The following is a 71,900-nucleotide window of genomic DNA, read 5'->3' on the forward strand; positions in this document are numbered from 1 at the left end:
GGTTTTAGTCAGTTTTACTGCCCGAGGGAGCGATGGGAACTCCTATTTTGTGGCTTGTTGCAGCAAGGTGCCGGGCAATCGCACACCCCATGTGCTATCATGGGTCAGCCCATGACGTCAAAAAAAAATACGTTGTATTCCACATGTTTTTTTGGTTCTGCTTCATGTGGTTTTCTTTGTTACAGTTTCTTTGACTTTCATCTGATTTCCTTTTTTCGTTCGACTTTTCCCTTTCTTTCTTAGATTTTCTTTTCTTTCTTTCTTTTGTTTTTCCATGGTTTTCTTTCACCTTTTATGTTTTTTCTTTACCCTGTCATAATTCATGTTAAGACAATTAATCATACAATATATTTAAAATTAGTGAATATTTTTTAAAATTCGGGATTTAAAAAATTAAAAACATTTTCTGAAATAAACAATTTTATAAAACACTTAAGCAATAACTTTTATAAAATCATGAACTTTTTATAAAGTACAAAAACATTTCATTAAATCAAAACATGTTTTTAGTTCTGGATTATTTTAATCTTGCAATTAAATATTTTCAAATCTATCAAAAAGTAAGAGGAAGCTGTTTTTAACAAAAACTGCGTGATAAACAGAAGGAAGAAAAACCGAGAGTGCGCGTCTTAATTGGGCTGCCGGCCGACGAACACCTCCTGTGCAACACCCGTCATTTCGATGTACTGAGCGTTATTCTATCCAATCAGGCCCATATGTCAACCAATCTATGGACACTGGCTTATTCTGTCCTGCGGATTTTCAACCTGAAATGGCGATCGTTGTTTCTTTGAGAGTGTAAGGCGGAGATTTTTAAAAAATAAAACTGTCCTCGTCTGTTAGCTATTAGGTCAATCTACCTATGTAACAGTACATATGAAATGATGTACAGCTAGCTTGCTGGACTCGTTAAAGTATTCGATCGATGATGTACGAGACAGCAGGCATATATACCGGAATGGTAGCATGCAAAGCACCGGACCGATTATGACTAATTAAACACTAGCTGCGCACGTAACTCGCATAGTGTTTTCTTTAACACTGTATATATGCAGGCGCTCATATATACACACATTTTTTTTAAAAGGGGGACTCCCCGGCCTCTGCAGTAGAACGATGCATACGGCCACTTAGATAAATAAAATTGGTTCAACAAAGTCGTATAGTTGTAAAACAAAAAAAAAATCGAGCTCACATAGACCTCGACGCTAAAACAGAAAAAGGCAATAAAGCCACAACCGGCTGGCATAATAAAGATAGGAAAACTAAATGCCTATCCTATTACATGACCGCCATCCAAACCGGTTGAAAATATCCCGCGCTACCATCTCCCACCGGACAGATCCAGTAACCAAACGCTCCCTGGCCTCCGTCGGAGTGAGTAGGGACCACATACGGATCAGCGCCGTAGCACGGAATACAACCTGCAAAAAATGAATAGTAGTTATTCTGTTAAAAGCCAAATCATTTCTGCAGTTCCAAATTGCCCATAACAACGCACAAACTCCTACACGAATGTGTCTAACTGTAACGGACTCTATCCCATCCAGCCACGTTCCAAATAACGACCCGACCGAACTCGGAGGAGTAATGTTAAAGGCAATTTGCACGGAGCACCACAAAATTCTCGCCAATGGGCACTCAAAGAAGAGATGCTTAATGGTCTCATCCCGATCACAGAAACTACACCTAGTAGATCCTGTCCAATTGCGCTTAACCAAGTTGTCCTTTATTAGAATGACCTGTTTATGGACAAACCACATAAACACTTTAATTTTCAAAGGAACTTTGACTTTCCAAACATGTTTGGAGCTAGGAATGACACTCGAGTTAATAACATCGATGTACATCGACTTAACGGTAAATTGTCCAGACCTAGTAAGTATCCAACACAACTGATCGGGCTGATGATGTAGCTGGACCTCCATCAGTCTACGCACCAGATGAAGCCAAGCTTCCCATCTATCACCAGCAAGCACCCTCCTAAACTGGATATTAAGGGGAATGGCATGCAAAATCGTTGCCACTAGCGCATCACGGCGATGGACAATACGATACAGAGTTGGGTACTGTAATGCCATAGGTGTATCACCAAGCCAAGTGTCCTCCCAGAAGCGAGTATCGTTGCCATCTCCGACAATAAACTTTGTTCTATTAAAGAAGGCTGCCTTAACTCTCATAAGCCCCTTCCAAAATGGCGAATCAGTTGGTCTCACTGTCAATGTGACAAAGTTTTGGATTGCAGATACTTGTTACGTAGAATCTGTGCCCAAGTCGCATCAGTCTCAACTGATAGCTATATAGCCACTTACTAAGCAGGCATCTGTTCTTGACCTCAAGATTCTCGATACCCAACCCCCCTTGATCCTTAGGACGACAAATAACATCCCACTTGGCGAGTCTATACTTTCTCTTAAGATCATCACTCTGCCAAAAAAATCTTGATCGATAGAAGTCCAGCCTTTTCCTAACCCCACCTGGAATCTCAAAGAAAGATAGTAGGAACATCGGCATACTTGTGAGCACCGAATTAATAAGAATTAACCGGACTCCATAAGACATAAGTTTGCCCTTCCGGCAACTAAGTTTCTTTTCGAACCGATCTTCGATACGTTTCCACTCTCTGTTCGTGAGCTTACGATGATGAATGGGTATACCTAGGTAAGTAAAAGGTAAAGCCCCTAATTCACATCCAAACAATTGCCTATAAGCCTCTTGTTCCTCCTTGGCTCTACCAAAGCACAACAACTCGCTTTTATAAAAGTTAATCTTTAAACCGGACAATTGTTCAAATAAACACAACACCAGCTTCATGTTTCTCGCTTTTGCCAAGTCATGCTCCAAAAATATGATTGTATCATCAGCGTACTGCAAAATGGACACACCCCCATCAACTAGGTTAGGCACCAAGCCACCTACCTGACCGGCGTCCTTTGCCCTGCCTATGAGAATTGCCAACATATCAACCACAATGTTGAACAAAATAGGGGACATTGGATCTCCTTGCCTCAGGCCTTTGTGTGTCTGGAAATAATGCCCTATATCATCATTTACTTTAATTCCAACACTACCTTTTTGCGTAAAGGATTCTACCTGGCGTCGCCAAGCCTCATCAAAACCCTTCATGCGTAAGGCCTGCTGAAGGAATGGCCATTTGACTTTGTCATACGCTTTTTCGAAATCCACTTTGAAAACAACCCCATCCAGCTTTTTCGTGTGTATTTCATGGAGCATTTCATGAAGGACCACAACCCCCTCAAGGATGTTCCTGTCCGGCATGAAGGCAGTTTGGGTAGGCTACACAACAGCATGCGCGATCTGTGAGAGCCTATTGGTCCCGACCTTGGTGAAAATTTTGAAACTAACATCAAGAAGACAGATTGGCCTGAATTGCTCAATGCTCACAGCCTCTGTTTTCTTAGGAAGAATGGTGATCGTTCCAAAATTTAGCTGAAAAAGATGAAGCTGACCAGCAAACAGATCATTGAACAAAGGCAACAAATCCCCTTTAATGATATGCCAGCATTTCTTATAGAACTCCGCTGGAAATCCATCTGGGCCCGGCGCATACACTCATCCCTATGAAGATACACACACATCCTACACCTATAAGCACTTTCGAGAGACTGAGCCGGCATACTAATCTGAGATTGACGAAGTCATCAAAGGCTCTTCGTAGTTGACAGGGACATCTTCTCCCATTGAAGATGCATCGCCGAAAATTCTAAAATAAATCCAGGAATAAATGCGAGCATTATGACTTGTATTTTGGTGGGCTTGGAATAGCACTGTCCATCTAACCGTCCAACCACAGGTTGGTTCACCGCATCACTATTATTAGTCGGTCAATTTACTTGCCCAACTTGACCTCATGCCTGTGTATGCCAAGCAGGCATGGAGCTTCTTTTTGAAATCTTGTTTAATAGGTAGTGTACTTTTTTTTGTTGAACTTTGGAGTAATTAAATAAATGTTAAAAGATTCTAAAAATATTTCTGAAATAAACTTGACATTCTATTGTGCTTGTAAAAAATCACTCAAAAAGAAAAATCTCTGTTGACTTCATTTAAAAAACAAATTTCTGGCCGAAATAGGGTGAATAGTGACTTGTTATAACATTATTTTTTGTTGTTTTGCCCTGATGCCCTGAAGTCAACAATGGTTTTTTTGGTGAAAAATTTATATACTTGTGCAAAAGAAAGTCAAGTTTATTTTAAAAAACTTCTGAACTTTTTTGATCATTTATTTTATTAATTTTTTTCATATCAGGTGTATATACACCCAGGAACCAAAGGGCATTTCCCGTGTACTACTCGCATATATTGATATATGCTGCATGTGTAATTGACTATGTGCATAAATTAACTTTCGTTGCGTCTATCTTCCAAAACACTCGTATATGTAGGCCTCCTTTGATTTATAGGATAGGAATTTCATGGGAATATGAAAACTCTAGAAAATGAGATGACATGTATCTCATTTCCTATAGGAAAGATATGTCATTTGATTCATAAGATAGACATTTTTCACTGTGCCTGGGCTAATGTTCTTTTTCTGTTCATTTGCAGTCCGTATGTTTTTATTTACTTTACTTGTGGTCTTACTAAATTTTGACTAAGTTTGTACCAACTGAATACCACTAAAATCATCATTAAATATGTTTTTACATCATATACATTTATTGTCATACAATTTATATGTTTTTCTATAAATTCGATCAAACATTACAAAACTTGACTTAGATCAAAGTTTTTTTCCCGGCTGTCAACAGGGAGCGATTGTCCACCTGAACATTTGTATTAAGGGGTTGTTTGGTTGCAAAGGACTAGACTTTTTTTAGTCCAAGGAACTAAAGAAAAAAGACCCTCTAGTTAAGTCTTTTTCTAGTCCCTGTAGAATAAGTCTCTCCTGTTTGGTTACAAAGGGACTTATAGGGACTTTTTTTAGTCTAGTACCTGTAACCAAACACCCCCTAATAATATAATTGGGGAGGGGGGCATCAGCTACAGATATCTGCACACCACTAAAGCAACGGGTTACAGTCTCCGCAGGAAGGGGCCCGAATAACCCATGATTGAAGATGCTCTTGGATTGAATGCCTCAAGTGAAATTACGAGGTCTGGATGTTATGGAGGACCATCCAATTCCTGGTCTTCCGTTCGACTTAGATAAAAGCTAATATGCAAAGTAAATAAAACATAGGAAATAGGATTGTTTTCCTAAATTTTAATATGCAGACTACCTGTTCTTCTTTCACCGTGACATGTACACAGTACACTAAGTAATGAGCAATTAGTTAGCTCGTCTAATATCACAGCTCCTCCGTCAGCAGAAAACAATGCAAACCGAAAGGTCCATCGACAGGTTTCTCTTTTGCGCATGCATGAAGACAGTGGACACAGTGTATATTCCCATCAAAGCATTTACAACCGGACTTGGTAAATTCACTTTCTATACACTCGCGGGAGCATCCCGACGCGTCGGGTGCCCCTCTTATGGGTTGCTGCACATCTATACAGCTCAAATGCGGAGTCTCAAATATATGCAATCCATACACGTTGATTATACAATACAAATTGTTTCAATTCAGCAGTTCGAAATAAAGCAAAATAAATCATAGTTCAACAATCCGGACATACCAAACTGAAACCAATGTTCGAGCGTGACGGATCAGTCGTTGGTTGGCTGGATCACTCGCCGTACGCCATCCATGCCGCCTGCTCTAAGGCCATCCTTGTATCGGGGCCGCATGCTCCGCTGCTGTCGTAGCCGCGCTCGCCGCCTCGTACCCCCTATGTTGTTGATCTCCTTCTTCTCCGCAAGTCACTTCCATGCATACTCATCCAAGAGGGTTTCGTTCGCCAACATGATCTTCGCATCATGCGTGTCCCGTGCGAGTTGCAACCTCTCCTTCTCAAGCTCAATCTCTCCAAATGCCTTGGCCTTCGCGAGCTCCCGTTTTATCACCGCCTCTTACTTCTCCAACTCGATATTCTCCCTCTCAATTTCCAGTTTTTTCTCCATCCCCTTCCGGTCCCAATCCATCCTCTATTTTTGCGCATCCAACATCTGCTTGTACCTCCCCTCTTTCTTGTTCTCCATCGTCGAAAAAATGCCCGTCCATGTGGAGGACATTTTTATAGCCGTGGCATCACGGGAGGCTCTTGCCTTCTCCCACTTGTTTCCCATGACTCGAATGCGGGAAAGGTTGGAGGCAGACGGGAAAAGGGGGGAGGGTTTTGTGGATTTGGCGCAATTTGTGGTTGGTAGGGCTGTCGGGTCTGACATGATGGACACGTCCGGGCGTGCTTGGGCGCCCCATATCCGCCCCAGATTTGGGCTGGATATGAGGGTGCCGGTCAACCCATGCGTTTTAGGCCCGTTGGAGGAGTCCGTCTGGGTCACATTTTTGTGACCGGTCACTGATCAGACCGTCTGTCCGGCCGTTTGAGACGGGTTTGAGGCGTCCGGCTATAAATGCGCTTAGGGTCTGAACTCCCAAGGACAGAATCATTGAACCACACATGCATGGCTGCCCTGTCCATGCGTGAATAACGTCTGCTTAATTTGTACTGCCGATAGCTAATCTCTCTGCCAATTCAGCACCATCATCACTGAAAAGAAACATTATGGGAAGAGAAACATATATGGCCATCATGACATAGGCAGCACTGAGGACCGACTAGTGCCACTGTTAGCTAGTTGTACTAGTCCTACCATCACTGAAGATCATCGAAGCCGGCCGTCCCGATTTCGTACTGCTATATAAATGAAGAAGGGAAACGCTTGCTTTTGGTACTGTCATTTGGATTTTGGCGCGTAGATGTCTTGGTGTAAAACGCGGGAAGAATCTGAAGCTCAGCCGTACGTACGTGACCACAGGGACCACGCTCGATCGCCTCTTCTTCTGTATGCCGATCCACTGGCCGTATGCATTCTCTCAAGTGTTTCTTTCTGAACAGTGTGGTTGTGCGATGGAGCGAGCAATTAGAGCCGTGGGAGGTGGGGAGGGCGAGTGGGTGCGAGGCTAGACAACTTGTGTGTTAGGGAAACTCTAGCCGATTCCCTAAAATAAAGGAGGATTCGGTGGAGTAAACCCTTAGTGAAGTGTTTTTACTTCATTAACTTTTGGCCGGACCTAGACGATCTCCTATATATAACTGAGTAACATTTGCATTTCATTTTCGGACACCAAAACAAATTTCATCGCTTCCTTATTTCATTGAACGACATTTTGATATATTGGAGGACATAATTCACCAATTCTTCACTACGAGAAAGAAACCAAAGAAAATAAGAACCACAATTAGACACTTTAAAAGATATATCCAAGTTTCATAACTGCTCTCACTAGTTGGATTAATATTTTCTCTATGTCTTCATTGTTGATTCTCTCTATTGTCTTCTCGAGGTTGCACACTTCTTTCTTCTTCGAACAAGCTCGATGTTACTTCGCATCTAGTCTTATCTCCAATCTCTATTCTAGCAACGAGTACACGAACATGTGTCAAATTTCGTGCTATAAATAGATCGATGTAATCTTCTTCCCAATACCAAAACTTACATCCATCATTCACACAAATTTGAGCATACAATGCTACAAATTGTGTCGAATCCGATGAACAACCGAATAAAAAAAGCACATACCCAAAAAAATTGCACTTGAAGAACGCCCATTCGGGGTCTACCATTGGAGGGGGGGGGCATTGGCCCCCAGCCTTGGATCAAGTTGCGAAGCATTATTATTTGTGTAAGAGCTTAGATTGGATTTTTAGCAAGCTCTGCCACTGCATACAATAGTTAGTTCACACCCAAATAGCTAGACATTTAACCAGCGCGAGCGCGATCGTGAGGAAGACAGTGAAACCACGCAGGCTCCCAAAAATGGAAGGGCAGTTGTTGCCGCGAGTCCTGCATAACATGAAAAGGAGTGCACATGTGTATTAGCGTTCGGCAAATCTAGCCACACAACACACCCGCACAAATAGACGCACACCAAACACGCACACCACGCACGCACAACACACACGGTTGTTTACAAACAAATTGGTCAGCAGTGCAAGCTTGCTCATGGGCTCCCGCATCGGGTGAGCGTCGCCCGATCTCTTTCCTCCGGCGTTCCCTGCTGCTGCCGGGACCAGATCCGGAACCACCATGGCGCCCTCTTTCTCAGTGGCGGAGGACGAAACTTTTTTGAGGTGGGGCGAACTCTTAAGCAAATTTTTAATGCAAAACCAACATAGATATAAAATTGTTTTGCCTTATATTTCTCATAGCAACTTTCCATCTACACACTATTGTTTGAAAGAATCATTTATTTTATTTTCTAATGCAACCAAATAAACTACTCCCTCCATCCCATAATGTAGTGTCAAAAAATATATTACATTATGGGAGTGGTAAAATCTTTTAGGATTCAAAATAGGCGTGGCATTGCAATCCTATATTTTATTTTCTTCTACTCCTTTTTCAATCCTGCGGATTGAAGAACCCCTTAGGCTGGTCATAGTGGGAGTAACTTAGCTAGTAACATAACGCACCCCAATGCAAATTTACTTATGTGGCAAGTAGTTAATGAGGGCATAATATGTTACTTGTAACATAGCGCTTCCCAAGAATAAATGAGTCTACAAGCTAATAAATGCACTCATCTATGATACTATTTCTATGTTACTTTACACTATGAAGGTAGTAACATAGACTAGTGCCATATGCATGACACTACTCTAAGTTACTTTGCACTATGAGTCCCCCACGGAACACCTCGACACAAGACATCAGGCACGTCCCTACCCACAACGACAACCCAATCCAAAAGGAGAAGCCGAGAGACCTAAGTGCAGGAAATATACTCTAGAGGCAATAATAAAGTTATTATTTATATTTCCTTATATCATGATAAATGTTTATTATTCATGCTAGAATTGTATTAACCGGAAACTCAGTACATGTGTGAATACATAGACAAACAGAGTTTCACTAGTATGCCTCTACTTGACTAGATCGTTGAATCAAAGATGGTTAAATTTCCTAGCCATAGACATGAGTTGTCATTTGATTAACAGGAAGTGATTGACTTGACCCATTCCCTTAGCTTAGCACTTGATCGTTTAGTATGTTGCTATTGCTTTTTTCATGACTTCTACATGTTCCTATGACTATGAGATTATGCAACTCCCGAATACCGGAGGAACACTTTGTGTGCTACCAAACGTCATAACGTAACTGGGTGATTATAAAGGTGCTCTACAGGTGTCTCCGATGGTACTTGTTAAGTTGGCATAGATCAAGATTAGGATTTGTCACTCCGATTGTCGGAGATGTATCTCTGGGCCCTCTTGGTAATGCACATCACTATAAGCCTTGCAAGCAATGTGACTAATGAGTTAGTTGCGGGATGATGCATTACGGAACGAGTAAAGAGACTTGCCGGTAACGAGATTGAACTAGGTATTGAGATACCGACGATCGAATCTCGGGCAAGTAACATACCGATGACAAAGGGAACAATGTATGTTGTTATGCGGTTTGATCAATAAAGATCTTCGTAGAATATGTAGGAGCCAGGTTCCGCTATTGGTTATTGACCGGAGACGTGTCTCGGTCATGTCTACATAGTTCTCGAACCCGTAGGGTTCGCACGCTTAACGTTCGGTGACGATTTGTATTAAGTTTATGTGTTTTGATGTACCGAAGGTAGTTCGAGGTCCCGGATGAGATCGGGGACATGACGAGGAGTCTCGAAATGGTCGAGACGTAAAGATCGATATATTGGACAACTATATTCAGACATCGGAAAGGTTCCGAGTGATTCGGGTATTTTTCGGAGTACCGGAGAGTTACGGGAATTCGTATTGGGCCTTAATGGGCCATACGGGAAAGGAGAGAAAGGCCTCAAAGGGTGGCCGCACCCCTCCCCATGGACTGGTCCGAATTGGATTAGGGAGGGGGGCGCCCCCTTCCTTCCTTCTCCTTCTCCCTTCCCTTTTTCCTATTCCATGTGGGAGGTGGAATCCTACTAGGACTAGTGAGTCCTAGTAGGACTCCGCACTTGGGCGCGCCCTATGAGGGCCGGCCTCCTCCTCCCTCCATCCTTTATATACTTGGCCAGGGGCACCCCATAGACACACAAGTTGATTTCTTAGCCGTGTGCGGTGCCCCCCTCCACAGTTACACACCTCGGTCATATCGTCGTAGTGCTTAGGCGAAGCCCTGCGCCGGCAACATCATCATCACCGTCACCACGTCGTCGTGCTGACGAAACTCTCCCTCGGCCTCAACTGGATCAAGAGTACGAGGGACGTCATCGAGCTGAACGTGTGCTGAACTCGGAGGTGCCGTGCGTTCGGTACTTGGATCGGTCGAATCGTGAAGACGTACGACTACATCAACCGCGTCGATAAAACGCTTCCGTTTACGGTCTACGAGGGTACGTGGACAACACTCTCCCGCTCGTTGTTATGCATCACCATGATCTTGCGTGTGCGTAGGAATTTTTTTGAAATTACTGCGTTCCCTACACTAAGATCATCCATCAAGCAACCAGAGACACCTTGCCTTTGGTATCACTTTTGCCTTTGCCCACCTTCTTTTGTTTGCCCCTTATTGGTGTCCCCATCAGGAGGCAAGCAATCGACCTGCCCAAACCAGGTCTAACAACATCTATGGTGGCTAGCAAATCACAAAGTTCCTTAACGAAAAGAGCATTTGGATTTGGAGGTGCAAACACAACTGGCTCAATGGTCATGCCACTCATAGGCATCACCTGCCCGACGGACGCAAACGAGGGAAGGATAGCAACATCTAAAACTCCGCGCTCCATGACGTCGAGGGGTAGGTTGTCTAACCCCTGATAAGGCTCCACGGGAGGTGGTGAGGGCACCACGTCCACCTGCAAAGTCCGGCAAGGCTCTGCAGGGGGTGGTGAGGACACCAGGTCCACCTCTGTAGTCTGGCAAGGCTCCGCAAGGGGTGGTGAGGACACCGGGTCCACCTCCGAAGCTTGGAGAGAGCCCAACTTGAGTTGCTCCATCGACACAGGCGAAACAGGTTCCCCACACAACACCTGCAGCTCGGGTATGATCTGCAGCACCAGAGACACACCCTCAGCGGAGGCCTCACCTTTGGAGTCCGGCAACACAAGGGGCGTCGAACTAGACCCAACACGAGGCGAGAAGCTACCAAAGAACTCCGCACCCGCCTCATCCATGAAGCCAACAGAAGACTCAACCACGGTAGCCGGTGCAAGAGGGAGCACGAACAAACTACTCACATGGCATGAAACCCCACAATCGCACAGACGGCCCGCCAAACTCTCCGAATACACAACATGGCCGTCTGTGCAGTTATGGGGTTTCATGCCATGTGAGTAGTTTGTTCGTGCTTCATTTGTATTGGTTTTCGCTCGGTTTTTCATGAATTAACTAGCAATTCTCTTCTTAATTAATCGATGAGACAAAACTTTTGCTTTCATTTCAAAAAAAAAAAACACAGACGCGCGCTTATTGCCCAAAATGGAAACATGGCAGGGCGTGGTCGAGAGAGACGCTCAATGACACATGGCAAATCGCTAGTCTATGAGGTCCGGCAAAAATCTGATGTCTCAATTAGCAGCGCGTCGCCATTCCGTCTCGCCTCGGCAGCCAGCTCGTGGGGCAGAGCATTGCATCTCCTCCCAGCGAAAACAACGTTGGCCGAAGAGAACGGAGCGCAACTGCGATGAGTTATTTTTAGCACATGGAAAGCAGCACATGGTGTTTAATTTTTACTAAATGTCGGTATCACTTATGTATATTAGCTTTACAAAATTCTTCAAAAACTGGACTAATTGTACACTTACGATTTTCTATAGGTGTGCTTTATCAAGTTTTGGTGACTTGTATTTCGGTGATGTTGTGAAGAAGAATGATGTTCTAGTACTTAGGAAGGATACCCGGACGTGGACAACTCACTTGTCCCCAGCAAAATCCGAACTGAAGTAGAGTTTCGCTCTGCTCAATCTTTCCCCGTGAAGCACATTTTCAATTATATAAGGGGTGGCGAACGTCCACCACTTAACGTCAACAAGATGGATCAATTGGACTAAGCACAAAGTTCTCGAATAAACAAGAAGTTTCAGACTTTGAAATTACAAGCCATTACATTCCTAGCCTTTTCTTTCGGTTCTTGAACTTTTAAGATTTGCTTAATGATTTGTATGATGATGGAATATTGTATAAACCGTTATTACCGATATCGTTGTGCATGGCTACACGTGCATGCTTAGTTGCTTACTAGTGCATCAACGCCTGCTTAATTTGTATACTTAATCTCTCCGCCCATTCAGCGCCATGCATCATCATCATAGAAATAGAAAGTGAAGTATGGCCATGATGTATACCGACTAGTGCCACTGTTACTCCTACCATCACTCAACATCGAAGCCATCGTTTGCTGGTTGCTAGGACTTCATGTCCTTATCTGTAAGGGCTAACGCCGGGCCGTAGGCCTCTTATACATCTATAAATCACTGAAGATCCAAGCCGGGCGGGCGGCCTCAACCCCCAACCAAACCCAGACATTGAGGAGATTGAAGAGAACACGGAGGCCGAGAAAAACCGAGTAAAGAGCAAACTTGGCGTACTCTAGCCTATCCCCTATAGCTCGTTGTTTGCTTGCTTGCCATTAATGGGGTGCACCGTGCCGATTTCGTACTGCTACTACGAATAAAGGAACGGAAACGCTGCTTGCATGCCGTGCCGATTTGGTACTGCCATTTTGGTTTTGGCGCGTAGGTTTCCGTGTAAGCCGCCGGAAGAATCTCAAGCTCAGCCGAACGTAACATAGCCATCTAGATCTATCTATGTACGCACTCGCCCGTGCGGCACAAGCAGCAGGATACAAAACTACATCCTACATCGCGAGTGAGCAATTAGAGCCGTGAAAGGTGGGGGAGGGCGAGCGGTTGCGAGGCGCGACGACATATATGTTGTGACGATGGAGTGAATGGAACCACGCAACGTAATTGGGCGGCATCAGACTAGAGTGGAGGAAATCTTTGAAAATATTTAAAAATACAAAATCTCAAAACTACATCCTACTGTAAAGAAAAACCAGTTTTATCACCCGAGGGAGCGATGGAAACGACCAGTAATAAAATTGATTTTTTTTTTACAAACAAGGATATAGTTTTCGGATTTTACTAAAAAAAACTCAAACTGGAGGGACAGCGTGTATAGGACAAAAAGCAGAGTTAAATTAGAAAAAGATAAAATATGCAGCACGCAAGCCCTTCAAGTGGTCCAAATTACCTAGAGAGTGACGAAAAACTTCATAAAATCGGTATATGATAACGACTCCAACAAGGAGAGCAGTCAATGTGTTGCATCCCAAAGTGGAAGATGCAAACCCGTGAGTTTGAGCATTTGGGCTTCCTTTCCACTCATGGTCGCAACAAAAGACAAGTCGTGGCGTACGGCCTGTACGGTCTTGGTTGTTTTCGTTTCTAGGTATTTGTTTTGTTACAATTTCTTTGATTTTCATCTGATTTTATTATTTCTTTCCGCTTTTCCATTTCTTCCTCAATTTTTTCCTTTTGTTTTTTGTGGTTTTTCTTTCATCTTTTTTTACTTCTTCTTTTTATTATAAATTTTATATCATCATGTTTTTGAAATTCATGAACATTTTTAAAATTCATGATAAGAAAATCAATCCTAGGATGTATTTAAAATCAGTGACTATATTTGGAAATTCAGTATTTAAGAAAATATATGAACATTTTTTGGAATTATTTTTAAAACAAACGTTTAATAGGGAACTTTAAAAAAAATCTTGAACCTTTTTAAAAGTACAAAAACATTTTATAAAATCACAAAAAATAGTTCATGATTATTTTCATCTTGCACTACTTACATATTCTCAAATCTATCACAAAAAAGGGAAGTCATTTTAAGGAAAATTGCATGACAAACAAAAGGGAAAAAAAATGAGAGTTCGTTCCATAACTAGGTGCCGGCCGATGATCGGAGGGTCTTCCCAACAAATCTATGGACAGAGGCTTATTCTGTCCAGCCGATTTTCAAGTGAAATGGTTGTTTATTTGAGAGTAAGGGGGAGGTTTCAAAAGAAATAAAACTGTCCTCGTCTGCTAGCAGTATCCTTCTCAGGTCAAAGAGTCGGCAATTAGGTCAATCTGTCTACGTAACAGTACATGTGCTCGATCGTCAGGCTGCATGTGTGTTTATACCGGAATATATGTCTGCGTAGTGCGTACATACAAAATGCTGCACAGCTAGAGCTAGCTGGATTCGTTAAAGTATTCGATGGATGATGTACAGCAGGCATATATACCGGAATGGTAACATGCAAAGCACCGACCGATTATGACTAGTTAAACACTAGTAGCTGCGCACGCAACTCGCATGACTATTATTAGTCAGTCAATTTACCTGCCCCAACTTGACCTCATGCGTGTGTATGCCAAGCAGGCCTGAAGCTTCCTTTTGAAATCTTGTTCAGCAGGTAGTGTACTGGACAGGAACATTTGGTCTATACATGCTACTCCCTTCGTTATTATTAAAATTAGTACAACGTTGAAACACTTATTTTAGGAGGGAGGGAGTACTTGAAAAGAAATAGTACTTCAATAAAAAGTCAAAATGTTCTGAAAATAGTTTTGAAATAAACTTGGCGTTCCATTGTGCTTGTTAAAAAAATCCCACAAAATAAAATAAAAACCATGTTGGCTTCATTAAAAACAATTTTTTGGCCAAAATAGTGTGAATAAGGACTTTTAATAACATTATTATTCTTTTGCCCTGAAGTCAACGCTGGTTTTTAATAGTGCAAAAGGAAGTCAAGTTTATTTTAGAAAACTTCTAAACTTTTTTGACCATTTTTTAATTAGTAATTGTTTTTCCATATCAGGAGTATATACACCCAAGAACGAAATGGCATTTCCAGTGTCCTACTCGGATATATTGATATATGTTGCGTGTGTGATTGACTATGTGCATAAAGTAATTTATGTTACGTCTATCTTCGAAAACACTCGTAGACGTAGGCTTCTTTTAATTTATAGGATAGGAATATCATGGGAACAGAAAAATTATAGAAAATGAGATGGCATGTATCTTATTTCGTATAGGAAAGAGATGTCATTTGATTTACAGGATAGAAATTCTTCACTGGGTACAGACTAATATTTTTTTTCCCCTTTGAAATACGAAGGATTGGTTTCTATCCTTCATAGGAAATTTCTATCATTTAAAATTCCTTCAAAAATCCTGTAAATATAGGAGGTCCTAGTAGCAGTTCTGATGGTCAGCACTCAGCAACCATTCAACCAACATCATCGAGACTGCCATGGCTGCTTGAACTAACGAAACCCCCTCGAAAATTGCGCCTTCGCTTTAGACCACTCGTTGCTTTCAGTTTCTGCCCATTGACTGCCTTGGTGCGTGCCTCAGTTGGTAGACCAGCCAGTCTAGTTTCTTTCTCTTGTCTGCGCATGGCCTGCATGCGTGCCTTTCCCCCCGCTCAATTGTATTCCCATTGTTTTTATTTACTTGATACTTGATAGATGTGTCTTAAAATAAATTTTGATAAGTTTGTACCAACTGACTGCCATTAAAATCATCATTCAATATATCTTTGCATCGTATATATTTATTGTCGTAAAAATTTATATGTTTTTTCTATAAATTTGGTCAAACGTTGCAAAATTTGACATAGATCAAAGCTTTACTTTTAGATGTCAACAAGGGGCAATCGCCCACCTGAACATTTGTATTAATCATATAACAAGGGGAGGGGCGCATCAGCTATAGATATCTGCACACCAGCAGCACACCACTGAAGCAAGTGGTTACAGTCTCCGCGGAAGGGGCCCCGGATTAACCCACAATCAAAGATGCTCTTAAACTGAATGCTGCAAGTCAAGTTACAACGTCCGGATGTTATCGATGATCATCCGGTTTCTGATCTTCTGTTCGACTTATATCGAAGCACATATGCAAAGTAAATAAAAACGCAGGGAGAAGCACTATTTTCTTGGATTTTAGTTTGCCGATCACTTCACCGTGACATGTAAAGTAAGTAAACATCAATTAATTTGCTCGTCTAAATATCACAGCTCCTCTGTCAGGAGAGAACAAACACAAGCACAAACACAAACAGGTGCGGTTGTTTGCAAACCGAAAGGTCCATCGATAGGCTTCTCTTTTGTGCATGAACATAGCCGACACAGTGTGTATTCCCATCAGGCAGTGAGCTCCCAAGGACAGAATCATTGAACCACATGCATGCATGGCTGCCCCTGTCCTGCTGTCCATGCGTGAATCACGTCTGTTTAATTTGTACTGCCGAAAGCTAATCACTCCGCCCATTCAGTTCAGCACCATCATCACAGAAAGAGAAACATGTATGGCCATGATGACACAAACAGTACTGCCACTGTTACTACCTAGTAGTGGTGGTACTCTTACCATCACTCAAGATGGAAGCCGGCCGGGCGGCCTCAACGCCCAACCATATATACCACACCACACCCAGACGTGAGGACATTGAAGAGAGCACGGATGAGCAGGAAACTTCACGTACTGTCGCCTGTCCACTTGCTCGTCGTTTGCTTGCTCGCCATTAATGGCGTGCACCGTGCCGATTTCGGACGGCTATTGAACCAAGGAACAGAAACGCATCGTACGCCCCGTGCCGATTTGGTACTGCCATTTTTATTTTGGCGCGCAGAGTTCTTCGCGTAAACCGCGGGAAGAATCTCAAGCTCATCCGCACATGACCATAGCCGTAGGGCGTTTTTGGTACACTGCATTGGGCTCGGCGGGACCCACCGGATGTAATTTTAGGGTGTTGGGTTGTACTGAAGAATTTTTTTTGTGGAGGGTTAAATTAAGGAGAGTTTAGCCATTTGCCCCCCCCCCCCCCCCCCCCGAGATCTTCTGCTAGCTCCGCCACTGTGCATCAGAATCTTGACCCGCACAACCTTAAAGCACCTATGAGTCTCGCTCCGGAGGAACATTCAAATCAGCCGTTATTCAGAGTTAGGCATGCAACTTGAGGCATGTGGGTGGAGACCGTTGCACACATGGGAGACGGCACGTTGTTTTCCGAAGCAGCGCCATAAATCCTCGCCCTTCTCTCACTGCTCGCTCTCTCCTCTCTCCACTCTCACATCGGTGGCTACGAGCACGAGATCTGGACGGCGAGGCAGGGCGGCGAGCATCAAAGCCAAGATCTGGACGATGAGCACCGGCTTCATCACCGCTCAGGCAGGCGTTCGTCGTTGGCGTTATGCCCCTCTGTCCCTGATGACAATAATTAGCATGTGCGCATTCGATTTATGCATCGATTATACCGTCCGTGGCTCGATTTATGCATCAAATCTACTTCTAGGCTTTGATTTGGAACCAAACACATCATATCCAATCAGGCATTTGAGCAGTTTGAATGAGAACAGGGGTTCAATCGAGCACAGTCTACTTACATCCATTCAAATCGAGTAGTAGAGCCTAGTCATGACAAACCTGGAGGCGCTTGGAATGACGGTAGCCTTAGGCTTGCAATTGTCGACCTTCAAGGGCATTGTATGGTAGCTTGGCTCAGGGGCCCTGACCGAGATGACGGCCACTTCAGCAATGCCAGCATCCTCCATCTCCACCGGCTCGCCATCGCCAGCATACACCATCTCCTCATGGTCGTCGTCCTCCAGAACGATGGTGGCCGGCACCAATGCGACGACAACCTGGTCAACAGGAGCCGCTAGAGACATGTACTTGGCCCATCTAGCTCCTTGACCTGGATCGACCGACTCAACCTCAACTATCGCCCAGAGCAGTATGTCCACTGACATAGTTCCTTCGGTTGGGTCTTCGTCGCCTTCAACAGCACAACATCTGCCTCTTTATGCATCTCTTCCACGCTCTTGAACCGAGAGCATAACTCCATAGACTTCACAAACTTTATGTGGTCACCGAGGGAGTACCCCAAGGATGAATGCCGTCCATCCATGGTCGATAGGGAAGGGGTTAATAGCGGCCGAGCGGTGGTGAGACGGAGAGATGTGGACGCCACACCTCTCGGTCCTCTAAAACTCCAATCACTAGCACACGCTCGCCCAACCTTCTTCATGTGTGTGGCCACCCCGATGCGAGATGATCCCATCATGCGCCATGAGGCTCACCTGTGCTACCAGACACCACCTCGTGTGTGGCAAGGGACCACCTCGGGCTACTCCAAGTACAAACAAACCATGGCCTGCTATGAAGGTGTTCGCACTGCAGCCGATCACCATGGCCATGGCCACCATCCCTCTTCCCTTTTCCCAGCTTCAACCGAAGTAACGATGACAATGCACATGTTGTGGGGCTGCCGGAATCGCGTGCTGCAACCGTGCCAGTCACATGTTGGAACTGCTGAGGCGCGATGTTGTGATGGCGACTTCCATGCTATGCAGATGCTACGACCAATAAGGCACGGTGCTAGGACTAGCCGTCTATTTTGCTTCAACCGACGGTAGTAGGGCCCTTTAAACGTTTTTTACTGTGCGAAACTTGGCCGAAAAGAACAGAAGCCATATTACGAACCGTATCCGGAATGATACAACAAGCAATCGTCCCGCTCCGGCCGCGCTCCCCCTGGCCGCGCCGCGCCTCGGCCATGCCTGCCCCGGCCGCCACCCGTCCCCCGCCCGTCCAGCCCCGGCCATGCCCGCCCCTGTTGCGCCTCCCCCGCCCCGGCCACGCCTCTCCAGCCATGATTCGGGCCGGCGGCGGCCTGCTCCACCTTGCCCGTGGCCGGCCTCGCCTTGGCGGTGAAGGTCGAGCCGGCCACAATTTGGACCAGCAGTGACAAATTCCGGCGTGCGGCGACCTTTTCCGATGTGCGGCGACGGATTCCGGCGAGTTTCAGGTTGATTCCGGCCAGTTCCGCGGCGACGCATCTGCTCCGACGAGGTTTGACCGTTTATGGGTTGAACTGTATACTACCTTCCAACCTGTACAATACGAGGTTCTCGCGGATGGATTTGATTGACCCTTAAAATTTTTAAGGATCGATCGAACTTTCCTGAATCTACCAAGAACCGTTTTTTGATCGAAACTGTAAATGCCTTATTTTTTTACGGGTTTGAACGTTTTTAAGAGGTATGCTAAAGATGCGCTGTGGCGGGGGAGGCCGAGTGGTTGCGAGCGAGGCACCGGGACCGGTTGTCACGCAGGTCGTGTGAGGAGTGAGCGAGTGGAAGCACGTAAACGGTGGGCAGACAGACAGCGTGCCGGGTCCTACCGAGACGAGACGAGACTGGAAGTGGAGGGACAGACAGTGGGGAGAAAACGCAGAGAAGAAAGTTGCATCCGATCGGGTACGAGAAAGACTTGGCGGAGCGGCATGTCTGTCTGTCAGGCCAGCACCACCAAACCAATCGCCCGAATCGGCAGGCAGGCACCGATGGCGTCGGAATCTGCGTGTCTGACAGTCCGATGCCGCCGTCGGTTGTTGCTCCGGAAGGAAAAGAAAAGATCCGGAGAGGTTAAATCGGGCCGTGATCCGCATGCAGGCAGTAATAATAGCAGTACGTGATTGATTGCCCGCGGATTGGATTCGATTCAATCGACGGGTCACGCGGATATTTTCACCGTGTATTAGTATTACCTATTATTTTTGCATGGATGGACGGATGGAAATGAAATGTGAGCGCCACCGACACGGCGCTTTAAAGATTTTTGCCTCCTCCGTGTGTGTGTGTGGCCCGGGCCGATTTGGCAGCCATCTCCGGCGCTTTTCCCGCCTACGCCGCTCTGCCCGCCCCTGACTGACAGTGTGCGGCCGTGTGGACACACCAGTACAAATCGGATTGAAGATGCGCACAAACAAACAGCTGCAGCAGCACTAATTTAATTGTAATTAAAGGAGTAAGTAAGTAAGTGAACAGCCCACACACGCCTCGAAAGACCAAAACAAACAACCACGTGAAAAGCAGCCGAGGCTGGGAGAGGGAGGGAGGGGCAATCAAAAGGCAAAGAAAAAGAAGCGCGTGGCGTTGGCGTGACTAAAATAAAATAAAGCCAAAGCAAAAAGGCTGTGGTTTCACTGGAAAACTCAAGTGAAAACAGAGGAGCAAGCCAGCCACGAGGAGACAAAAAGGAGAAACGAGTCAAGGTCGGGTCGGGCACGACAGCGAGGCACGCCACGCACCCACACCATTTGACACCCACATCACATTCCCTCCCGGTGACACTGCCGACCACAGCGCGCGAGCGACTCGAAGGGAAGGCAAATCCCTCTCACCTCGCCGCTTATCCCCACCCCCACCCCCATCCCCTCCCTTCCTTCCTCCCCACCGCCACCGCAAACCCAACTCCGGCCGCCTCGCCGCGCGCCGCCAATGCACCCGGACCCGTAGAGGCCCCCCATGGACGCGCCACCGCTCCTCCCCCTCATCCTCCTCCTCGCCATCGTCGGCGGCGGCGGGGTGGCCACGGCCGCGACGATCCACCCGGGCGACCTGGCCGTGCTGGAGGACCTGCGCCGCTCCCTCACCAACCCGGAGGTCCTCGGCTGGCCCAAGGGCGCCGACCCCTGCGGCGGCGGGTGGGACCACGTCTCCTGCGACCGCGACGGCCGGGTCAACAACCTGGACCTCAAGAGCATCGGCCTCGCCGGCGCCCTGCCCGCCTCCTTCTCCTCCCTCGACGCGCTCCAGGACCTCAGCCTCCAGACCAACGCGCTCTCCGGCCCGCTCCCCTCCTTCCGCGGCATGGCGGCCCTCCGCCACGCCTACCTCAACGACAACGCCTTCTCCTCCCTCCCCAACGACTTCTTCGACGGCCTCGACAGCCTCGAGGAGATCTGCCTCGACAACAACCCGCTCAACGCGACCGCCGGGGGGTGGGAGATCCCGCCCGCGCTCGCCGCCTCCTCGCCGCAGCTGCAGAGCCTGCGCCTCACCAACTGCAGCCTCGTCGGCGGGATCCCGGGGTTCCTCGGGGGCATGAGCGGGCTGCAGATGCTCACCCTCTCCTACAACAGGCTCTCCGGCCCGATCCCGGGCACCTTCGCCGGCTCCGGCGTCCAGAAGCTCTGGCTCAACAACCAGCTGGGCGAGACCAAGCTCTCCGGCACGCTCGACGTGCTCGCCGGGATGGCCGACCTCCAGCAGGCGTGGCTGCACGGCAACCAGTTCACCGGCCCCATCCCCGACGCCATCTCCAACTGCAAGCAGCTCGCCGCCCTCTGGCTCAACAACAACGACCTCGTCGGCCTCGTGCCGCCCGGCCTCACCGCCCTGCCGCTGCTCCGCGACGTCAAGCTCGACAACAACAACCTCGTCGGCCCCGCCCCGGCGCTCAAGACCGGCAATCTCAGCTCCTCCCATAACGGCTTCTGCGCCGTCAAGCCCGAGGACAAGTGCGCGCCGGAGGTCATGGCATTGCTCCAGTTCCAAGCCGAGGCTGGTTATCCCGTCAAGCTGACCAGTTCATGGTCCGGGAACGACCCCTGCAAGGGCTGGCTGGGCGTCACCTGCTCTCAGGGGAAGGTGTCGGTGCTCAATCTGCCGTCCTCTGGCCTCAATGGCACCATCAGCAAGAGCCTCGGAGACCTCTCTGCCCTCTCGGACATCAGGCTTGATAGCAATAACCTCACCGGGCATGTGCCGGACAGCCTCACCGGCCTCAAGCTGCTAAAGAAGCTCGATTTGGGCATGAACGACCTGAATGGGCCTCTGCCGGCCTTCAGACCGGACGTCAATGTCATTCTCACCGGCAATCCCAACTTCAACACCAAGACGTCGCCGGGTGGTTCTGCTCCCAAGGACGCCACTCATTCACCAACAACGCCTGGCGCGCCGGGCTCACAAGGCCAAGGGGCTGCCTCTCCTGGCCAAGGGAACAAGAAGAGCAAAATTTTGTTGGCTACCACCATTCCAGTTGCGATCGGCGTGGTGGCTCTGCTGTCCCTGGGTGCTGTGGTGCTCTTCTGCAAGAAAAATGGGTCGTCAGTTCAGCCACAGGCGACCTCCTCCGTCGTCGTCCACCCCCGCAACAGTTCTGGCCCAGACAACTTGGTCAAGATTGTCATGACAAGCAATGACAGCTTCGGCGCGACATCAAGCGGAACCAGCAGCCGGGATAGTGACATCCACATGATCGAGGCGCGCAATTTTGTGATCTCCGTGCAGGTTCTTCGTTGTGCCACCAAAAACTTTGCTCCGGACAATGTGCTTGGCCGTGGCGGATTCGGCGTCGTTTACAAAGGGGTGCTGCACGACGGCACCATGATTGCTGTGAAGAGGATGGAGTCCTCGGTGATCAGCAACAAGGCCCTCGACGAGTTCCAAGCAGAGATTGCCATCCTAACCAAGGTCCGGCACCGCAACCTGGTGTCCATAATGGGCTACGGCATCGAAGGGAATGAAAGGCTGCTGGTCTACGAGCACATGTCCAATGGAGCGCTGAGCAAGCATCTGTTCCACTGGAAGCAGCATGAGCTGGAGCCCCTCTCATGGAAGAAGAGGCTGAACATTGCATTGGATGTTGCTCGTGGAATGGAGTATCTTCACACCCTTGCACAGCAGTGCTACATCCACAGGGATCTTAAGTCAGCAAACATTCTACTTGGCGATGATTTCCGAGCAAAGGTGTCGGATTTCGGGCTCCTTAAATCCGCACCGGACGGGAACTTCTCTGTGGCAACCAGACTCGCTGGAACTTTTGGATACTTGGCGCCTGAATATGCTGGTATGAAATACTTCGACTTGTTTTGCCCTGCTTAGTTCTGCAACTTCTGTTTTACTTCTGACCATCAGGTGTTAATTTTTTAGCATGCTTTATTAAGTATACAGTGACCCTGTGAATCCTTTGCTGTGTAAATAACCTCATTTAGATTTAGTAGAGAACTGAAAAACTGAATTGATGTGGCAAATATCTTGCAATTTTTTTTGAACTGGTCATTCTGATTGAAATCCCAGTGTAAGTAACCTCATGTAAGAGATAGCCGAGTTGATTTGATAATGACATTGGAAATGTTTGATGAACTAGTTATTCTAACTGGGAACCCTGTGACCACTAATTTGCAAATTACTGCACAAGTTTATACACCAACTCTTCTATCAATAGAACATGTATCTTTGTCCAACATTGTGAAGTTTGAACCACCTTCTGATGCAGTATATAAAAGCTTCCATGATGAGAAATTTACTACCAAGTATTTATCATTTTCATGTTATTTGTGTTATTATGGTTCCTGAATGTGTGTCGCTGATAAGTTGTTGCACATGATCACTGCAGTGACCGGAAAAATCACGACGAAAGCAGATGTTTTCAGCTTCGGGGTGGTGCTGATGGAGCTGATAACCGGAATGACCGCCATCGACGAGAGACGCATCGACGAGGAAACCCGGTATCTGGCCTCGTGGTTCGGTCAGATAAGGAAGGACGAAGAGAAGTTCAGGGCAGCCATCGACCCGACCCTGGAGCTCACCGACGAGATTTTCGAGAGCATCTCGGTGGTCGCGGAGCTGGCCGGGCACTGCACCTCCCGGGAGCCCTCCCAGCGGCCGGACATGGGCCACGCCGTGACGGTGCTCGTGCCCATGGTGGAGAAATGGAAGCCGTCGAGCAACGAGGCCGAGGACTACATGGGCATCGACCTGCACCTGCCGCTGCTCCAGATGGTGAAGGGGTGGCAGGAGTCGGAGGCGAGCATGACCGACGGCAGCATCATGAGCCTGAGCCTGGAAGACAGCAAGGGCAGCATCCCCGCCCGGCCCGCCGGGTTCGCCGAGTCCTTCACCTCCGCCGACGGCCGGTGAACCATGATCATCATCATCGTCATCGCCATGTCTACAAGAAATAAGTACATTGTCTCTCCCGGACCTCCCTCCCCTGTTTCGGCACAAGCGTTCGTTTCGTTCTTGTAGGTAAAGTAAAAGGGGTGCGTCGTTCGTCGTCCATGTGCTTGTGCTTCTGCCGCTGTAGATAGACATCTTGTTTTTGTTTTCGTTAACTTTTTTGTTCAACTGGGTGCTACCGTAGGATGGATGGATTGGTCGCCTTTTTCCATTATTCCAGTCTTGAGACTGAAGCTTCTGGCTTTACCTAGCAATCAAATCAAATCAAATCATATCATGCTTCTCTGATTGATCCACTGCCTGTACCTGGAACCGAATTTTCTCCTTCTTTTCCTTTGCAATGGCATCTGGCATCTGGTTCCTCATGCTCTTGGCCTCATGGCTGCAAAGGCCAAAGGGGGACATCACCTGTGATCCTCCATGCCGTCCACCATGATTCATGGGCCATGTATGCACTGTTGAGGGGGCAGCAAGTACCAGTCCAGGCTTGCACCAGTCTTCTCAGGCTCTACACACTTGATCTCCCATGCCCCATTCTCTAATAACAATAATAATAACAACACTTCAATTATTGTTGCTACAAAACAAATCGACCACCACCATTGAAGCAAGCAAGCAAGCAAACAAATCTGCAGCACCAGTAGCTGGCTGGCTGGAGGTAACATATGAATGCTGATCTTTATGCAGGTTCTCTTCTCTGGAGTTGTAGTTATCTGACAAGTGGCGCTTGAAAATGCACACTTGATGTGAAGCCAGTGATCCTTGCTTAGCTGTGGCTCACTTGCATATATGCTCCTATTAACCACTGACGTTGGTTGCTAGGAATCTTCTTCCTGGGCTGAAAGTGACTCCAGTGATGGCCTTTTTCTTTTCTGTGGCGCTGAAAGTGAGTGTAATTACCGGGGTTAATCAAGTGTCGTTGTCGAGGAATCCTCCACGGCATCGATGATTTGTTGTTTAATGATGATGATGATGTGTCTCCCTGGCCACGTGGCTATCGTCCCAGCTGGCGTGCAATAACTGCGTGGCCGACGGAGTAGAGCAAAAGCGACATCTCTGGTCTGGTCTATGCTTAGCTTGCTTAGCTGCTGCTAATTAATCCACATGACACTGTTGTCAGCCTAGAGAGATCGTGTACAGCAAGTTAGCAGTACACACACATCAAGTGTTGGGCACTCTATCTCTATGTACAAGCGTGCATTAGGTCAGAATAATGCCGAGCTCTGTACCCTCCACGTGAGATGCTCCGTCCTTGTTAAGCTTGAGCCGGACGCCATTGCATTGCTGGTGAGCAATTAGTGGAAGCTGGTCTAAGGCTAAGCTAACCAGAGAGGCAGGCAGCGTAGTGTAGAGTGTGGACTGAGGAACAGTAGTGATGTTTTGCAGTACCAATTCGAGAAGCAGCTACCTGCTGTTGGGTGTGTGTTTGCGAGATGGTTCCGGCACCAGCACGTTCGTGGTGTAGAGCGTATGTATACGTCACGTATAACGAGACTGCGCACCTGCCGCCTGCCGCCTGCCGCCTGCCGTGCTGTGCTCTTGTCGCCGTCCGTCGTATTTGTACTGTACTGTACGCCACGGTACCGGCCGTGTATGTATGTATGTATGTGTACATCACGGGTAGTTATGGTTGCAATCAGTCGCTCTGTCTGTCAGGTGGCCCGTCTGCATCAAGCCCTACGTCCGGCCTTGGATACATCCGAAGAAAACGGGCAACGTTTGGATACACGTTGCTGTTGGTTGGGCCGTCAGCATTATCGGCTAGGAATGTAGAGCTTTCTTCTCTCTGTCTTTTTTGCGAGGAAGTAGGCATTCATACATACGTAGACACTAGGAAGAAAGTAGTCACATGCACACAGTGCCAGTGCCTGCGATCTTGTACGCGCATGTGGTATGAATTATGATACATACATGTCCATCGTCGTCACGTACGTGGTTGCGCGGGAATTATTACCCAACTTGTGATTGATTAGTCGGAGGGTCAGGGCCGGGGAACTGCCTGGTTGTGCATGTGGAGGGAAGGAGAGACATGCGTGGACATGGACATGTGGGTGGCACAGGAGAAGCTCTGGCGGACGGACGGACGCCGTGGTGGCAGGGCAGCGGCAGCGGCACGGCAATCATTGAAGCTTCCCTTGTGGTTGTGCGGCCTCCTTGTCCTCCATCTCACATGCCATGGCGGGTCTGCTTGCTGCCACTTGCAATGGCGAGCATGGTCCGGTCCGGTTCCCCGGGCACGGGATGGCGTCACCTGCTTCAGTTAAAACTTAAAACCCCTGCGAGATGGGAGAGGCAGAGGCTGGTCATGGGCTGTGCCCTGGCCCCAGATGCTCCTACCCTAGTGCCCTGCCATGCCATACTATCCACGATGATGAATTTTTCAGCAAACTTGGAATTTTCAGTGATCAAATCCTTCAGTTCAAAGACCTCCACAGCATGACACACGCCAAGGCTGGCAACGGTCAAATTTCCTAGTGCTGCCGTCGTCAGGCAGGCAGCTTCACCGCTCCGGTAATACGCTTTCGGTTCACGTTCACCAACACTGCCGCTTTTGCCCAGGTGCATTGCATTGCAGCTTGCAGGGATCTGTTTACCATAAAAAAACAGAGCAGAGCACAAAGGGCACAAATTAAAGGCCACGGCATGGCATGGGCAGTTCATGAGGAAAGGAAAGGCGGAAGGAGGCCACCAACGACCGTCGGCCGCACAGCGAAACATTGACTCCGCCCAGCTGCTTTCCTTCCCGCCGGTGAGGAGACCCAACCAACCTTTATAACGGGCGGCATTTAACAGCTCCCATGCTCCACGCACGCCGCCGCCGCCGATCCCCATCCATCCACCTCCCTCACCTAACCACATCGCATGCCATTACTGCAATCCCTCCTCCTCCCACGGCCACGGCCACGGCCACGGGACACTGGGACAAACTCACAGACAATATCATGCCGGAGAGAGACCACCCGGTACAAAGCGTGGAGGCCTTGATTGTCCTCCGTGCTCCCACACCAAGCCACAGCAAAGCAAAGCAAAAGGCCATGGCCAACAGCCAGGACGCTTCAGTTCAGGCATTTGGTCCCCAAGGACACGGAAGATCATTTCCATCGCCACCGGGATCGGCGCTTAATAACAGCTCAAGAAGGAAGGCTCTACTACCTGTTGATCTGAGCCACGGCGACAGCAGCAGCGATGCTGTTTTCTCCTGGCCAAAAAGTATCAGGCCCTGCTCGCGTCCATGTTGCATGCTACCAAGATTTGCCGGAACTAGAACCAAACAGACGGCGGGTGGGAACTGTAGCCAGATTATTATTATTATTGCGACAACAACGTACTCATCTCGTTGCGCATGATCGGGCTACGGGGATCCAATGCCGGGATAGCAGGCGGCGGCGATACGCCAGACGTTCTAGAAATACTCCGTGGCCCCAATACATTTTTGAGAAATTATTGATTGACACAGCCCCTCTACGTATAAAGCCCGTGGGAGACTGCAAAGTCTATGACGAAGCTGTTGGATCTGACTGTAGATATGGGGCGAAGTGCTTCAGTGTCTCCTCGTAGACAGGTTTCTTGAAATCAACAGCCTGTGCGTGAGTTCGACATGGAAACTGTGTTAGTAGGCGCCCCAGATTCAAGAAACAGGAGGGATCGGGTGTTATTATCGAGCTGGAATAAATGGACCACCTTCTCAATCACTTGCTGAGGGGTCATCCATGCCCACTCGGAGAACTCCGGCTTCTCGGATCCATCGCCCATCAGGTTGATCTCATCATCACCCCCCGTAAGCCTAAATAGAAACCTGCTCATACGAAGTACACGGTGAAGGTACAGATCTGATTAGCTCGTAAATGTTTAAAGTATATTGATCAAGATTTCAATGAAGAACGATGGACGGAAATTGATTATTTCATTGACAGTAATTAACTCTGAATAAGAAACATCTGACCAAGTTCTAACTTACACAAGTCTGGCTGGGCCTAAATGACAGGTGGTATAGGCCTGACCCTAAGACTAGATGGAAGAGTTTGCGAGAGGTGAAGAGATGGCATAAGTAGGCTGGACACTGTAGCATACATCCATGGAAATATCTCCAGCCCAATTTTGGATAGCCACACATACCAACTATCAACCATAAATGTATACCAGTCAGTGACATGACCCTTTGTGAAAGATAATAGGAATGTATCCAATACTAAGATATCAAAATCATTAGACAGCATCAGGAGATAACAGCAGATGCATAACATAGAAAGAGTTTTAATCACTCACACATGAATTGTGTTTCTATTTCATTCCAACATAAAGAAATAACTCGACCTTACTGCAGTAAGTTCTGCCTTTTGACTTCCGGCAGCTTAACAATCAACCACTAGGAATTCGACAGTTCTACTGAGCACCAAAATTGACTAACTGTTACAGGCTATGGGGAACTACATGTCCTGGACTCAAATTCAGTAGGAAGCATCGTACCAACGGATGCATTACGATAACTTTAGATCAGTACAAGCATGAACTTGGGTGCATGTGAGTGGTTGGATAGATTCAAGATGTTCATCTCACAGTTTAATGTCTCTTCAGACTTTCCTGCCCATGCCCTCATAAGGAGCTTCGTATTGAATTTTTGTCTATGCATCTCGTATAATTTTTTCCAATGTACTACAGCTGGAGACATGTATGTGCACATGCACACCGTGCAAGACAAGTGTGCACAGCATACTCCGCACATGCATACAAGTGCATCCAGTGAATGACTTATTAACAACTGCAAGTTGAACTGTAGAGGAGCATCATGTATGTTAGGTTGAAATGTAGAGGAGCATGCATACAAGGTGTTAAACTCTCTGACTTCTAACAATACAAAAGGTTGAAATGGATTTGTAACATGTATGTTACATACAACTAGGGCATATACAATCTTCCATGGTACTCCCTGTGTAAACTAATATAAGAGCGTTTAGATCACTACTTTAGTATTCTAAACACTCTTATATTAGTTTACGGAGGGAGTAGCTGTGAGCCTATAATGCATAAAGTTTAATGGATAATGAAGCATGTTCAGATGTTAGTATGGATGCATATAATAAGGCATGTTATGATACGATCATGGATTATTATGGTGCGACATATTTTTAATGGATTTTGCTGACAACTTAACTGACATCAGATTTACTTCGTGAATCGCTACATGGCATGAATAATAGTGTGGTGGTTTGGCAAAGAGAGTTTTGCAACAGCCATGGCTACGCAGCTGTATCTTGGGGTTGGAGTATTCTGTTTGTCAAGTGTCAACTGCTATGCCTGTGCATTAAAATGATTCTTGTAAGACTTTCCTTTCAGGTTGAAACAGGTAGAAACCCACAACAAACTTTTTGTTACTAAGCATCATTCTTAGCTGAAGCAATCCAGCGGGCTTACCACTTCTGAGCCTGGCCCTTCCAGTTGGTTCCCCACCTAGCATTCAGCTTGTCTTTGACATCCGCGGGGAAATCATATGTCAACCAATTGGGGGCCTGCACGGACACACGCAGCGCGATCAGCAAGAAACATTTTTCGTTATGAAAACAAATTCACCCAGCTGCATATTGGGAGCAGAGGGACACTAGAGATTTATCACTAGTTAGTACGGTTGAAATTGGCCAATTCATTTCTGGTACATGCCTCAAAGTAAATCACGATTATAAGAGCATGTGAAGAAAGTGAAGGACCGCCGAGTGCCGACTGACCTCGGCGACAATCTCGGCAGATCTAACACCGGTTTCTTCCCTCAATTCCCTGATGGCAGCTGCTCGTGGCTCTTCCCCTGGGTCTATCCCACCCTGTGGCGACGCAGAACACTCGGCAAATCAACAACGGGCTGGTATTACGTGTACCAGGATGCAGCAGCAACGATAGTAATAATCGATAATTAGACTAGTGAACAACGACTTCCACTGGTCGTCAAACTGTTGTTTTAGTACTACCTGAGGCATCTGCCACGCCGTGGGGATGTCGATCCTGGACGCGGAGAAGATCTGCGGGGGGAGAGAAGCGATCAGTGAGAGAGGGGAGCATCGAGAGCGTCAACGGGGGAGGGGGAGCGGGGGAGGGGTGGGGTGCCTTGGTGAGGGTGGGGTCGGCGAGGCAGATGCCGACGTTGGTGCGGTAGCCCTCGGGCGGCGACTCCATGGTGGCGAACACGGCAAGCGGCGAGGCCGAGCAGGAGAGCGGGCGGCGGCGGGCGATCCGGGGGAGCCGGAGAACGGCGGAGGAGGAGACGGTGGGGGTGAGAATGAGGCAGCGTGCGGCGGCCACCGTCATCGGTCCACCCGCAAACCCAACCCAACCCAATCGATTGGGGCGGGGGGTCAGAGACACAACCAGAGTGGTGGTGGGCTGGTGGCTGGCAGACCCGGCCAAATGGGCCAGTCCTGCCCTGTTGGGCCTGGCCTGGCATGCCGGGGCCGCGAGGCTTGTTTATTTTTTTATATACAACCCAATAGGCTGAATATAGCCTCAAAACAGCCCAATAGGCGGGATCCTACACGGGCCAGCGGGGTATATGCGTCGTCGGTATGGCCCGTGTAAATATGGGGGCCATGCCTGGGTCAGGGAGAGCGGCACGCGTGCCGGCCCGACACGACCCGTGTTGTTGGCGTGTCTGGGTGGGCTACGCCGTGTCTGGCACGTATATCCCTAGGTGGGTCGTGTCTTGTCTGGCACGTATAGTCCTGGTGAGGCCAGGCCGACCCGAGAGCCCCTAGCTGACACTCGTGAGCGTCAGAAAGAGGAGCTTTCGCTTAGGGAGCGATCTCAATGGGCCGGCCCATTCCCTGGCCATACAGCGAGCCTGTACTGAAAATCCAAAAAAAAAAACGTTTGACTGAGGAATCAAACCTGCAACACCACGATAGAGAGAAAATCTCCCTTACCACTTGACCTGCTGAGTGATAATGATTAATATCCTGCGTGAGTACTTAAAAACAAAATGCAGTGACAGATCCAAAAAAAAAACATTTCGACCATTGCACATTTTTTTAACATGCATTGAACATTTTTGTAATATATGATGAACATTCCTTAGATACACATTGAACATTTTCGTCATATACGCTGAACAATTTTCAAATCCAAATTGAGCATTTTTGTGATATGCGCTGAACAGTTTTAAAATACACATTGAACATTTTTGTAATATACGCTGAACTTTTTTAAGTACACAATGGACATTTCTTAATATACGGTGGACATTTTTTAAATACATGATGAACATTTTTAAAATACATGATGAACTCTTGTACAATACACACCAAAAAGAAGAAAGTAAAAATCAACAAAAAGACACAGATTGTTCAGCGCAATAATATATTGATAAAAAATACATGATGAAATATTTTTACATGTATTAATAATGGAAGAAAAAGGACAAGAAAGAGAATGAAAAAACCAGAAATAATAAACTTGAAAGAACCAGAAAGAAAAAACCGAAAAGGTAAAACAAAAATAAAAAGGCGACAGAAGAAGCGAACGAACAACACTCGATGCAGCGAACTGGGCCGGCCCACCTGGGGGCGCTGCGGGCGTAGCCATTGCTGTTTGCCGCGCGCGGGCGGCAAATAGGATTTGCCGGCCGACCCATCTGACCAGGTACGGTGGCCGGTCTGGATGGATGGGTAGCTGTTACCGCCCAACCCACTTCCTTTGCATCCACTACGCCAGCCCAAGACCCACCAGAGGAAGCGGCCCAGGAATGGGGCTAGCGAAGGGGCAAGGCCAGCGAGTTGTTCCCGGCCCACAACATGTTGACCTAATCGTCTACTTGACCACCTACCACCGTCCCGTGAGGTAACATTTTGGTAGTTATAGCCTTTCATCCCATCACATTCCTCAAATTTGGCCACCTGATTTCTTTCTATCACCCAAACACTACTAGAGAAAAACTTATAGGCAGACGCTTACTAGTAGCGTGGGTTTATACCCCTCGCTGCTGCTACTTATTAGTAGCGCGTGTTTATAACCCCTGCTACTACTAAGTTGATAGTAGCAGCGCGGGTTTATAACCCTCGCTGCTGCTAAGTGGTCTCTGCCGTGCCGCCTGGGACATGCAATAGCAGTAGCGAGAGGTATAAACCCACGCTACTACTAAGTTGATAGTAGTAGCACGGGTTGATAACCCTCGCTACTACTAAGTGGTCTCTATCGTACCCCCCGGGACATGCCATAGTAGTAGCGAGGGGTATAACCCCGCGCTACTACTATCGACCCACCAAGACATGTGTACACATAGCGTGCGGAGGCCCAAATCCAAACCCACACTCTTCTGATTCCCCTTCTCCTCCCACCCGCGATTCCCTTCCTCGCCCACAGCCACTGCCGGCCTCGCACCTCGGCGCCACTCACAAATCCGGCGACCTCGTCTCGCACTGCAGACCCCTCCCCTCCCCCTCCTTCCTCCTTATCTACTGTTGGAAGGAGAGGGAAAGCAGCAGAGCGTCTTCAATGGCGGCGACCAGATCCGCCATGGACGCAACCACTTGCACCTCCTCGTTGGGACAGGGCCTCATGAGGACATGTGACCACAATGGTCAAGGCTCCCACGACAAGCAGCAGCAGGTCACCGGGCTTCATCTAGGGTTTCGGGCGTCGGCTCCAACTCCGGCGGCCGCCGGTGAGTTCCTCCTCCTACTGCTCTATATCTCTCTCTTCCTCTTTCTAATATTTTTCTCTTCTTTTATAGCAGCAGTAGACGAGAGGTGCGGGCACAAGTTGGGTGGGGAAGCACCATCACCATGGACAACTTCATCCCCTGCATGACCAGTAGTAGCCATGGATCGAGAGGACGATGACGCCCAGCAGCAGCAGCCGCCATGGATGGATTTTTTTTAATTCTCAATTAGTCAGTAGTAGCGCTGGTTCCTGACACACACTACAACTAAGTAGTAGTAGCGCGGGTGGCAATCGCGCTACTACTACTAGAAGTAGCAGTAGCGCGGGTACCACCCGCGCTACTGCTAAAAGTTAGCTGTAGCGCCGTATCAGTAGTGTGGGCACCCGCGCTACTGATATACCTAAAACCCACACTACTGCTAGGCTTTTCCCTAGTAGTGAAACCCGTCATGACAAAGCGACGACGTTGAAGGAGCAAACCAAGGCGCTCGCGGATCTGATAATGGTGATCCTGGTGATGTCGAGCAAGAACAACGAAATCCACCCCGCTATCCTTGAGTTTGTAAGGGTGAAGCGAGCGACTGAGGCTCAGTCGAGGAGTTGCGCGCCTAGGTGGGATATTTGCGAGTGAAATTTCTAGAGAAGGACAAGGGGAGGGAGAAGGAGGCGTCGTCGCACTACATTCCTCAAATTTGAAGTCAGCGTTGGAGATGCCCCAACACAGCTTAGATTTTCAGATTTTCAGTGCTAACACGACTTAAATTTTAAGATTTTCTGAAAAAGCTTAGCTTAGGCGCTTAAGATTTTGAAAAGGAAGGAGTACATACTACCGTGTCTATCGGCTATGTTCATCCGCAAACATTGGGAGAACCCCTTGGAGGAACCTTCCGATCGGTTGTGCACTGCAAACAACTGAACCTCGTCGTGTTTTGTGTTAAATTTACTGTGTCGATCGGCCTAACAGCTGAGGCATGCAGAAAGGTAATTATAGCATTTTCTAGGGCATTTGGAGCAAAAAAAAAAACAACCTCCTCCAACAACTGCCCCAAAAGAAAAAGTTAACAAAGAAAAATTTGGGAAGCCCCAAAATTGGAACGACAGGCTATGTATTTACACTGCCACAAACACAAAATGCATCCCCGCGCGCAGCCCAACCGTCTCCTTCAGAACATTCCACGGCCGAATTCGCTTGCGCCCCGCTGCCCCCACTGATTCCGGTCAAATCCTGCCGGATCAAGCCGCTCCTGCCGCCGCCGCACCACCTCGCCGCCCGAATCCGCCACTTCTGCGGTCGCACGAGCCATCACGTGATAACCCACAAGTATAGGGGATCACAACAGTTTTCGAGGGTAGAGTATTCAACCCAAATTTATTGATTCGACACAAGAGGAGCCAAAGAATATTCTCAAGTATTAGCAGTTGAGTTGTCAATTCAACCACACCTGGATAACTTAGTATCTGCAGCAAAGTATTTAGTAGCAAAGTAATATGGAAGTAACGGTAACGGTAGCAAAAGTAATATTTTTGGGTTTTGTAGTGATTGTAACAACAGCAACAGTAAAGTAAATAAGCGAAGAACAATATGTGAAAAGCTCGTAGGCATTGGTTCGGTGATGGAGAATTACGCCGGATGCGGTTCATCATTAACAGTCATAACATAGGGTGACACAGAACTAGCTTCAATTCATCAATGTAATGTAGGCATGTATTTCGAATATAATCATACGTGCTTATGGAAAAGAACTTGCATGGCATCTTTTGTCCTACCCTCCCGTGGCAGTGGGGTCCTAGCGGAAACTAAGGGATATTAAGGCCTGCTTTTAATAGAGTACCGGACCAAAGCATTAACACATAGTGAATACATGAACACCTCAAACTACGGTCATCACCGGGAGTGGTCCCGATTATTGTCACTTCGGGGTTGCCGGATCATAACACATAGTAGGTGACTATAGACTTGCAAGATAGGATCAAGAACTCACATATATTCATGAAAACATAATAGGTTCAGATCTGAAATCATGGCACTCGGGCCCTAGTGACAAACATTAAGTATAGCAAAGTCATAGCAACATCAATCTCAGAACATAGTGGATACTAGGGATCAAACCCTAACAAAACTAACTCGATTACATGATAAATCTCATCCAACCCATCACCGTCCAACAAGCCTACGATGGAATTACTCACGCACGGCGGTGAGCATCATGAAATTGGTGATGGAGGATGGTTGATGATGACGATGGCGACGGATTCCCCTCTCCGGAGCCCCGAACGGACTCCAGATCAGCCCTCCCGAGAGGTTTTAGGGCTTGACGGCGGCTCCGTATCGTAAAACGCGATGAATCCTTCTCTCTGATTTTTTTCTCCCCGAACACGAATATATGGAGTTGGAGTTGAGGTCGGTGGAGCTCCAGGGGGCCCACGAGGCAGGGGGGCGCGCCCAGGGGGGCAGGCGCGCCCCCACCCTCGTGGACAGGTGGTCGGTCCCCTGGCCTTGATTATTTCGCCAATATTTTTAATATTTTCCAAAAATAAGTTTCATGGAGTTTCAGGTCATTCCGAGAACTTTTGTTTCTGCACATAAATAACACCATGGCAATTCTGCTGAAAACAGCGTCAGTCCGGGTTAGTTCCATTCAAATCATGCAATTTAGAGTCCAAAACAAGGGCAAAAGTGCTTGGAAAAGTAGATACGACGGATACGTATCAACTCCCCCAAACTTAAACCTTTGCTTGTCCTCAAGCAATTCAGTTGATAAACTGAAAGTGATAAAGAAAACTTTTACAAACTCTGTTTGCTCTTGTTGTTGTAAATATGTAAAGCCAACATTCAAGTTTTCAGCAAAGATTATGACTAACCACATTCACAATAACACTTAGGTCTCATGTTTACTCATATCAATGGCATAATCAACTAGCGAGCAATAATAATAAATCTCGGATGACAACACTTTCTCAAAACAATCATAATATGATATAACAAGATGGTATCTCGCTAGCCCTTTCTGAGACCGCAAAACATAAATGCAGAGCACCTTTAAAGATCAAGGACTGACTAAACATTGTAATTCATGGTAAAAGAGATCCAGTCATAGTCATACCCAATATAAGTTAATAGTAATGAATGCAAATGACAGCGGTGCTCTCCAGTTGGTGCTTTTTAATAAGAGGGTGATGACTCAACATAAAAGTAAATAGATAGGCCCTTCGCAGAGGGAAGCAGGGATTTGTAGAGGTGCTAGAGCTCGATTTTGAACTAGAGATAAATAATATTTTGAGCGGCATACTTTCATTGTCAACATAACAACCGAGAGATGGCGATATCTTCCATGCTACACACATTATAGGCGGTTCCCAAACAGAATGGTAAATTTTATACTCCCCCTCCACCAACAAGCATCGATCCATGGCTTGCTCGAAACAACGAGTGCCTCCAACTAGCAACAGTCCCAGGGGGAGTTTTGTTTGCAATTATTTTGATTTTGTTTGCATAAAGCATGGGACTGGGCATCCCGGTGACCAACCATTTTCTCGTGAGTGAGGAGCGGAGTCCACTCCTCTTGAGAATAACCCGCCTAACATGGAAGATAAGGACAACCCTAGTTGATACATGAGCTATTCGAGTATACAAAACAGAATTTCATTTGAAGGTTTAGAGTTTGGCACATACAAATTTACTTGGAACGGCAGGTAGATACCGCATATAGGAAGATATGGTGGACTCATATGGCATAACTTTGGGGTTAAGGGATTGGATGCACAAGCAGTATTCCCGCTTAGTACAAGTGAAGGCTAGAAAAAGACTAGGAAGCGACCAACTAGAGAGCGACAACAGTCATGAACATGCATTAAAATTAATGAACATTGATTACAAACATGAGTAGGATATAATCCACCATGAACATAAATATCATGAAGGCTATGTTGATTTGTTTCAACTACATGTGTGAACATGTGCCAAGTCGAGTCACTTAAATCATTCAAAGGAGGATACCACCCTATCATATCACATCACAACCATTTTAATAGCATGTTGGCACGCAAGGTAAAGCATTATAACTAATAGCTATACAAGCATGGCACGAGCAACTATAATCTTTAATTGTCATTGCAAACATGTTTATTCATAATAGGCTGAATCAGGAACGATGAACTAATCATATTTACAAAAACAAGAGAGGTCGAGTTCATACCAGCTTCTCCCATCTCAATCAGTCCATCATGTATCATCATAATTGCCTTTCACTTGCACGACTGAACGATGTGAATAATAATAATAGTGCACGTGCATTGGACTAAGCTGGAATCTGCGAGCATTCAATAAACAGGAGAAGACAAGGCAATATGGGCTCTTGGTTAAATCAACAATAATGCATATAAGAGCCACTTCAACAATTTAATTATGGTCTTCTCCTATCGACCCCCAAAGAAAAGAAAAGAAATAAAACTATTTACACGGGAAAGCTCCCAACAAGCAAAAGAAGAACATGAAATATTTTTGGGTTTTATTTTTAATTAATACTACTACAGCATGAAAGTAAGCTAGCTTAAAGCTACAACTAATTTTTTGTTTTTTCTTAAGGTTTTTCAAACACACAAGAAGAAAGCAGGAAAAGAAAATAAACTAGCATGGATAGACAGTGAAAGAGTATGAACACCGACATCTAGCAATGAGTGTGTGAACATAAATGTAATGTCGGTGGGAAATACGTACTCCCTCAAGCTTAGGCTTTTGGCCTAAGTTGGTTTATTGCCACGGATGGCCTGGCGGATATCCATAGTTGTAGTTGGGGTCGTACTGCGAAGAGGAGGACTCCGATTGCCACTGATTGGCAATCATCTCCAGATCCCACTGGTAATTAGACTGTCGTGGATGATCATATTGTGGTTCCGACTCTGGCTCTGGGGCTGATGTAGGGTTTCGGTAGGCGTGAATGGCCGCCAGCGGAACGAGATACTGGCCTACAGATAAATCAAACAAGGAAGGAGTAGGCAAGGTAATAGTCTCAGGATGATGTTTATCAAAGAACAATTTGTATTTAAGCTCCCCTTCCTTATTCTTTACAATAAAATCATGCGCTACCATACTCTTATAATCTAAATAAACAGTGAACAGCAATTTTTCTTCTTTTTCATAGTGCCTAATAGGTATGTTATAATATGCAGCAAGGCGTGAAGCATAGACACCTCCAAAGATGGGGCCCTTTGTACGGTTCAGACTTAACCGTTTGGCAATAATACCGCCCATACTAACAGAGTCATCGCGGAATAAACCATGGAACAAAATAATAATATCAGGAACACTAAGGTTTCCACAGTTTCCGCGACCAATTAAGCAACGACTAGCAAATATTGCAAAGTAGCGTAAAACAGGAAAATGTATGCTAGTGATTCTTGCATCGGAAACCCTTCCTAGTTTCCCCTACAGTAATAGTGTCAATAAACCCGTCCACATCTTTACGATGTGGTTCCTCTAAACTACCCTCGAAAGGTATTTTGCAAACCCTGCAAAATTCATCTAGTGACATCTTCTTAACCACATCATATAAATGAAACTCTACCGAAGGAGGTGATTCCTTGGGATAATAGTAGAAGTTTTGCACAAAAGTATTGGTGAGTAAGAGATACTGTTCGCGTTGGTCGCGGAGGAAGTCGGTGAGGCCTGCATTCTCAGCCAATTCATAAAAATCATCATAAATCCCGGCTGCTCTCAAGAAATCATTGGAAGGCCATTCACACGGCCGAACCTCCGCGGTGCGAGGAAGATTATATTTGGGCCTCTCTGCTTCCTCACTTTGCTTTTCCTTCGAGCTTCGGCTCGATGAGCCCCTCAAAAATCTCTTCATTATTTTCTGAAAAATTCTAAAATTTTTAGTAACTTCAAACAAAAGTGAACCAAGCTCAACAAAATTGATAGCAACTACTCCTACAAGTGCCTAGAGACTATATCATGCATTAGAACTACTTGAAACCATATAAATTTGACATGCAAGCTCAAGAACATGGTCACCTAGGCAGCACAAATTTGCAATGAATAAAGCACTAGAACAAAAACTAATTGGACCAATGGAGGAGTCACATACCAAGGAACAATCCCCCAAAGCAGTTTTGTGAGAGGTGCTTTGAGCAAGGAGATCGAAAATCGCAGCAAAATGAGCTAGAACTCGTGCTTGAGCTGGATGGTGATTTTTTTTGGAGGAAGAAGAAGTGTGTGGGTGCAGGAATAAGTGGAGGGGAGCCACCATGGGCCCACGAGGCAGGGGGCGCGCCCTGTAGGGGTGGGCGCGCCCTGGACCCTCGTGGCCAGGTGCTTGCTCCCCCTGCTGTGTTCTCAGTGCCAGATATTCTCAAATATTCTAGAAAAAATCATATTCCAATTTCAGGGCATTTGGAGAACTTTTATTTTCGGGGTATTTTTATATTGCACGGATAATTCAAAAAACAGACAGATAAATACTATTTTTACTTTATTTCAACTAAATAACAGAAAGTAAAAGGAGGGTACAGAAGGTTGTGCTTTCTAACTTCATCCATCTCATGCTCATCAAAAGGAATCCACTAACAAGGTTGATCAAGTCTTGTTAACAAACTCATTTCGAGTTGCATGAAACCGGAGAAATTTTGAATAACACTATGTTACCTCAACGGGGATATGCACGTCCCCAGTAATAAGAATATCATATTTCTTCTTGATAGTAGGAAGAGGAAATTCAAAACCTCCAAAAATAATCGATGGAATTTTTCCAATAGAATTGATACTATGGACTTGAGGTTGTTTCCTCGAAAAGTGTACCGTATGCTCATTACCATTAACATGAAAAGTGACATTGCCTTTGTTGCAATCAATAACAGCCCCTGCAGTATTCAAAAAGGGTCTTCCAAGAATAATAGACATACTATCGTCCTCGGGAATATCAAGAATAATAAAGTCCGTTAAAATAGTAACGTTTGCAACTACAACAGGCACATCCTCACAAATACCGACAGGTATAGCAGTTGATTTATCAGCCATTTGCAAAGATATTTCTATAGGTGTCAACTTATTCAAGTCAAGTCTACGATATAAAGAGAGAGGCATAACACTAACACCGGCTCCAAGATCACATAAAGCAGTTTTAACATAATTTCTTTTAATGGAGCATGGTATAGTGGGTACTCCTGGATCTCCTAACTTCTTAGGTATTCCACTCTTGAAAGTGTAATTAGCAAGCATGGTGGAAATTTCAGCTTCCGGTATCTTTCTTTTATTAGTAACAATTTCTTTCATGTAATTAGCATAAGGATTCATTTTGAGCATATCAGTTAATCGCATACGCAAAAAGATAGGTCTAATCATTTCAGCAAAGCGCTCAAAATCCTCATCATCCTTTTTCTTGGATGGTTTGGGAGGAAAAGGCATGGGTTTCTGAACCCATGGCTCCCTTTCTTTACCGTGTTTCCTAGCAACAAAGTCTCTCTTATCATAACGTTGATTATTTGATTGTGGGTTATCAAGATCAACAGCAGGTTCAATTTCTACATCATTATCATTGCTAGGTTGAGCATCAACATGAACGTCATCATTAACATTATCACTAGTTTCATGTTCATTACCAGATTGTGTTTCAGCGTCAGAGATAGAAATATCATTGGGATTCTCAGGTGGTTCAACAATAGGTTCACTAGAAGCATGTAAAGTCCTATCATTTTTCTTTTTCTTCTTTTTAGAAGGACTAGGTGCATCAATATTATTTCTCTGAGAGTCCTGCTCAATTCTCTTAGGGTGGCCTTCAGGATACAAAGGTTCCTGAGTCATTTTACCAGTTCTAGTAGCCACTCTAACAGCAAAATCATTATTCTTACTATTCAATTCATTGAGCAAATCATTCTGAGCTTTAAGTACTTGTTCTACTTGAGTGATAACCATAGAAGCATGTTTACTAATGAGTTTAAGCTCACCTTTAACTCTAGACATATAATCACCCAAGTGTTCAAGCGTATCGGAATTATACTTCAATTGTCTACCAATATAAGCATTGAAGTTTTCTTGTTTAACAATAAAGTTGTCAAACTCATCTAAGCATTGTCTAGCAGACTTATATTGGGGGATACCACCTTCATCAAATCTATAGAGAGAATTTACCTTTACTACCTGTGCCGGGTTATCAAAACCACGTGTTTCTTCAATACGTGATGAATTAAGATCATATATTTCTTCGAGAGGCGGTAAATTAAGACCATGTATTTCTTCAATAGGAGGTAAATTCTTAACATCTTCAGCTTTAATACCTTTTTCTTTCATAGATTTCTTTGCCTCTTGCATATCTTCAGGACTGAGAAATAGAACACCTCTTTTGTTCGGAGTTGGTTTAGGAATAGGCTCAGGGGCTGGCTCAGGAAGTGTCCAATTATTTTCATTTGTCAACATATTATTCAATAGAATTTCAGCGTCATCCGGTGTTCTTTCCCTGAAAACAGAACCAGCACAACTATCCAGGTGGTCTCTGGAAGCATCGGTTAGTCCATTATAAAAGATATAAAGTATTTCATTTTTCTTAAGAGGATGATCAGGCAAAGCATTAAGTAATTGGAGAAGCCTCCCCCAAGCTTGTGGGAGACTCTCTTCTTCAATTTGCACAAAATTGTATATCTCCCTTAAAGCAGCTTGTTTCTTATGAGCAGGGAAATATTTAGCAGAGAAGTAATAAATCATATCCTGGGGACTACGCACACAACCAGGATCAAGAGAATTAAACCATATCTTAGCATCACCCTTTAACGAGAACTGAAATATTTTAAGGATATAAAAGTAGCGAGTTCTCTCATCATTAGTGAACAGGGTGGCTATATCATTTAATTTAGTAAGATGTGCCACAACAGTTTTAGATTCATAGCCATAAAAAGGATCAGATTCAACCAAAGTAATTATATCGGGATCAACAGAGAATTCATAATCCTTATCAGTAACAAAGATAGGTGAAGTAGCATAAGCAGGATCATATTTCATTCTAGCATTCAGAGTTTTTTGTTTAAGCTTAGCTAATAATTTCTTAAGATCACTTCTATCATTGCAAGCAAGAAAGTCTCTTTTAGTTTCTTCATCCATAACATAGCCCTCAGGCACAACAGGCAATTCATATTTATTAGGGGGAGAGTCTTCATCATCACTATCATCAATATTATCAGTTTCAACAATTTCACTCTCTCTAGCCCTAGCAAGTTGTTCATCACAAAATTCACCAAGTGGCACAATAGTATAAAGCATAGAAGTAGTTTCATCATAAGTATCATGCATAGCAGAAGTGGCATCATCAATAACATGCGACATATCAGAATTGATAGCAGAAGCAGGTTTAGGTGTCGCAAGCTTACTCAAAACAGAAGGTGAATCAAGTGCAGAGCTAGATGGCAGTTCCTTACCTCCCCTCGTAGTTGAGGGATAAATTTTTGTTTTCTCGTCTTTCAAGTTCCTCATAATGACCAGCAGATATAAATCCCAAGTGACTCAAAGAATAGAGCTATGCTCCCCGGCAACGGCGCCAGAAAATAGTCTTGATAACCCACAAGTATAGGGGATCGCAACAGTTTTCGAGGGTAGAGTATTCAACCCAAATTTATTGATTCGACACAAGGGGAGCCAAAGAATATTCTCAAGTATTAGCAGTTGAGTTGTCAATTCAACCACACCTGGATAACTTAGTATCTGCAGCAAAGTATTTAGTAGCAAAGTAATATGGAAGTAACGGTAACGGTAGCAAAAGTAATATTTTTGGGTTTTGTAGTGATTGTAACAACAGCAACAGTAAAGTAAATAAGCGAAGAACAATATGTGAAAAGCTCGTAGGCATTGGATCGGTGATGGAGAATTACGCCGGATGCGGTTCATCATGTAACAGTCATAACATAGGGTGACACAGAACTAGCTCCAATTCATCAATGTAATGTAGGCATGTATTCCGAATATAGTCATACGTGCTTATGGAAAAGAACTTGCATGACATCTTTTGTCCTACCCTCCCGTGGCAGCGGGGTCCTAGCGGAAACTAAGGGATATTAAGGCCTGCTTTTAATAGAGTACCGGACCAAAGCATTAACACATAGTGAATACATGAACTCCTCAAACTACGGTCATCACCGGGAGTGGTCCCGATTATTGTCACTTCGGGGTTGCCGGATCATAACACATAGTAGGTGACTATAGACTTGCAAGATAGGATCAAGAACTCACATATATTCATGAAAACATAATAGGTTCAAATCTGAAATCATGGCACTCGGGCCCTAGTGACAAGCATTAAGCATAGCAAAGTCATAGCAACATCAATCTCAGAACATAGTGGATACTAGGGATCAAATCCTAACAAAACTAACTCGATTACATGATAAATCTCATCCAACCCATCACCGTCCAGCAAGCCTATGATGGAATTACTCACGCACGGCGGTGAGCATCATGAAATTGGTGATGGAGGATGGTTGATGATGACGATGGCGACGGATTCCCCTCTCCGGAGCCCCGAACGGACTCCAGATCAGCCCTCCCGAGAGGTTTTAGGGCTTGGCAGCGGCTTCGTATCGTAAAACGCGATGAATCCTTCTCTCTGATTTTTTTCTCCCCAAACACGAATATATGGAGTCGGAGTTGAGGTCGGTGGAGCTCCAGGGAGCCCACGAGGCAGGGGCGCGCCCAAGGGGCAGGCGCACCCCCACCTTCGTGGACAGGTGGTGGGCCCCCTGGCCTTGATTCTTTCGCCAATATTTTTAATATTTTCCAAAAATAAGTTCCGTGGAGTTTCAGGTCATTCCGAGAACTTTTGTTTCTGCACATAAATAACACCATGGCAATTCTGCTGAAAACAACGTCAGTCCGGGTTAGTTCCATTCAAATCATGCAAGTTAGAGTCCAAAACAAGGGCAAAAGTGTTTGGAAAAGTAGATACGATGGAGACGTATCATCGCGCCGCAGCACCGGATGGCGCTGAAACTCGCGAAGGTCCATCCAACCACTTCGGAGTCGAATTTCAAGGGGAGGCAATGTACTTGTTTTTTGTAGACATGATGATGACGACGATACTTCACCGGCCATCGGCGGAGGTGAAGGACTCGGCGAACCCAGCGGACCAGGTGGGGATGCCGCCCTTGCTGTCCTCGAGGCTCAGGCTTAGGATGCTGTAGTCGGTCATGCTCGCCTCCGACTCCTGCACTCCTTCACCATCTGGAGCAGCGGCAGGTCCAGGCCGATGTCCGTGTAGTCCTCGGTCTCGCTGCTCGACGGCTTCCATTTCTCCACCATCGGGCCTAGCAACGTCACAACATGCCCCATGTCCGGCTGCCACAAGGGCTCTCGGGAGGTGCAGTGCCCGGTGAGCTCCGCGATCACCGAGATGCTCTCGAAGATCTCGTCGGTGATATCCAGGGTAGGGTCAATGGCTGCCCTGAACTTCTCTTCGTCCTTCCTTATCTGGCCGAACCAGGAGGCCAGATACCGGGATTCCTCGTCGATGCGTCTCTCGTCGATGGCGGTCATTTCGGTTATCAGCTCCATCAGCACCACCCCAAAGCTGAAAACATCTGTTTTTGTTGTGATTTTCCCCGTCGCTGCAGTGGTGATGTGCAACAACTTATCAGCCACACATTCAGGAATCATGATAAACATAAGTAACATGAATGCCCACCACCCTCCCCGGTGGTGCCCCATTGGCCCAAAGGCACACTGTCGCCGGCATTTGGCTGCGCCGCCCGCCCCCATCGCCGGACCTAGGTCAGGGAGGAGAGCGCAGGGTGAGGGGAACAGAGAGTGAGAGAGAGGAAGAGGGGCCGCCAGCGTTTTCGTTCCGACCGGACCGGTCAGAGTAACGGCCGTTATCGGTTGCGCCGTGAGCGCGTTGGGACACGTGGCCTGACCGGTGGGCCCAAGTCGTCGGAAAAACGGTTAAAACGCTAGTCACTCGAGTTTTGAGTTTTTTGAAACAGCCATCCCTCGACTTGGTAGTTGTCAGAGAAAAAAATTTGATAGTTTTTTGAAACCCTAGCTTTATGCTACGGGAAAAGCTAACGTGCAACCGGCCGATCATGCGCGCCGCGTCCCCGGCTCCGCGTCCGTTGGATCGTCTCTTTGATCAGACGGACGAGAGCGTCCCCGTTCCCACGACACACGCGTTCGTTTTCTCCCTCCGGTGAAAACCCAAGCAGGTACGGATCTCCCTCCGGTGATTTCTCCTCCTTTCCCCCATTTTTTCTGGCCACCGCGAGCACCTTCCCCACGCGCTCGCCAAGCTCCGCCGCCTCCCGTCCCCGCCCTCCCCGTGGCTCCTCCTCCCGCTGCTCCTCTCCGTCCTCCGCCTCCGCCGCCCGCCCCACCTCTTTCCTGCCCACCTTCAACACCCTCTTCGTCGCTGGCCCCAGCCCCCTGTCGCTCCACCGGCAGCTTCTCCTAGTGAGCCGTGGTGGTGGGTTTGTGCTCCCGTTGCGGTGGTGGTGGTGGCAGTGAGCCATCGCGGCGGCGTTTTTTGGTGGGTGATGATTTGTGGTGCTCCACTGCTGTTGTAGGATTAGAGGGGTGGTAGTTTTGTACTAGGAGGAGGAGGTCGCCGGTGTATAGTTTCTGCTGGGGTTGTAGAGTTTCTGAATTTTTGCAACTCATAACATTCCTAACTGTCCACACAACTCCCCATTCCTAACTGAAGATTATCAGCAGTTGCAGAATACAACAGTTTCAGTTAAATGTTCTTCCAGCACAGTTTCAGTTTCAGTTATGTTTTCCCCAAACAGACTAGATTCAGATTAGCTTCTAGCATCTTTACTGCAGGCATAATGCAAATACCAACTGTTTCCATTCAACTCCTTCTAGCATCTAATACTACAACAGTCCACACAACTCCCAAGTCCTAACTGAAGATTAGCTGCAGTTCCAGACAGTTTCGGTAAATAGGAGGTAGGAAGTTAGCAATGGCGCGTCTCACCCGGCGTCCCGGCCATGACGACGATGATGTCGAGGGTCTCGTCGCTGTGGGGCAGATCGGCGAGCAGTGGGGTAGGGCGCCCGTGCGTACTTGCCCCTGAAATCCCTTCATGTGTTATGTGAATTTTTTGTAGTAGTGGATTGCGTGTAGCATCATAGATTATGTTTCAGATTTGACAGAACCACAATTTTCCGCAACAGTCTATGAAAAATGCTGAGAGTTGTGAGAGCTTGCTGGTGTTGCATTTTTTGGAGTTCATTATAGTTCATTATTGTTCAAATGAAGATGGTGAGACTTGTGAGAGGTTTGCTAGTGTTTCCTGTCTATTTTGCTTGTATAGCTAAAATGGATGCACAAGCTATGCGAGTTGCACGAATGAAGGCAGTAGTTGGTTTCCTGGAGCCTATTGTTTTATTTCCTAGAGCTAAAATGGATAGCTCATTTATTTTATTTATTTATTTCTCATTCTTGTAGTTGTGTTTCCTGTAGCTTCATAGCATCAAAGCTCGACTTATTTTTGTTTTTTTCGCAGCATGGCCATCTACCAAACCCGATGGTCAGCAAAGCGGTTGCGTGACATAGGTAATTCCATCCAAGGGAACAAGAGAGATGTACTAAGCAAGTCTGGCTTTGGGGATTTGGTGCACATATCTCCTGTGCCTCCTCCGCCAGAAGGGCTTATGGATTTCGTAGTTATGAGTATCGACCCCAAGGAGCGTCTACTCAGGTATGTTTCTTTTGAGCATCTTCGTTTAACCATGTTTTTTTTTTCTGTTTTCAGTATGTTGATAGCATTTTTCTCTTTTTTTGCAACATCTACTAATTTCCTTTGTTTATGTTTCTATGTAGGATTAATGATCGCAAGGAAATACACTTCACAAAAGACATGGTTAAGAAGATTTTCAATGTCCCTTCTGGTAGCAGGCCACTAGGATTCGGCAAGAGGGGCAAATCAGATTTCCGAAATGTGTATTTGGATGGTGATAGGTCTCCGATAGCCACCACAGCAGCTGTTCTATCAAAAGCGGATGATGACGATGAGGATACCATTAGTAGGTCATGGGTTTTACTCTGCTTATCATTGGTCCTAGCTCCCGGGACAGGAAACATGGTGCGTCTTGATTATCTCCACACCTTGCGAGACATGAGTGTTGTCCATGAGTTAGAATGGGATGAGCATATTCTGTCCGATGTGATGAAGGAAGTTAAAAAGTACCAGGATAAGAGGTCTGAAGGTAAAGGGAAATTCCTGATTGGTGGCTGTCTACCAATGCTTCCGGTACAGACCATCATTCCCATAACAATTCCATATTCTTTTCCAGGACAGCAAACTTTTACAGGCGCTCATGTTTCTTTTTTCTTTTTGTTTGTGTGTTTGCAGGTAATTTACATGGACCACCTTGACATTCCAAGAGGATGCATAGTTGATCATACCATCGACTACTCACTACCACGAGCTTGTTTTGTTCATGAAATGGACTTCACCGCTGTTGTTGCAGTCGACACACTAGATGATGGATTTGGGAAGCGCCCTGTAAGTATCTTCTTTTTTTCATTTTTTGGACACATGACCTTTTGTTTTTCTTTGCAAATTTCTAAATCCTTGTTTCACTTTTTTCAAATGCAGTTCAGCTCCAATACACCGTATGCAACACCCAAGTTTCTGTCATATGTAGATCAGCTTACCCAAAGATAAATACAAGGCAGTGTCACAGAGGATCTGCCCGAAACAAATACCCAAGGCGGAGATGTTGCTTCCGCAACACCCATTATGGATGTGCCGGAGAGCTCGCACACACAAGCCAATCCACAAGGGGGAGCTGATGTGGGCTCTCAAGAACCACCTAAGGGTGGTATGGAGGGTACTGATGGAAGAGAAGAGACTGTGCACGAGCCACCTCTGGATAATATGGGCGGTGGTGATGATGTGTGCGGATCTTTGGAGGAGTGGCTACACGCATTGCCTACATTCTAGGAGTTAGAGGTGAGAGCCATACAACATTTCATTGTATCCGTATCTTGCTTGACTGCCATATCAAAACTACTTACTAACAACTAATGTTCATTTTCCCGCTCTCATCTTTTTTTTTTGTTTTTATGCATTCGCAGCTGCCCCCACATCTTCGTGACATATACAACAAGCACAAAGAGCTACATGCTACAGAACTTAATGCCGCGTTGAGCTCATTTGGGAGGGCGTTGCAGGTCATGTATTGCAAACGCATGGGCCTAATGTTGTCTGAGGCAGTCGAAGCTGGATCCAGAAGGGATGAGGCCAAAGATGAAGTGGCAGATGTCACTTTCAGTGTATCAGGAGCTCCCACAGCAGGCATGTGCGATGCCACCGAATTGTTTCCGCAGCAGCCTAAGAAACCAGATGGTGTGCATGGGACTACAGCAACCGCTACAGCCAATGCCACCAAATCTTCTCCGCAGCAGCCTAAGAAACCAGATGGCGTGCATGGGACTACAACAACCGCTACAGCCACTGCCACTGAATCTTCTCCGCAACAGCCTAAGCAACCAAATGGCGTGCATGGGACTACAACAACCGCTACAGCTACTGCCACTGAATTGTTTCCGGAGCAGCCTAAGCAACCAGAAGCACAAAGAGTGGGGATCCAGCAGTTGAAGTGGATCACACAAACGCTATCCCAGGAAAGAAGAGAGACCACATCAATGGCAGTGTACATGGCAATGTCAATGTTCATCGCAATGCCAAGGGAGAAGATTCTTGCAGCAAGGTAAACATTGAACAGAAGTCGCCTCGCAGCCCAAGCTACCCATTTGTGAATTTGACAAGGAGGCCAGGGACACTTGAAGATGGGCCTTCATTTGGCTTATTTGAACCTAGAAGTGACGATGATTTACTGTTTCAGGATCCGCCACAAGTTAGTAATTCACCTGCACGATCATCTGGTCTATTTGATGTGGACTCTTTCTTGGAGATTCGAGCGAGAAGTCCTTTGTTTGATAGTTCTCCTGGCAGTTCAACTGGTCCAGTTTATGATGTGACCCCACTCGCAACATATCCCCCATTATCGACAGGCCCTGCAGGTTTTTACAAGTCATCCCCGCAACTTTTTGTTACGCAACATATCATCATCTGTTTTTGAAACTTTAGTACATCAATGCTCCAATCTGTTACTCACAAGTTCTTATTGCTTTCTCCTCCTTTTGTGTTGCAGAAGCAGGTGTTGATGAGACAAGAGAGGAGGAGGAGGTGGTTGAAGTCAACAGCGGGCAAAGCCATGATGGGAAGAAGCCTACACTTAAGAGAGCTGCACCGGCCGCACCAAGCGCACGCAAGTTGCAGAAGATGAAGAAGATAAAAGTTGATGCAACAGAAGATGCGATATACCAGAGGTACTGCTGTACCAATTATCGTATAAAGGACCCACCCGAAGGCGAGCCTCTGTAAGTGTTTTTTTGCACTTTTTATATGTGTGTTGAGAGAAAAAAAATCCATCCATTTTATTGACACCTCCTAACTGAGATACTGTTTCTTTTTGCAACAAACAGCCCTGCATTTATCAGGATAGGTGGTTTCGATATTTCCTTCAAACATTTCAGTAATGGGCTCAAAAAGCGCGCACATTTGAACAATGAGGTGATGTCACTTTACATCGAAAGTTTCAACATTGAGCAGACGTACAACTCAACCAAGCCAAGGAAGTTTGCGTTCTCACCACATGTTGCTGTGAGTTAACTAACATGTTTTTGTTTGCTTTTTTTGTCACTTGAGTTTTCCACCCGCAACATAGTAGATTTTTACATGATAGTTACTAGCTTTTCAACTTTTTGTTGTGACCATTTTTTTGTTTTTCATACAGACCAAGCTTTGTGTTGATCCAAGTTCATTCAAGACAAGTTCCTGCATTAGAGATTTGACCAGGGTCTGCGAGAAGAATGACATCGTGAAATTTGATCAAGTAAAGCTCTAGTTCAACTATCGTATATAGTGCAAAGTTTTCCTTGTAGCGCAACAATGTTTCCGTTTTATTTATCTCATTTTTTAATTTTTGCAGTTGTTCTTCACCATAGTCCAGAGAGACCATTGGGCAGTTGTTGTTGTCAATTTCATGAAAAAACAATTTAATGTCTCTGACTCCAGGAGCTTAGACCCTGACTATGTCAGCATCCTTGAGAAGCCTTGCTGCAACCTGGTATGGTGTCGAACACATCTTTTTTTATACAATTTTCCCTTTTTTGTTTTTTCAAATCAATGTTGCGGTACTAATCAATTCGACATTTCCAGATAACAAACTTCAAAGCACTGGTCACAGAATTTAACCCATGGAAGCAAGATTTTGGCACATTTCAGATGTCCAGTCCACCAAGCTACCCGCAGCAGTCAACATCGTACTATTTTTATCTATATTATTCATTTGTGGTTTTTCGCAACTTTACATCCTGTTTAGGAAGCATTTTCATCTTTTTGTTGTGATCTCATGTTTCCTCTCCCTCCTTTTTCCATGGCAGATTTGATTGTGGCATCTTTGCTATTCTATACTTGGAGAATCTAACTGCCAGGGGGATGAAGCCATTCAATACAGTACGACTCGGACTCATTTATTTTTATTTTTCTTCTTTTGCAACCTATGAAACACTAGTAGTAAATAAATTCTAGCACTCAACTACTATCATATATTTCTGAAATTTTATGTTATTACCCACCTTTTTTTTCATCCCCTGCTAGTAGTGTCTCACAATGTGTTTTTTTCTCTTGTTGTGTATGCTCAGATTCAAACTCATTGCTCAATGTCCGGAAGTACATTGCGGCGAAGCTTTTCAAGCACCCTCAAAACACCCTCAACTCAGAGGACGAGCTTCAAGCTTTGCTGAAAAACTCATAGATTGATGCCAACCGCAACAAGACATCTCTAGTAGTTTAGACCTTTTTTTGCGGTGCATGTGTGTGCGACATGTTTGTAACCGAGCTCTCTAGTAGTCTACGAAACTAAAGTGTTTCGGAAGTAGAATGTGTCATGCTGGGGCATGCCCCCTTTCTCCCTCATTTTTGTATGCTGGAGACATGCTGTTTCACTACTGATCTGGTGTTTTTGCACACATATATATAATGTAGACATGATTCCAATGGCAGTTGTTACCTTTTTCCTGAAAATGTGTTCTTTTTTCTGCACACTGGTGTTGTATTCGAGCCATTTGTTGCATTAGAAATCTTTTACTAGAAAAATGTCGAAATTTGCTATAATGATTGTCATCTCCGTAACATTTTTGTTACTTACACTAGCAAAATGATGAACTGAAGGCATTTTCTCATCACAACATCATGTCCCTGTAACATAAATACATCTTATAACATCACCAAAATGAAAAGTGCTCATGTTCCTGTAACATGAATACATCATGTAACATAACCAAAATAAAAAGTGCCCTTCCTGTGAAGATCATGTTTTCATGTAACAGGAATACATTATCTTTTTTTCCAACCTGTGAGACCACACAAGCTTTTTTTCCCGCAATATGGATTAATATGGGATGTATATGCATAGAAACAGTGAGGTTGTATGTCCCAAACCCAGGCAACTACATGGAGCAAACATAACACAGGTTGCAAATTGAAATTATAGCTTGTACATCATCAATTTTGCAAAAAAGAAGTTACGAATGTAGCTCAAACACAGGGAGCAAGTACATCTTGCTTAGGAGATGAAACAAAACACCCAAAGCTGGCTGATGGGGGATCTTCTCCCAAATGAAGAACATTTTTTCTTAGGAGGATCTTCCTCCCTGTTTCTCTCATCTTTTCTTTCTAGAGCTTCAGCTGCGTTGCTTGGGTAATGTTTGGGTCACTTGCCATCACGGTTCTCATGTATTGACAAGCTGGGACTGCATGTCCAACCTCAGAGCAGAACTGGCATTTAGGGGGTGCTGCCGCCGCCTCCGTTGCAGCTTTTAGCGGCCCACATGTCTGAATATTATGTCCTTCTTCATGGCAGTACTTGCAGCAGACAATCCTTTTTCTAGCTCTTGGCTTTACTGTTGCCGTCGACTTCTTCTCTTGTTGCTTCGCCTTCTTTTTTTGCTCATCATCTCGCTGCTCTACCAGTGTTTTCTTTCTCTTCTCTCTTTCAGTTGGCCGACCTTTCTTAGGGACACGAGCTGGGTTTTGTAGCATCTCTGAGCTTTGAGCCTGTGGTAGGTTGTCATTCAACGTTCTCGTTGCGGCAGTGGGTGGTGTTGGGGGTTCACTCTGCTGCGTTGCTTGTTGCCCTGGCAGCGCTCCTCTCTTTGCCGCTGCTATGGCAGGCTCAAGAACTGTTATTGCTTCATCTTATATCTTGTAGGCATCATCGTTGCAACATGCATTAGAGGCGAGCCATGTCAACCTTCGACATAAGGAGTAGTATTTCAGTGTGTTCGTTGAGGGGTGCCCGAAGTCCAGCAATCGGCCAGTCCTGCTCATGCTTGTTGTGGCTGCTTCAGACCACCTCTCCAACAAGTATTGTTGCGGAATTTCTTGAACATTCACATGCACCATTGCCCTTATTATATGTGCGCAAATCACGCCATTCATCTCAAAGTAGTGGCAACTACATTCAAACAACCCTTCATCCATCATAACATGCACAGAATAGAGTTTTGGGTTCTCATAGGAGCTTGCCTTTAGCTCAAACAGCAGGCCTTGCCCTTGATACTCAGTGTCTTGGTTGATAACGAAGCCGGTAGACGCGATCACCTGCTTCTGGAACTTGCCAAAGACGCCACGGGTGTAGTAAGCAGCAGCTTGGCGCTCAATGTTGTACCTGCAACATCACAAGAAACAGGTCACAAACCACATCACACAGAAACTTGGCCCAACAGCAAATTTTTTCTTTTTTTGGTAAAGCTCAAAAGTGTGTGTACCGAGAGTATAGTGGCGGAGCTGTTGTTTCACCAGTGAATCCAGCATTGTCTTCACGATCAAGCATAGTTTCTTGGCACATTTCATATTGCTGGACAAACCTCCAAACGGAATCAGCTGGACGAATCAGTGTCTTGAAATATGAGTTAAGCCCCTCAGACCTGCCCGTTGTGCTTGTGAACAGGAAGAATTTGTCCTTGAAGTATGCTGGAGCCCACATATGCCTTGTTCGCCACATGTTCTTCAGGTATTTGTTCTCAGCCACTTTAAAACAATGCAACATGTGTTGCCATGTTTCCTCAGACTCCTCAATGGTTTCTGATTGATTGATACAAGTGTAGAACACATCTGCAAACGCTTCATCTCTGCTCAACAGCCTCCTCAACTTGGTACGTGCATTGCTAAACACATGAAACTTGCACACCTATGGCAGGTGTTTGGCAACACATCCTCAATAGCTGTTGCCATCGCTTTGTCCTGGTCGGTCATGATGTTTGTGGGATGCTCGTTATCCATTGCAACCATCCACTGCTGGAAGACCCACTTAAATGTTTCAATACTTTCATCCGGCAACAAGGCACACCCGAGTGCAATGGTCTGGAGATGGTTGTTGACCCCAACTATAGGAGCAAATGGCATATTGTATCTGTTAGTGCAGAAGGTTGTATCGAAGAACACACAATCTTTATATTTCGGATACAACGCCCTTGTTCTCCCATCAACCCAAAACAAGGCAGTCACGGAGTTTGTTGCAGGATCCTTTTGTTTCGCATAGAAAAATTCTGGATTCTCAACTTTCCTCCTCTCAAAGTACTCGACTGTCATATCCATGTCTCGGAATGTTAGCCCTCTTTGGAGCTTTGCACGTTCATTCGAAACATCTCTCTTCACATATGGGAGTATCCTAGTGTCACCTCCATGGACCCTGCCAAGGACACCCATGCAATCTGAATTTGATAGGTTCACATCATGCAACGTCAACAAGAGCTGGTAATCCTCGGCAGGTATACTGCGGTGCGACCGGTAGTACCTAACACGCTCCGGCTGTTCCAGCAATGGATGTGTATGCTCCGCAACAAAATAAGTCACTGCCCATCTCTCCTCTCTCAGCCCAACAATCATGTGCGCCTTACAATCATGGCGGAGCAGCCTGTTCTTTTGACGTTTTCTTGTCACATCCATTCCTTCACTAGGCTGCCTACTGGAGTTGCTTTTTTCTGTTGCAATGCTCTCCGATGTGCTACTCGTTTCCGTTTTATCGGGCTTTCTGGCATGCACACACCCAAAGACCCTCTTGATCAATATTTGATCCTCTTTCTTCTGGCCTCTCTTTTGGCTGAATTTTGAGGAAGATATATGTGTCCCGAACCCCAATTTGAAGGCATAGTCATTGTAGAATTTCCGAGCATCCTCAAGTGTGTCAAATACCATGCCAACATAGGGTGGCAGTGGCTGTGATGAAACATCTCCTTCATCTGAATCATCTTCGATTGCATCTTCAGCAAACAACAACCCATCTGAATCTTCACCACCACAAACAGAAAAATTGCCTTGGACATAGCTCCCTTCCCCTTCAGTCCCATGTTCCTGCATCAGAGTTGTTGCGCAACAGTCATTTTAATCTCTCCATGGAATCAGCAAAAAAATCATGTTTCAGAAATTCAGGTACCACACAGAAACATGCAATATAATCAAACCGACAGAATTTCTACATGTGCAAGGGGTCCCATGAACATGCAACATCCACATTCAAATCACACAGTTGGAGCAGGGCATTAACAGAAACATGAAAACATACACAATGAAATGAAAGCGGAAGCATTAACAAGTTTCATAAAATTAAGAGCAAGGGGGCAACTAACCAATGAAACCAGAGGCATCAGCCAATGCAACTAATTTTTTCTGAGTCTCATGTTGCATAGATACAAACAGGTAGGACATGTTGAATAGAGTTCTCCGCGAGGCCTTCGCGCGCCTGCCGGACCTACGGGATCTCCTAAGCTGTGCGGCCACGTGCAAGCACTGGCGCCGCCTCATCGCAGACCGGGACTTCCTCCGCCACATCGGTCTATGGCCGGAAACAGCGCGCCGCCCGAGCGTCCTCGCCGGGATCTTCTCCCAGAACTCCACCGCCTGGGCCCAGCTCCCGAGAAAAAACGGCAACCTGTATGCGCCACCGACGTTGCTGACCCTCCTAGCCGGTCTCACCATGGATGATCCAACCTTCGACTCGTTCCGTCGTTCGTCACCACTGACGACGACGACATGCTCTTCGACCTCTGGCGGCGCGCCGCGGTCTCCTTCTCGTGCGTGTCGTGGCACCTTCCTTGCTTCGAGACAACTGCTGGTATAAGCTCCATCTGGCAGTGATCGACAAGAGGACCACACATCTCCTCCCGCCGCCTCCCTTCGACATGACTGGGTGCATGGGTTGTAGTCTGAAGGGTTGTGCGATTATCACCGCTAAAGACCATGCTGCTGGTGATGGTGATTTGGTGGACCACAAGCCGCCGACGTTTCAAGTGCTACTGATTTACAATGACGACAGCAATGAGTATATGTGGGCATGCACTTACTCCTTCGGCTCTGAAACGGCCGGCGGTAACTGGAGTGCGCCGGTCAAGTGTCATGGGGCTTCAGAGCTCACCAGGTGTGGGCCACGTGCCGGCATTGTCACCCAGGGCGGTACTGCGCATTGGCTTGTAGGAGACCATGGCGTGGCAGATCTTTGGACCGAGCAAAAACAAGATGATGAAGGCGACATGGTCTGGCAACACTCTGAGCTGGCAAACCTAGGGAGCGAGACAATAGGCATTGTCTTCTTTGCAGAGAGCAGAGGTGCTTTACTCGTCCAACAGGGTGATGCCTTCTCCATTGTCGACCTCAGTTGTAAGGAGAAGACACCAGTGCACCTCAAGTACGAAAGAATAATGCCGTCAAGGGGAATACATCAGTTTCTAGTCGACTCATTTACTAGCAGCTGCTGCCACGGGCACAAAAATGGTGGGCAGTGTGGGCACACGCCGCCGGTGCTATTCGAGATGGATATATTGGGCTTTTAGTAATCCGTGCTCTTCTCATGTGGGGAATAAGATAATACTCCCTCCGGTCCATATTAATTGTCGCTCGAATAGATGTACTATCTAGCACATGGTTATGATTTAAGTGGACAAGATGCGAGTAGATTGGTTAAGCGCACCACTGGAATTTTTCTCTTTGCCGAGTGTTAGGCTCTTTGCCGAGTGCATTATATCGGACACTCGGCAATAGTATCTTTGCCGAGTACCTAACTTGGCAAAAACGTGAAACACGGCAAACATGCACTTTGCCGAGTGTTGTGGATAAAACACTCGGTAAAACAACAAAACACGGCAAACAGGGCTTTACCGAGTGCCACACTCGGCAAAAGGGGTTCTTCGCTAAATTGCATGATTTCGGCTGTACAGGTTGCATACGACCTGGGATGAAGATGGTCCAAAAATCAAATTTGTTCGTTTTGACGAGACGGGCAATTTTCATGTTGAAAACTTTTTCATTTAATCCATATTAATTACACTTTTTGGCATGCTAAATATCAATATAGTCTCAAATGACCAAGGTGATGGCCATATTCATTGCATAGTTTATTATAATGTTCCCAAATTAGACACATAGGTGCATCTTAACATTACAAACAATGTTGCTAAATAGAGTTTCCTACTTTTTGTACAAAAAAATTGATTTTCATTTTCTAAGTGTCAAAATTGGTTGTTTTTTGTGAAGCAACTACAAAAATCAGGGTGCAAAATGGCACCACCATAATTATCACAGTAAGTAGACCATATTTTATGCACAACTCCCAAGTTTCATGGATTTTCTAGTTTTCTAACTGCTTTCGCACATTTAAATGACTTTATGTCAATTTCCTGAAAGTAATTCAAATTTGAATTGCAAGTGTGTGATAGCTCAGTCATAAAAATTAGCAAAAAATATTTCTAGATACACAAGTAGTCATTATATGGGAGAACCACTTAGAGTTTTGTGAGATTCAACCCTTTGTGATGAATAGCCATCTTGACCATCGTGACCCTGTATTGGAAATAATGAAAGAAAAAGAATACAAGTTTAAAAAATGAAATCCTTTCGCATGGAGTCCTTTTATGTGTACTAGTTGCGAGGAAAAATACCAAACTTTCAATATTATAAATTTGAAAAAAAATCCTTCACAAAACGGGCTATCGTGTATGAACATTCATGGCTTTCAAGCCAAAGGACCAAGGTGATGGTCATATTCATTGCATAGTTTATTATAGTGTCCCCTAATTGGACAGATAGGTGCATCTTGAGATTAGAAACAATGTTGCCAAATAGAGTTTTCTACTTAAAAAAAAAATCAATTTTCATTTTCTAAGTGTCTAAAATGGGTATTTTTTGTGAAGCAAGTACAAAAATCGGGGTGCAAAATGGCACCACTCCAATTATCACAGTAAGTAAACCATATTTTATGCACAATTCTCAAGTTTCACGGATTTTCTAGTTTTCTAGCTACTTTCACACATTTAAATGACTTTATGTCAATTTCCCGAAAGTAATTCAAAATTGAACTGCAAGTGTGTGATAGCTCAGTCATAAAAAATAGTAAAAAATATTTTTAGATACGCAAGTAGTCATTATATGGGAGAACCACTTAGAATTTTGTGATATTCAACCCATTGTGATGAATAGCCATGTTGACCAATTTGACCCCGTTTTAGAAAAAATAAAAGAAAAAGAATACAAGTTTAAAAAATCCAATCCTTTCACATGGAGTCCTTTTATGTGTACTATTTGTGAGGAAAAATACCAAACTTTCAATATAACTAATTTGAAAAAAAAATCCTTCACAAAACGGGCTATCGTGTATGAACTTTCATGACTTTCAAGTTAAATGACCAAGTGATGGCCATATCCACTGCACAATTTTTTATAATATGACCAAATTAAACATACAAGTGCATATTGCCATTACAAACAATGTTGACAAATAAAGTTTCCATCTTTTCTGTAAAAGAAAATTATTTTTCATTTTTTGTGTCAAAAATGGTATTTTCATGAAGCAGCTACAAAAAACAAGGTGCAAAATGGTACCACTCGAACTTTCACAGTAAGTAGACCTTATATTATGCTTTATTCCCACGTTTTATGAAATTTTTAGATTTTTTGCTACTTCGACAATTTAAATGACTTTATGCTGATTTTTTTAGTCAGATCTTTTCCGAGAGCAACACTCGGTAAAGTGTGCCTGTCTCTGATTGATTGAAATCCAGTGCCATGGCAAGCAGACATCCACACATCTCATATCTCCTGCTCTCTCTGCATGCATCAGAACCACACACGTCTCTATCACAAACAAACACAAACACACATGCATGCCACGCACAGCCACACACACACACACCTTATCTTCTGTCCGTCTCATCTTTCTCACCGTCTCACATATCCACACTCCCGTACACAGGCACAATACCATGGAGAACTCGAAGCACGCCGGCGGAGGACTCGAGCAGCTGCAGCAGCCTGCCGGCGTAGTGCTTGAGCACCTCCAGCTTCAGGTGCGCACTGTTCGTTCTCCGGCTCGCACGCATGCCATCTCTCAAGCAGCAGCTAGCAGCACATATGCTGGCGGCCGGCCACCAAGCTCCCTCATGCACGTAGCAGCGAAGCAGCTGATGCGAGGCAGCTGCAAGCGGCAGCGGCAGCACATGCACACGGCGGGAAGGCAGCAACTCACCAACCACACGCCGGCGAGTGGCGGCGCCAACAACCACCGACGCCACGAGCCACATGCGTCGTCGACGGCGCCACCAAGAGCGACGGCGAGGCTCATCTCACATAGACACGTCTTCTTGCTGAGCAGCAGCACCCGCACGCTCCGGCAAGCCAACAACGGACCGACCAAGCTAGCACACAAGCAGCGGACTGGCTAGCTTGGCAGAGGAGAGCGCATTGCTCAAACGGTTGACTAGTTGTCTGGATCCCCCCTATGATCACCGGGGCCCACTGTAACTTGCGGGCATGAATCGGGACGTCGCCGTTGATGGTGGCGTCTTTTTTAAAAAAATTGCTGAACATCTTTACCGAGTGTACAACTCGGGAAAGCCATCACCTTTGCCGAGTGCAACTATACCAATTTTTGCCGTTTCTGTCGTCCATTAGTTATGTTTCACCGAGTCCCAATATTTGTCGAGTACCACAAAAAACACTGGCAAAGGCGTTGCCGAGTGTGCGATGGTTGGTTCTCGGTGAAATTCTATTTGCCGGAAGGCTGTACTTCGAGTGTCCTTTGCCGAGTGCAACACTCGGCAAAGGTTTTGCCGAGTTTTTTTGGGCCTTCGCTGAGTGTTTACGGCACTCGGCCAAGCCGTCGATTCCAGTAGTGAGCTTATCTAGAACAACAAGCATGGTAAATTTTGGTGATACCTAATTAGCTAGTTTTAGGATGGGTCAAATAGTACATATTTTATGGAGATAGATTGATGTGGTTGGATTCAACGAGAGAAAGGATATTTATCTCCATTGAGCTAGAGACATAGCTGTCACTAGTAGAAAACAGGGCTTTGGTTCGGGCCTGGCCAGCCCATTAGTCCCGGTTCTGCACGAACCGGGATCCATGGGGGGCATTCGTCCCGGTTCGTGAGCCTAGGGGGCCGGCCGGGGCCTCGTGGGCATTGGTCCCGGTTCGTCTGGACCCATTTGTCCCGGTTCTAGGCACGAACCGGGACCAATGGTCCTCGCTCCTGGCCCACATACATTGGTCCCGGTTCGTGCCTAGAACCGGGACAGAAGGGGGAGCTTTAGTCCCAGTTCCTGCCACGAATCGGGACATATGAGTTGCCTATATATACCCCATCGCCGCAGCAGAGCACTCCATAGTGCTATGTTTTTTCTGGCCGGCGAGGTGAGGGCATTTGGGTGCTCTAGCTCACCTCCTATGCACATGAGGTGTTCGATGAAATGCCCGAGCCACACTAGTTAAGCTTTCTCCTCTCGAAGCTCGACCTCCGAGCTCCATTTTTCCCGAGATTTGTCTAGGTTTAGCGGTCCGTCATGCCCCACCCCCGTCTTCACCGCCGTCGATCGCCCGCGCCGATCTCGTCGCCGGCACCACCGTGGTGAGCCTCTTGTTCTTATCTTCTTTCTGAAAGAAAAATTCTTACTTTAGATAGACACTTGTCTAACTTTCTTACTTTTGACACACATAATTATATATAATGCACGCAGATGAACCGGTAATGGATGTACGGTGACAGACACACCTCCGAGTACATTAAGGGCGTGCATAATTTTCTCGAAGTGGCTGAGGCAAACAAGCAGAATGGTTTTATGTGTTGCCCATGCCCTAATTGTGGGAATACAAAGTCTTACTCTGACCGGAAAATCCTTCACACCCACCTGCTTATAAGGGTTTCATGCCACACTATAATGTTTGGACGAAGCACGGAGAAATAGGGGTTATGATGGAAGACAACGAAGAAGAAGAGGACGATGACAACTATGTGCCTTCTGAATACGGTGATCCTGCAACAGGGGAAGCTGCTGAAGATCAAGAGGAACCAGATGATGTGCCCGATGATGATGATCTCCGCCGGGTCATTGTTGATGCAATGACACAATGCGAAAGTCAAAAGGAGAAGTTGAAGTTCAATCGCATGTTAGAGGATCACAGAAAAGGGTTGTACCACAATTGCGAAGATGGCAACACAAAGCTCGGTACCGTGCTGGAATTGCTGCAGTGGAAGGCAGAGAATGCTGTTCCTGACAAAGGATTTGAGAAGCTACTGAAAATATTGAAAAAGAAGCTTCCAAAGGATAACGAATTGCCCGACAGTACGTACGCAGCAAAGAAGGTCATATGCCCTCTAGGATTGGAGGTGCAGAAGATACATGCATGCCCTAATGACTGCATCCTCTACCGCGGTGCGTACGAGGATTTGAACGCATGCCCGGTATGCGGTGCATTGCGGTATAAGATCAGACGAGATGACCCTGGTGATGTTGACGGCGAGCCCCCCAGGAAGAGGGTTCCTGCGAAGGTGATGTGGTATGCTCCTATAATACCACGGTTGAAACGTCTGTTCAGAAACGAAGAGCATGCCAAGTTGATGCGATGGCATAGAGAGGGCCGTAAGAAAGACGAGAAGTTGAGAGTACCCGCTGACGGGTCGCAGTGGAGAAAAATCGAGAGAAAGTACTGGGCTGAGTTTGCAGGTGACCCAAGGAACGTATGGTTTAGTTTAAGCGCGGATGGCATTAATCCTTTCGGGGAGCAGAGCAGCAATCACAACACCTGGCCCGTGACTCTATGTATGTATAACCTTCCTCCTTGGATGTGCATGAAGCGGAAGTTCATTATGATGCCAGTTCTCATACAAGGCCCTAAGCAACCCGGCAACGACATTGATGTGTACCTAAGGCCATTAGTTGAAGAACTTTTACAGCTGTGGAATGGAAACGGTGTACGTGTGTGGGATGAGCATAAAACAGGAGGAATTTTAACCTGCACGCGTTGCTGTTTGTAACCATCAACGATTGGCCCACTCTCAGTAACCTTTCAGGACAGACAAACAAGGGATACCACGCATGCACGCACTATTTAGCTAACACCGAAAGTATATACCTGGACAAATGCAGGAAGAATGTGTACCTGGGCCATCATCGATTTCTTCCGACCAACCATCAATGTCGAAAGAAAGGCAAGCATTTCAAAGGCGAGGCAGATCACCGGAAGAAGCCCACCATGCGTACCGGTGATCACGTACTTTCTATGGTCAATGATTTACACGTAATCTTTCAAAAGGGTCCCGACAGACTAGCTGTTCCGAATGACGCTGAGGGACGCGCATCCATGTGGAAGAAGAAATCTATATTTTGGGACCTACCCTACTGGAAAGACCTAGAGGTCCGCTCTTCAAATGACGTGATGCACGTGACGAAGAACCTTTGCGTGAACCTGCTAGTCTTCTTGGGCGTGTATGAGAAGACAAAGATACACCTGAGGCATGGGAGGACCTGCAACATTTGCACGAAAAAGACGGCATGCCTCCAAAGCAGTATGAAGGTCCTGCCAGCTACGCTCTTACCAAAGAAGAGAAGGAAATCTTCTTTGAATGCCTGCTCAGTATGAAGGTCCCGACTGGCTTCTCGTCGAATATAAAGGGAATAATAAATATGCCAGAGAAAAAGTTCCAGAACCTAAATTCCCATGACTGCCACGTGATTATGACGCAACTGCTTCCGGTTGCATTGAGGGGGCTTCTACCAGAAAACGTCCGATTAGCCATTATGAAGCTATGTGCATTCCTCAATGCAATCTCTCAGAAGGTGATCGATCCAGAAATCATACCAAGGCTAAGGAGTGATGTGGCGCAATGTCTTGTCAGTTTCGAGCTGGTGTTCCCACCATCCTTCTTCAATATCATGATGCACGTCCTAGTTCATCTAGTTGACGAGATTGTCATTCTGGGCCCCATATTTCTACACAATATGTTCCCCTTTGAGAGGTTCATGGGAGTCCTAAAGAAATATGTCCGTAACCGCGCTAGGCCAGAAGGAAGCATCTCCATGGGCCATCAAATAGAGGATGTCATTGGGTTTTGTGTTGACTTCATTCCTAGCCTTAAGAAGATAGGTCTCCCTATATCGCGGTATGAGGGGAGACTGAATGGAAAAGGCACGCTTGGAGGGGACTCAATAATATGCAGGGACGGGCATTCTTGGTCTCAAGCACACTACACAGTTCTACAAAACTCTACCTTGGTGACCCCGTATGTCGATGAACACAAGAACAGTTTGCGCTCCAAACACCCGGAGCAGTGTGACGACTGGTTACATGTGAACACATCAGGACTTTCAGCAGTTGGTTGGAAACACATCTCAGAGGTGACAACACTGTTTGTGATGAGCTGTACTCGTTGTCCAGGGGACCATCTTCGACTGTATTGACTTACAAAGGATACGAGATAAATGGGAATACATTTTACACGATCGCCCAAGATCAAAAGAGCACCAACCAAAACAACGGTGTCCGCTTTGATGCAGCAACCAAGAGGGGAAAGGACACATATTATGGTTACATAGTGGACATATGGGAACTTGACTACGGACATGATTTTAAGGTCCCATTGTTTAAGTGCAAATGGGTCAATCTGTCAGGAGGCGGGGTACAGGTAGACCCACAGTACGGAATGACAACAGTGGATTTGAACAATCTTGGGTACACTGACGAACCGTTCGTCCTAGCCAATGATATGGCGCAGGTTATTTATGTGAAGGACATGTCTACCAAACCGAGAAAAAGAAAAGATAAGGAAGCGAATACATCATACGATGAGCCAAAGCGCCACATAGTTCTTTCAAGAAAAAGGGACATCATGGGAGTGGAGGGCAAGATAGACATGTCTGAAGATTATGAAAAATTTCATGAAATTCCTCCCTTCAAAGTCAAGGCTGACCCAAGCATCCTGATAAACGATGAAGATTATCCATGGTTATGGCACAATAAGCAAAGGACACAAGCGAAGAAATAGTGAAGACTTTCTCTCCACAACTATTATGATGATGCCTTTGATCTGGAATATCACTGCAGTTACATGTGAAGAAATGAAATGCCTGTTGTAACAGACGAGTTTCCGTATGAAATGAAATGCTTTTCAATTTCGAGGTCATATAGCTTTGAATGGGGCTTTGAATGGTTTTGCACACAGAAAAATACCAGTAAATGCATGAAAAATAACAAATGAAGTCAGCAAGGGTTGAAAATTGATGATGTGGCTTTGAATGGTGCATTTTGAACACAGAAAAAGTCTGGAGTTCAAATAAGTTCAAATAATGAAATCCCTTTGTAACAGATGAGTTTCCGTATGAAACCGTGATACTTCGAAAGAGATTGTCCGTTTTGTACACGAAGTGCATTCAGTTTTTGCCGTAACCCTCTCTACTTTTTTGCACATGCTATGTGGGTGAAATGATGATGCCATGCCAACTTTCAACGTTTTCAGAGTTCATTTGAAATGCTTTTCAATTTCAGGGTCATTTAGCACAACCAAATCAGTAAATGCATGAAAAATAACAAATGAAGTCAGAAAGGGTTGAAAATTGATGAGATCCCGGTTGAATGGTCCATTTTGAACACAGAAAAAGTCTGGAGTTCAAATAAGTTCAAAAAGGGTTGAAAGTTTCTGTTTCTGTTCAAAACAATAAAAGCAAAAAGGATTTTCTACGAATTTATGCAACTAAAAGCAAAAGGAATCAACTAAAAATCTTTTATAAATCTCTAGTATTTTTGAAACTAAAATTATATAAAATTTATGCAACTAAAATTATCTAAGAATTTTCTGTTCAAAGCATTAAAAGCAAAAAGAATTTTCATAAAGAAATTTTTGTTAGAAACTTTAATAGCAAACTAAAATAACAAAATCTGTTTTTCATTAAAACATATATTTAAAATAACCTAAAATTACCAAATTGAGTATAATGATGAAACGCAGTAATATTAAATAGTAGGAAAAAAATCACTCAAAAATCAAATTTGAAAACTAATGGCACTAACAGAAAGTTTATAATTTTTGTGACCTAAAAGCAAATAGAATTTAAAAAATAAAGCAAAAATAAAGAAAATAAATAATGCAAAAAACAAAACAAAAAAACTGGAAAAAATGCCGCCTATTGGGCCACCACGGCTTGAATACGACTAGAAACCCAACCAGCCAGGTGGGCCAGGATTCAGGCCCGCAGCAGGCCCAGTAGGCCCACAGGCACATAGTAACAGATTAGGCCTGAAAGCCTGCAGTTGAGAGGAGCTCGAGAGGGTGGGCGCAGCAGCGCTTATAAACAACTCTCGAGCTCTCTCAACTAGCGAGGTGGGACTAAACTTGTGGCCGCGACGCGGGCAACACAAGGCCTTTGGTCCCGGTTGGTGGCACCAACCGGGACCAATGGGGTGCATTGGTACCGGTTCGTGGCACCAACCCAGACCAAAGGCCCCCCTTTGGTCCCGGTTGGTGCCACGAACCGGGACCAATGCTCCGTCTATATAAGCAAGACTTGTGAAAATTTTCATTCAGTTCGTCTTCCCCGCCCCGATGACGCCGCCAGGCTGCCCCTCTGGCTCGCCGTCGTCGCCCTGCCTCCGACGCCGTCCCGCGCCGCCCTGACGCCGTCGCCGCCCTGCGCCACCCCTGCCCCGATGCCGCCGGCCCTACCTCCTCGTCGCCCATCGCCGCGCCCCTACCCCACCGTCGCCGTCACCGTGCCCTGCTTCCTCGTTGCCGTCGCTGTGCCCTGCCTCCTCGTTGCCGCCCCCGTGCCCTGCCTCCTCATCGCCGCCCCCCCTGCAGTGAGATCATTCTCCTCGCCGCCGGGCGCCCTCTGCATATGCATTTTCCTAATTAAGTTTAGATGTGTAGTTGTATTAATTTAGATGTGTAGTTAATTTAGTTGTTGTAATTTTCATAGATTTTTTTGGTGATATTATTGTTGAATATGCAAATGTTTGTATGTTCATATGCAAAGAATATGTCAATTTTTTTCATAGAATTTTTATGATTTTTTCTGTTGTAATTTTGTTCATAGAATTTTTATGTTTTTTTCTGTTGTAATTTTGTTCATAGAATTTTTATGATTTTTTTGTTCATAGAATTTCTTTGTCAATTTATGTATATGTTCATATTGTGTATGTATAGGAAAATTGTGTATGATCAAAGTCATTTATGTATATGTTCATATTTAGAATAAAAAGCATGAGAGGAAAAAGGAAAATAAGAAGAGGAAGAAGGAGAAGAAGAAGAAGAGAAATAAATAAGAAGATGAAAAAGAAGAAAAAAAAGAGGAGAAGAAGAAGGAATAGAGGAGAAGAAGAAGGAATAGAGGAGAAGAAGAAGAAATAGAATAATATATTATTCTATTTTTTCTTCTTCTCCTCTATTCCTTTCTTCTTCTCCTTTTTCTTCTTCTTTTTTTCTACGATCTCCTCCTCTATTCCTTTCTTCTTCTCCTCTTTTTTTTCTTCTTCTTCCTCTTCTTATTTTTTATCGGGTATGTCGTTGTCGATATAACCCCCTCCCCGATAACTTTTAGTAAGTACTACTTAGAAAGTTTTTAATATAATTTGTTAGAAAAATAATAGAACTAGTTAAACTAGTTTATCTTTTGTAAGTACTACTTTATTTTATTTATAGTAAGTGCTTAGTAGTTGAACTAGTTGATTTAATAAAACTACTTTATTTTGCTATATATAGAAATAGTTTATTTTTAGTAAGTACTACTTTATTTTATTTATAGTAAGTGCTTAGTAGTTGAACTAGTTGATTTAATAAAACTACTTTATTTTACTATAGAAGTAGTTTATTTTTAGCAAGAAAATTAATAGAACTAGTTTATTTTTTAGTTCAAGCAATTATTCCCGCATCGACGTCGATGATGCCTATCCCGCATCCTCGTCATCAACTCGGCGGAGGATGCCTGCTTGATCAGAGGGGCCATGTCCGGGACTGGGCTCCGCCGGGCTGGTATTGGGAGGTGCTACCTTCCGGGAGGCGTAGGTTGGTGAGGAGCCAGCCCGTCGTTGACCCGAACCTTGTTTGGTGGCGGTCGCGTGGGCCAGTGACGGTGCTGAGGCTTCCGGACACCGCGGAGGTGGTATGTCACCGTGTCAGCGAGGAGGACGAGCACGTTCGTCGCTACATGGTTGCGTTGAAGGGCAGGTTCGACAATACCTGGCAGGTTCTTCAGGGATCTCACTGGAGCTATGATCCTGTGATGGTTCCTTCTCTTTGGGTGTCCACCGCCCGCGCCGATACCCGTCGGGCGCTACGGTTCTAGCTGTATTAGCGATGCTATATGTATGATACTATTCGAGGTGTATTAGTGATAATATTCAACGTTGTACGGACGCAAGAGATGATGTAGTTTTGCTTATAATTGAATGCATGCTAATTTGAATACTACTTTATTTTACGATTTGGTTTTGCTTATTGAATGCTCAAATTGGAAAACTACTCCTACTTTGAATGCTAAAATTGGAGAGCACTATGCAAGGCGTATGCATTTGATTAGTGTGACGCCCGGATAATTAAGCTACAGTGAACCTCTGCTAATGATGCCACGTCACCTCGGTTACTGATGTTAATCTCGTGTTAGTTCAAAACCAGTTCGGAATTCAAATGCAACCTAAATTAAGATAAATTATTTCTTCAAAAAAATAAAACTAAAATGTTCAAAATATTCTGTAAATTTCACCTGGTCATTGTCATGTTGAACCCAACATTATTTGACCCACCAACTAATTCATAAGAAAATAATAAATGGTCCATCAGCAATTAAAATGACCTTTTCAAAATAAACAATTATTTATTTAATTCACATTGCCTCAAAAAGTTTGTGAGCATCATCATAACACGACATTGCATTTATGTGCTAGGTTTCATATCTTACTAAAATTATTTAGTGCCTCAAAGAAATAGGAGACAGTGATAGAAAAAGGAAATAGAAAATGAAACAAAACAAAGAAAAGCAGTAGAAGAAGAAAAGGGTCCAAGTGGGACTGGAAGGCCCAGCCCACTTGGGTTACCTTCAACCTGTAGCAGGGGATTGCGTGGAGCACATCCACCTACACCATGGCGCCGTGGCGCGCATCCACGACTCCCCCTCGCCCTACATAGCCCCGGTGCCCCCTCCCCACAAACCCTAGCTCCCCCACTTGCCTCGTTTTCCCCTTTCCCAAGCCGCTCCTCTCCTCCCCTCGCTGCACCGAGCCGCCGGCGCCATGGTTTCCGTCGTACGCGCACCCTCCGTCGTCCCCGCGCTGTAGGGAGGTGCCCATCCGCTCCTTCATCCTCCCCTTCGTCGTCTACACCCATGGGATCGAGCCTGGAGCCGCCCAATCGTCGCCGCCGTCCTCGTCTTCATCGGCGGTCGCCTCCGATGCCCCGCCGCAGATCCATGCTCCGGCGCGCCCCCGACCGATCAGAGCTCGCCGTCAACCCTCCCTTGGTGAGCAGCGCCGATTCCCCTTGTCTCCCCCTCTGTTAATAGCGTTGTAGCGCCGTCCCCATGATTTGGTCGCCGTGCCCGGAGTTCTCTGAAGCCCGCGTCCTCCCGCGCCGAGCCGTCGCCTGGGCGCTCCCCTGCACCCCCGCGCGCCTCTGTGCCCGCTTGCGTGCCCGCGCGTGCGCGCCCGCACCCGCTGTCGCCCGCCCTTGCCCGCTGCCGCTGTCCTTGCCGTCTGTCGGTGCCCCGCGACCGCGGCCGTCACTGCTGCTGACCGTCTGCTGTTGCCGCTGCCGCTGCGTACTGCTCCTGCCGCTGCTCCTCGCCTGCTGCAGCCCGCCGCTGCAAGTGCTTCCTCGCAGCCACCCTCACTCGCGCCTGAGCTGCCTCCGCATCGCCCCTGCTCCGCCCGCGCCACCACCGCCCGTGCAGACCGGCGGCTACCGCCGGCGCCCTCCCGCTCGCCGACCGCGCCAGCGTCCGCCCCTGCCTACCGCACTCTGCCACCGTCGCCCGCGGCCGCGGCCCCAACTAGCCGCGCCCGGGTCCGAAGCCCCGCAGCCACGCGCCCGCTAGCACCCGCTCCGGTGGCCTTTGTGCCACTGACAGTGGGGCCCACACCCCTGTTTTATAAAAAAAGATTAAAAAGAAATAAAATTAATCAGTTAATTAATTAACTTAACTAATGAGGTTTAATTAACCTAATCATTTAGTTAAAATAATTAACCATGTTTAATTAACCTGCTAATTAAACAGCCATGACATGCATGCCCCATCTGTCGGTTTGACCAGTCAACGGTCACAGTTGGCCGCTGACGTCATGTTGATGCAGTAAACCTAATTTTGATTCAAATTAAATCTGTTAATTCCTGAAAATGATCAAATCCTTTTTAAATTAATATAAAATAATCCGTAACTCGGATGAAAATACTTTATACATGAAAGTTGCTCAGAACGACGAGACGAATCCGGATACGCAGCCCGTTCGTCCGCCACACATCCCTAGCATAGCAAACTTGCAACTTTCCCTCCGATTCATCTGTCCGAAAACGCGAAACACCGGGGATATTTTCCCGGATGTTTCCCCCCTTTGCCGGTATCACCTAGTACTGCGTTAGGTCGCCTCTAGCACCATGTATTGCCATGTTATGCTTTGTGATGCTTTGATTGCTCTGTTATTTATTGTGTTCCTCTTCGTTACTTCTTTTCGGTAGACCCCGGGACCGATGTCGGTACCCCTGTGATCGACTACATCGACGACGAACCCTTCTTGCCAGAGCAACCAGGCAAGCCCCCCCTTGATCACCAGATATCGCCTATTCCTTCTCTCTACTGCTTGCATTAGAGTAGTGTAGCATGTTACTGCTTTCGGTTAATCCTATTCTGCTGCATAGCCTGTCATTGTTGCTACAGTTGTTACTCCTACCTGCTATCCTAATGCTTAGTATAGGATGCTAGTATTCCATCAGTGGCCCTACATTCTTGTCCGTCTGCCATGCTATACTACTGGGCCGTGATCACTCGGGAGCTGATCACGGGCATATGCTATATACTTTATACTGTTACATTACTTATGATACTATTCGGAGATGGGGGCTGAAGGGGTAGGTGGCTCCATCCCGGTAGAGGTGGGCCTGGGTTCCCGACGGCCCCCGACTGTTACTTTGTGGCGGAGCGACAGAGCAGGTTGAGACCACCTAGGAGAGAGGTGGGCCTGGCCCTGGTCGGCGTTCGCGGATACTTCAATTAACACACTTAACGAGATCTTGGTATTTGATCTGAGTCTGGCCACTGGCCTATACGCACTAACCAACTACGCGGGAACAGTTATGGGCACTTGACGTCGTGATATCAGCCGAAGCCTTCTTGACGTCAGCGACTGAGCGGCGCGCGCCGGATTGGACCGTAGGCCTGCGCTTGTATTAAGGGGGCTAGGTCTGCTTTCGGCTGCCCTCGCAACATGCAGGTGTGCAATGGGCGATGGGCCCAGACCCCTGCGCCATAGGATTTAGACCGGCGTGCTTACCTCTCTGTTGTGCCTAGGTGGGGCTGCAACGTGTTGATCTTCCGAGGCCGGGTATGACCCAGGAAAGTGTGTCCAGCCAAATGGGATCGAGCGTGTTGGGTAATGTGGTACACCCCTGCAGGGAAGTTTATCTATTCGAATAGCCGTATCCCTCGGTAAAAGGACGACCCGGAGTTGTACCTTGACCTTATGACAACTAGAACCGGATACTTAATAAAACACACCCTTCCAAGTGCCAGATACAACCCGGTGATCGCTCTCTCACAGGTCGACGAGGAGAGGATCCTCAGGTAGGTTTATGCTATGCGATGATACTTGGTGAACTTACCATCTACTCTCTTCTGCATGCTGCAAGATGGAGGCTGCCAAAAGCATAGTCTTCGACAGGACTAGCTATCCCCCTCTTATTCTGGCATTCTGCAGTTCAGTCCACCGATATTGCCCCTTTACACAGATACCCATGCATATGTAGTGTAGATCCTTGCTTGCGAGTACTTTGGATGAGTACTCACGGTTGCTTTTCTCCCTCTTTCCCCCCTTTCCATTCTACCTGGTTGTCGCAACCAGATGTTGGAGCCCAGGAGCTTGATGCCACCGTCGACGACGACCCCTACTACATCGAGGGTGCCTACTACTACGTGCAGGCCGCTGACGATGACCAGGAGTAGTTTAGGAGGATCCCAGGCAGGAGGCCTGCGCCTCTTTCGATCTGTATCCCAGTTTGTGCTAGCCTTCTTAAGGCAAACTTGTTTAACTTATGTCCGTACTCAGATATTGTTGCTTCCGCTGACTCGTCTATGATCGAGCACTGGTATTCGAGCCCTCGAGGCCCCTGGCTTGTATTATGATGCTTGTATGACTTATTTTATTTTTAGAGTTGTGTTGTGATATCTTCCCGTGAGTCCCTGATCTTGATCGTACACGTTTGCGTGTATGATTAGTGTACGATTGAATCGGGGGCATGACAAGTTGGTATCAGAGCCGACTGCCTGTAGGAATCCCCCTTCCACACTCCTTGGCCGAAGTCGAGTCTAGTCATTGAAAAACTTTTACTAACTTGGTTGTGTGGCTTACGGGCCCGCGTCACCATTGGGTGGTATTAGGATATTTTATTCCTCGATCTATACTCTGGGACTCTGATCTCTCTTCTATTCGGGTTAAATGATTTTACTAAATCTGACTCTAGGTTCTCGTAACTACTTCCTCCCGGAGAGCCCCTTATTACAATGATCGCTTGCTGCACCAGAAGGTTCCGAAGATGCTATTCGTTGTTTTCCTGAGACGCTTGTGCCGACCGCTTTTGCAAATTCCCTACCACTATTATCTGTATGGATAACTGAACACACTTGCCTACATTCAATCCCATTGATCTTGTTATTACAAGATGCCCCGAACTGCTCTCCGTTGTTCCGAGAATCCTTCGAGCTTACTGCCCTACAGTTCTTGCCTAATGAATACCCCCTACGGATAATTCCTCGCACTTATCGAGTATCCACTCATCCCCAGTTGTTCAGGTGTTTCACAAAAGACTTTGAAATACCATTCGATCTTCCGAAACTCCCAAGCATCCTATTGTTCTGGAATTCTTCCTTGCTTGCATCATGGTTAATCCCATAAGTCTAGTAATAATTATCGGCATCCCTTGTCATTATCATTTTGAGTCCATTGATTCAATAAGTTGCGAATGCTCGCAATCCTCAATCATATCCTATAATTCATCCTTTCGGCTCAGACGCCATTTTAAACATGATCTAGATCTCGACCAACCAAATTGCCATTGATTGTACCCCTAAGGCTATTCAACTTATCCATCCCTAATCAGAGCATTGCTTCTGATATCTTATCTTGGAATTCATAATTCCTTTGCATTTGAGCTTTGAGTTAGTTAGTTGTTTCTATAATCTGATCTCCTTGCATTCTTTCTTCCTCTGGTTGAGTACCGATACTCACATCAGATCCCTTATGGACCACCAGATCCTTTGTTGGATTTTATCCGACAATATCCTTCATATTCAAAAACCTTGTGAGCATTTCCATGGGTATATAACGCCTTTGGTAATTTGTATCCTCTGCTTTGATAATCATACTCTACTTTCGAGCTTGTATTATTTACTCCGAAGTTTGTGGTATATGTTCCTAAGATGCCCCGATGGGTTGAACCAACGCCTTCCCTAATCAGTGAGAACCCGAAAGATTTCATGGGTCATACTTATCTAGTATTGCATCAGGTAAAACTTTCAACAACTAATGTCATTTTCGAAATACGAGAGGTGAATGGAAGGTTATGCATTGAGGAAGTGGGAGTCGACCTTGAACCTTTGTGGTCATGCCCATAGACACGATGTAGATCCTATCATGGAAGCTTCTTGTAATAATATCCTTTGGTATCGGTGAATTGATCCTCTGCAATCATGGTTCCAACCATATGTTCTTTGATTCCATTTCTTGGACAAGTTAAATCACTTGTCTTCTGCAGGTCAATACGCCTGCCCAACCTCTATTATGATCTACCTTTGAGTATTACCCCTGGTATCTCGAGGATATCTTGCCATTGCACTACATCTTATAAACTTTGATGA

The 71,900-nt window shown here is 45.9% G+C and overlaps 4 protein-coding genes across 4 annotated transcripts; 2 read left to right on the plus strand and 2 right to left on the minus strand.

Moving 5' to 3' along the window:
* Nucleotides 1-20,159: 20,159 nt before the first annotated feature.
* On the plus strand, nt 20,160-24,136 carry LOC109763340 (receptor-like kinase TMK3). The gene is made up of 2 exons (XM_020322177.4): nt 20,160-22,728; nt 23,278-24,136. The coding sequence occupies exons 1-2, from the start codon at nt 20,403-20,405 to the stop codon at nt 23,799-23,801; spliced, it is 2,850 nt and encodes a 949-aa protein (XP_020177766.1). The 5' UTR covers nt 20,160-20,402; the 3' UTR covers nt 23,802-24,136.
* A 2,985-nt stretch (nt 24,137-27,121) lies between these two features.
* Nucleotides 27,122-30,185, minus strand: LOC109763341 (nudix hydrolase 26, chloroplastic). The gene is made up of 6 exons (XM_020322178.1): nt 29,934-30,185; nt 29,798-29,848; nt 29,561-29,653; nt 29,253-29,347; nt 27,522-27,636; nt 27,122-27,421 (listed from the first exon to the last, which is right to left on the minus strand). Exons 1-6 carry the CDS (start codon nt 30,132-30,134, stop codon nt 27,335-27,337), a joined length of 642 nt encoding a protein of 213 aa, XP_020177767.1. The 5' UTR covers nt 30,135-30,185; the 3' UTR covers nt 27,122-27,334.
* A 13,327-nt stretch (nt 30,186-43,512) lies between these two features.
* LOC141042140 (receptor-like kinase TMK4) lies at nt 43,513-44,272 on the minus strand. The gene has a single exon (XM_073509696.1). The coding sequence runs from the start codon at nt 44,209-44,211 to the stop codon at nt 43,642-43,644; it is 570 nt and encodes a 189-aa protein (XP_073365797.1). The 5' UTR covers nt 44,212-44,272; the 3' UTR covers nt 43,513-43,641.
* A 1,685-nt stretch (nt 44,273-45,957) lies between these two features.
* On the plus strand, nt 45,958-50,527 carry LOC109763335 (uncharacterized). The gene is made up of 13 exons (XM_073507548.1): nt 45,958-46,151; nt 46,274-46,703; nt 46,806-46,958; nt 47,534-47,804; nt 48,020-48,168; nt 48,304-48,481; nt 48,613-48,841; nt 48,947-49,124; nt 49,258-49,356; nt 49,453-49,590; nt 49,683-49,786; nt 49,907-49,979; nt 50,168-50,527. Exons 1-13 carry the CDS (start codon nt 45,958-45,960, stop codon nt 50,267-50,269), a joined length of 2,298 nt encoding a protein of 765 aa, XP_073363649.1. The 3' UTR covers nt 50,270-50,527.
* Nucleotides 50,528-71,900: the final 21,373 nt, after the last annotated feature.

Source organism: Aegilops tauschii, chromosome 2 (assembly GCF_002575655.3).
Source record: "Aegilops tauschii subsp. strangulata cultivar AL8/78 chromosome 2, Aet v6.0, whole genome shotgun sequence".
In the NCBI taxonomy this organism is placed as follows: Eukaryota; Viridiplantae; Streptophyta; class Magnoliopsida; order Poales; family Poaceae; genus Aegilops; species Aegilops tauschii.

Coding starts and splice junctions, on each gene's coding strand:
- LOC109763341 (XM_020322178.1), bottom strand. CDS start 30,134: ATGACGGTGGCCGCCGCACGCTGCCTCATTCTCACCCCCACCGTCTCC. Junction 29,849..29,933: donor CCGACCCCACCCTCACCAAG/GCACCCCACCCC, acceptor CTCCCCCCGCAG/ATCTTCTCCGCGTCCAGGAT. Junction 27,422..27,521: donor CTCAGCAAGTGATTGAGAAG/GTGGTCCATTTA, acceptor ACTCACGCACAG/GCTGTTGATTTCAAGAAACC.
- LOC109763340 (XM_020322177.4), top strand. CDS start 20,403: ATGGACGCGCCACCGCTCCTCCCCCTCATCCTCCTCCTCGCCATCGTC. Junction 22,729..23,277: donor CTTGGCGCCTGAATATGCTG/GTATGAAATACT, acceptor TGATCACTGCAG/TGACCGGAAAAATCACGACG.
- LOC109763335 (XM_073507548.1), top strand. CDS start 45,958: ATGGCCATCTACCAAACCCGATGGTCAGCAAAGCGGTTGCGTGACATA. Junction 48,482..48,612: donor ATTATCGACAGGCCCTGCAG/GTTTTTACAAGT, acceptor TTTGTGTTGCAG/AAGCAGGTGTTGATGAGACA. Junction 49,591..49,682: donor AGAAGCCTTGCTGCAACCTG/GTATGGTGTCGA, acceptor CGACATTTCCAG/ATAACAAACTTCAAAGCACT.
- LOC141042140 (XM_073509696.1), bottom strand. CDS start 44,211: ATGGGGGCGGGCGGCGCAGCCAAATGCCGGCGACAGTGTGCCTTTGGG.